Source organism: Schistocerca cancellata, unplaced genomic scaffold, assembly GCF_023864275.1.
Source record: "Schistocerca cancellata isolate TAMUIC-IGC-003103 unplaced genomic scaffold, iqSchCanc2.1 HiC_scaffold_799, whole genome shotgun sequence".
NCBI classification, from domain to species: Eukaryota; Metazoa; Arthropoda; class Insecta; order Orthoptera; family Acrididae; genus Schistocerca; species Schistocerca cancellata.
This window is the reverse complement of record NW_026046810.1, coordinates 1,453,396-1,525,484: the sequence shown is the minus strand read 5'-3', so window position 1 is coordinate 1,525,484 and position 72,089 is coordinate 1,453,396. Positions and strand designations below refer to the sequence as shown.

Sequence of the window (72,089 nt, the reverse complement as noted above, 5' to 3'; positions counted from 1 at the left end):
CTAGGGGCCCACTCGTCCCTCGATGTTTGCGTGCGCAAAGCCATTAGAACCTGGCTCCACCTACCGGCGGACACCCCTGTTGGATACTTTCATGCCCCTGTCTCTCACGGGGGCCTGGGGGTCCCGGCAGCCCGCTGGCTGGGTCCTCTTCTCCGGAGGAGGCGCCTTGCGAGGTTCGAGGGACTGGGCACGGCTGCTGACGATACTTCCCAGGATTCCCTTAGACGTGAAATCCAGCAGTTGGATAATGCCTTACGGTGGAATGGCGACGTTATTAAGTCCAGCTACCAACAGGGTCGGTGCTGGGCCGAACGCCTGCACTCGTCAGTCGACGGCGCTGCTTTACGGAAGTCTGCCCAAACACCAGGGCAGCACTGCTGGGTCTCTAACACTCGGCAGTTTGTCACAGGCCGCGACTACATCTCCTGCCTTCGAGCCAGGATTAATGCCCTGCCTACTCAGGCACGGCTGCTACGAGGGCGGGAGGGTGATACGAGGTGCCGGGGAGGCTGTAACGCCACAGAGACTGCCAACCATGTTGTACAGCAGTGCTGGAGGAGCGACGGGGCCCGCATTGCCCGACATGACGCCGTGGCGTCGTATCTGGTGCGAGGCCTTCGTCGGAGAGGTTATGAAGTTCTTTTGGAGCCTCACCTCCGCACATCAGAAGGCTTAAAGAAGCCTGATGTTCTTGCAGTCCGTGGCGAAACAGCTTATATTATTGACGCCCAGGTGATCGGCGACAGTCTCGACCTCGATCGTTGTCACAGGGAGAAGGTCGCCATCTACGACAAGCAGGCCGTCCATGCTGAGGTGCGAGAGCTTTATCCGGCAGTCCGAGAGATCACCACCACGTCAGCAACCATCAATTGGCGCGGCGTCTGGTCTCCTGCATCCGCAAGAGCGCTCCAGGACGTGGGCGTCACTCGCGGACATCTTTCGACAATCAGCACAAGAGTGCTTTTGGGCAGCATTATGGCGGCGCGGCGTTTTGACACAATGACTGCCACTCGCCGCCGCACGATGCACCGCACTGGCGTTGGCTAGGATCAGCTCAAATCCTTCGCTGCTGCCTGGCGCTTCAGGCACAATACCTGCTTTATACGTGTGTTTGTGTTTATATGTTAGTGTATTTTTATTTTATGTGAAACCTTGTAAACCTGCTGTGCAGGTAACACTAAGTTGTATTATTCGCAAAACGTGAATAAAGCCGGCTAATATAGCCCAATGCCTCGTCACCAACGGTATAAATCTGGAAACTCGAGGAGCACCTGGCAGAAATAACTGTGAAAGTCTTAAGTTCGACAAATAAGGGCGTATCACTTCTGGTGAACTGGCCAGATAAAGTTGAAGATGCGACTATGGTAAAACGGGGAGCAATTGGTAGGAGTAACTATGACTCTCTTAAGGTAGCCAAATGCTTCGTCACCAGGCGGAATAAATCGGCAAACTCGAGGAGCAAATAGCAGAAATTACTGTGATAGTCTTAAGGTCTACAAATATACTCGTATCGCTTGTGGTGAACTGGCCCGAGAAAGCTTCAAGAATTGACTGTGTTAAAATGGGGAGCAACTTGCAGGAGTAACTATGACTCTCTTAAGGTTGCCAATGCTCGTCGCCCGGCAAAAAACATCGGAAAAGTCGAGGAGCACCTGGCAGAAGAACTGTGAAAGTCTTAAGGTCGACAAATAATGGCGTATCGCTTCTGATGAACTGACCAGAGAAAGCTTGAATATGAGACTATGGCAAAAAGGGGAGCAACTGGTATGAGTAACTATGATTCTCTTAAGGTAGCCAAATGCCTCGTCACCAACAAAATAAATCGGCAAAGTCGAGGAGCACCTGGCAGGAGTAACTGTGAAAATCTTAAGGTCGACAAATAATGGTGTATCACTTCTGGTGAACCGGCCAGAGAAAGCTTCAAGACGTGACTGTGATAAAACACGCAGAAACTGGCAGGAGTAAGTATGACACCCTTAATGTAGCCAAATGCTCGTCACCAGATGAATTACATCGGCAAACTCGAGGAGCACCTGGCAGAAATAACTGTGAAAAGTCTTATGTTCCACAAATAATGGCGTATCACTTCTGGTGAACTGACCAGAGAAAGCTTGAATATGTGACTATGCTAAAGCGTAGAGCAACTGGTATGAGTAACTATGACTCTCTTAAGGTAGCCAAATGCCTCGTCACCAATGGAATAAATCGGCAAACTCGAGGAGCACCTGGCAGGAGTAACTGTGAAAGTCTTAAGGTCAACAAATAATGGTGTAACACTTCAGCTGAAATGGCCAGAGAAAGCTTGAAGACGAAACTGTGATAAAACAGGGAGCAACTTGCAGGAGTAACTATGACTCTCTTAAGGTAGCCAAATGCCTCGTCACCAGGCGAAGTACATCGGCAAACTCGTGGAGCACCTGGCAGAAATAACTGTGAAAATCTCAAGTTCGACAAATACTTGCGTATCACTTCTGGTGAACTGGTCAGATAAAGGTTGAAGATGCGACTATGGTAAAACGGGGAGCAATTGGTAGGAGTATCTACGACTCTCTTAAGGTAGCCAAATGCCTCGTCACCAAGTGGAATCAATCGGCAAACTCGAGGAGCACCTGGGAGAAATAACTGTGAAAGTCATAAGGTCGACAAATAAAAGCGTATCGCTTGTGGTGAACTTGCATGAGAAAGCTTGAAGATTTGACTGTGTTAAAACGGGGAGCAACTTGCAGGAGCAACTATGACTCTCTTAAGGTAGCCCAATGCCTCGTCACCAACGGTATAAATCTGGAAACTCGAGGAGCACCTGGCAGAAATAACTGTGAAAGTCTTAAGTTCGACATATAATGGCGTATCACTTCTGGTGAACTGGCCAGATAAAGTTTGAAGATGCGACTATGGTAAAACGGGGAGCAACTGGCAGGAGTAACTATTGTACAGGATGGCGGGTATGGGCAGGCAGTGGGCGTTATGGAATAATAGTGTAATTTTTACAGAAAGGCCATTTATTGGCTAAAGCATGATGAAAAGGGGCTACATAGGTCTAGGGAGGTGAGGGTGAGCCAGAGCTTATAATTTGGCGAACATTGTTCGCGAAGCTACCGAAAATGGTTGTCTGCCAAAAGTAAGTCCACAGTGCCGCAGCACCGGGAGAAGCGAGAGATGTACAATGCTACAGGGCGCGCATCCGACTCGCCGGTAAGCAAGAATACAAGAGAGGGGGCCCGGCGACTGGCGGCCGGGTATATTCGACGCACCACGCGGCTTCCTCCGCCCTGATTGGTCAGGACCGAGCAAACCGTGCGGGCGGCTTGGAACTTTCCAGAGCGTTGCCTGCTAAGCGACGCCTGGGGCGGCGTTACCTCGTCAGCACACGAGAGATGCGCGTGAACAAGGTGCCCTTCATCGGTGCTGACTTCCTGTTACTAGACCGTGGGATGAAAGAATTTATAGGCAGCTAACGCTGCCGGCCGTGGCTTGGCCGCAATGGAAAAATGAAGTTACCCTTTGGAGGCTCATATAATAAAGTAAATCCTCTTACTGTCTGGCTCATCCTTTACACTCCTCCCCCTTCCGTGGGAGCAAAAAACTTATGTGAATTCGCTCAATGCAATTAGCATTTGAATGTAAAAAAATTTATCTTGCAAAAGAAAGTGAACATCACTTGATTAAGTATGGCCCTCACAGAAGACGGCAGGGGTCTTAATCTATGGGAGGGTATAGAGACTCTAAAGACCTCCTAAGGGTCGCAAGGGGACTTACATCAACAATATTTGTGTATACAAGAATCATCATAAAACATCAGAACATCATAAAACATTAGAACATCATAACATCATAAAACATCATAAAATAATCACAAAATTAGAACAAAACATAACAGTGTGAATTAGGTAAACATGCCAAGTGTTCTTGTTGCTAAGTTGAAGTAAAAATGTCTTTTTTTTTGCTTTTGTTAAAATAGGTTGAAATTTTAAACACATCACCACTGATGAGTCACGGCGAGGGCGGCAGACGCGAGGCGGCGTGGTGTGTTGTACTCAGCGGGCAGCGCGCAGGCTGCCGGCGGGAAGGGGGCGTGGCAGTGGCCAGGTCCGTGCACTGGAACTCAGCGCAGGGGGGTATGAGGGGAGGTCCACATGTTCCAAAACACAGTTGAAAAGGGAGTTATCACTAAGGGAACACTTCACTACACCACACTAGTTTTTCCACATTAGTTGACATCTTAGTTTCACTCTTAAAACTAAGGGAGGGCACATGCCTGATAGGTTCTTGTTTTCTCTTTATTGTTGAGTTTAGTTTGTGGCTGTTTACCATTCATTTAAGTGTCAACAGGCGAACGTTAGAAATTTGTCCTTTTTCACGTTTTAGCAAGTCATCAATTGACGATAGGAGGTGAACATTTGATTTATTAGATAAAACTGCAACGTTAGTTGACAAGGGAATCATGAAGTGCTTCCAGGCATAAAAAACATAATTAAAGGGGCGCGAATACTACGTGAGTAAGCCGTAGTGGCATGAAATGTTATAAGTGGTGTTCCAACAGGAACCGTTTGCTAAAGTTCTGCGCGGAGGCTAGGTCAGAGTGTCAGCTGACTGCAAGGCCGACTCTCGCGCTACGTCAGAAAGGCACGGGGGATAACTTCATTGCGACATTACGTCAGAGCAGAATGTGGTAGCTGAGAAGCGGAGCCGACGCTACTACGACTGTCAAATGCCGACTGTCTAATGCAACAAAATAGAAGTGGGATTACGAGTGACATAAAGCTAGATGAGCTGTTACAGTGGGTTCTGTTTAAAATTACATTAACATACATAAATATAGAAATGAAGCACACAAGTATCATATCAAATTGTTGCAAATAACACATCAATAACTAAAAAAAAGTTAAATGCCTCCTTGGGCTAAGCATCCAAGTGTAATAACATTCACATTGTGAGAGGGAGTGTCTCGTAACTCAATATATTTGCTAAACACCATAAAGTGAGAATGACAAAGAAAAGTGACACCAGTTTGGTTCAGGAGGGGTGTAGATTGTGTCGTTGGATGTCAACGCTGTTGTTAACGAGAGGAGAGAAATAAAACTCGACGAGAAGCTAGAGATTTTCGTAGTGCAAACAGAAAGCGTAAGGAATTGGATTAGAAAAGACTAAGTTGGGCATAATTTCTGAAGGACTTTTCCTTTATGAAGATATAGTGCATGGCGCATCGTTGACACGACGTTATCGCCTACTTAACTGTGTAAATGACAATTCTGCGACTCCAAGATAGCTGCTTCATACTTCTTCCTCAAACTCGACATCTCTTACATAAAAAAACGTTACTGTGCGACAAAATTCGCCGTCTTTATCCTCTCAACATCTTGCGACTAAACTCATCGTCTCTATCCTCTCAACATCTTGCGATTAACTTTACTTTGCGACCAAATTCGCCGTCTTTATCCTCTGAACATCTTGCGACTTACTTTACTTTGCGACCAAATTCGCCGTCTTCATCCTCTCAACATTTTGCGACTAAACTCGCCGTCTCTATAACTCCATGGTGCTGGCCTCCTCGGGCCCAGCTGGTTGCTTAAAACTCCGTCTATCCTTTGTTATATCGCAGTGTCCTGGGACACGTCATACAGTTAAAAGCTACTACTTCAATAGTCGGTATTCCTTCGGAAAATACAATGGGAAAACAAAGAAGGCTGAAGGTTTTGAACAGAGATTTCCGCTTACTGGCGTTTAGCTGCGGGCTAGACGCGGTTCGCGTCTGACGTTGCCTGATCAGCTGTCGTCAGAGAGCACGGAACACTGTTCTCGTGAACTCTTCTTCGAGATGGAAGATCAAAGTGTGTGCTGAATAGTTTTGTGTTAGGATACGCCCGGGTAATAGACTGCAAAAGGCGTTGTTCGGTTGAGAGTTGTCAGATGAAAGTGGATAGGATGGACTATGTCGCGAAATGGAAAAGTGAAGAAACGACACAGACAGCTAAGGGTCCGCGCGGGTGCCAGCCGCGTCACGTAAGGTACGTGCCCTCGCGGGTGTGGTTCTCTTGTTCAACCAACAGACTAAGTATATAGACAAAGCTTACTCGTTCTGTGGGTGTGATTCACTCTGTTTAGGTTATCTATCACGGGGGTAGGCGTGTGGTATGTCCCTCCAGATGAACATTCAAATACAAATGAAAATAAAGCATTGTTACATCCTAAATTATCCTTCCAAAACCATTTCTTACCTAAGACATCATTATTAATAAACAAATAATTGGCAGTACTCGGGAACCTATCCTAGCATACTTGAAATCCTACAAAATGATTATCCTCATCAATCTAGTAACACAGTGACACATGGAAACTCTACTTTGATACAAATACTAAATTACTGGTGCTGGCAAACTCTAGCTAAAACTGTCTGAACATTTGATAATAGCATAAATAAGACATGGACAAAATGAACAATAGTAAAAATAATACATCAACATAAGTAATTAGACATAATCAATTGGACATAACAAATTAGACGTAAGTAATTAGCAACTCGACATAATGATACAAGACATGGCAAAACCGCAACAAAAGCAAAAGTTCAAAATAATATTTCTTTCAAACAAAGCTTCCTTATCCTCCAGTTACATTTCGTAGCAAAATGAATGTAAGTATCCCTTGGTATTCCTTTATGCTCTCGTTTGCATTTCCATATCAACTAATAGTCTTTGGTACTTCTACCTACAAGAAAACTGTCATTAAGTAATGGCAATGTTGTGTGTAATGCTGTGGAATAGTGTAATGTCACGTTAATACTTCCTTTAAGAAGATTTTGATGAAAAATGATTTTATGTCTCCTTCAATGGACAGACCAATAATTATTAAACGTGTGATAAACCGTTTCCTGTGTTGATTTGTTTTTGCAAATATTTGTGATTATCAGTCACCCAGTCAATTGTTCAAGGATATGATTGTTGTTCCTTTTGTTAATTCTCTCACCTACCTGCTTCCATGTAATCAATATTGGCGGCTCGACGAAGCTAGTTGCATCTCGGAAGACGTCGATATGACTTACCTGTCGGTGCTTTGGTTTTTAATAAAATTTAGAGTTCATTTGTCATATAGTATATAAAGTGTGTGGGGAGCAAAGTAAGTTCCTTACTACTGAAAATGTGCATAACGTTATTCAAAGGGTTCGTTATACAATGGTTAAGAATTTTCTGTGTTGAGATTCAGTGCAGTTTGAGGTGCTAAGGTGCGACACGCGTCGCGCTCGTGAGACTGTAAGTTGCTGACAGCACAGCTGACAGTACGGCTGCGTCCGGTTTCACTGGCTCGGCAGCATAACTGGCGTTCACGCTGGGTCCGTCCTCTTGCTACGCGTGGAGTTAATCTCTCGGTACAGTTACAAAATTTCCTTCCAGAGTTATGTTGTTCGCGACAGTTATGCATGGAGGATGTTCTTTTCTAAGGGACTCTAATAACATAAATCGCTGGAGATCACAAAACTATCGGGTTCAAAATATTTTACTTAAACACTCTGTTCTTCTAAAATTTAGGTAACTGGCAGGTGTCAGGCTTCTAGATAAACTGTATTTTGCGATGGCATTCCAAACCCAACTCCTTGGCTAACGCGTTTCCCACACAACGGTCGTTTACAGGACAAATATAGCGACAAGTGCCGGCTTCCTTGACGCCATATAGATCCGTTTATTAACCGTGGTGGTGATACAACAAAGCCGGAGATCGATCTGAAATTCCAACATTTGCTAATCCTGATGGTTTAGACAATGCGTACCAGGAAAAAGTTCTCTCACGATTTTTGTTCCATACTGAAAACTTGGATAGACAACACAAATAGATTCCCGTCCTTAGATAAGACGAATAAAATTTGTAGGGCAATATTAAGCTGGTGATTTTATTTCTGCAACGTACGAATGTGCGAATGTGTAGCGTGGCTGAGGCACGTGGCCTGCAGGGCGATGGTTGGATGCTGAGGAGGGGCGAGGGGAGAGGTGCAGATGCTGCACGCACCGAAGGCAGAGGCGGTGGGTGGGGAAGGGGGAACTGCAATGGCCGCTGTCTCTCTGCAGGCTGTAGGATGGAGAGGGAAGGAAAGGGAAGAGAAGGGGATCGCATCGCCAACTGACAGAGAGGGGCGGGGCTCGGCGCATGAGAACAGCTGTAAACAACAGTGGCGTTATTTACGCGACTCCTTCCGTGGCATTTGATAAACAGAAATACGTGGTACCAAAAAACTTACCTTGTTGTCTGTTCAACATGAAAACAATAAAACAGCACTTGAGGAAGACTCCTTTTACTTTAGAGTAACATATTGGTTGTTTAACTTGGACATATTTATTCTTGTTATTATCGTTGTGTGATCATTTAGCAAAACATACATGTAATAGGGCGTCTTTCAAAGTACAGGTAGACGGTTGCATGTAGTCACTGATCTACTGGCAGTTACGAAGGCGTATTAGTATCATGTTTTTATGGTAAAGCTTTAATAGCTGTGTTCGTGCACTATTCACTAAATTAACAGGTGAAATGTGATTCCCTTTGAAATATACAAGATTAACTGATTCTTTCTCTACGTGTTCTTTTGACAAGGACAACTTTTCCCTTAATTCCATGATTAAAGAATGTTTGTGTTTTTAATTCTCGATTGCTACGATAACATTACTGGAGACGTTAAATGACAAGACAAAATTATTAAATAACTTCAATCACTTCCATTAACATGTGACGTCATAAATTCTATTACCAGTCACCAGTGGTTGCCAATTCTTATGTCTACTTATAATTAACATGCACAACATAATTAAAGATATAGTAACGACGGTGTTTTCCGTCAATTGAGTCTCTTGCTGCATGCAGGGCTTTTCCAACTGTTTACATACCATTTCAGACCTACTTTCTGGAACGCAATTCATAGGGGTTTGACCTTAGAGCATATCTACGTTGCTGTCTAGGCGGTTGTATTACCTTCTTTCTTGCTTTTTAGGTGGAACTACTGGCGCAAAAGGCCCGGTTTCACTGTTAGGTGGGGGTGGCTCGGGTCCTTTATACAGTTTCAATCTGTCAAAATGAACGATCTCTGTGCGTTCCGCTAACTGAATTTCCGCATTTACTGGTGAAGTAAGCCGGATGATACGGTACGGTCCTTCATAAGTAGGTGTAAACTTTTTGGTTCTTCCCTTTTTAACTACTGAATTGCTCAACATAACTAGGTCTCCTACCTTGTACTCAGGCATTTTGGCGTTTTGATTACTTCTCTTTAACTGTTGGGCGGTGGCTCGGTCATTATTCCCTCTTACTTTTTTCCAAATGGCTTTTAGACGTCGAGCTAGACCTTTCACATCTTTGGATTTAATTCCAGGGGGCAGTTTGTCAATTTCAAAAGGTGAATTCATAGGGCGGCCATATACTGCTTCATAAGGTGAGTACCCTGTAGCTTCATGGACTCGGCTGTTATATGCTGACGTAACGTATTGAACATACTTGTCCCAGTCAGAATGATGTTAATTAACATAGTAAGACAGCATACGCATAACGGTGAGGTGGACTCGCTCCAGGCGACCGTTCGCTTTTGGGTGGAAGGGCGTCGTTCGCCACTTTTTAATTCGCAATAACCGACAAACTTCGGTAAACACTGCAGACATGAAATTCGCACCTTGGTCTGTGAGTACAGCTTCAGGACTTCCGTATGGTAACACCAAATGGGTGACAAAAGTACGCGCTACTGTTTCGGCGGACATATCTGGTATAGGAATGAGAATCAAGAACCTAGAGAAATGATCTATAAGGGACAGAATATACCGATTATTTTGGGGGCTCACAGGGAAGGGACCGACAATATCTGCTGCTACTACTGCCCAGGGATAAGTGGCTTCTGGTACCTGCTGTAAAGGCACTTTCGTTCGAGGTGGTAATGACCTCTTAACACAAGGTAGACAATTTTGTATATACTTTTGCACGTCTTTCCGTCTTCCTGCCCAGAAATAACGGGCGGCTATTCGGCAATTTGTGGCGCGTAGGCCGTTATGACATGCCTGCAGGCTATCGTGACACTGTGCGATAATCTTGGAACGTAATTCTTTCGGGATTACTGCCTGTTTACCCAAATGGGTCTTTCGATATAAAATTCCATCTTCAACGGAAAATTCAGGCAAAGTCACATATTTCTGACATTCGACGTCTCTTTGCTGTGCCTCCCTTAATTCTTCAATAGAAACGTCATTAGCTACGATCACTCTGACCTTTCGGCTTAATGCGTCAGCGTTTTGGTGTAACTTGCCCGGTTTGTGTTTCACCTCATACTCAAATTCGCTCAATTTCAAAGCCCAACGAGTTAGCCTACTACTAGGGTCTTTTAAGCTCAACATCCACTGTAACGCGGCGTGATCAGTGATGACAGTGAATTTTCTCCCATACGAATAACATCGGAAATAAGTTACACCAAACATGAGTGCTAGTAGTTCCTTCTCAGTTGTGCTATAATTTGACTCTGCTTTATTAAGCTGTCGAGACGCATAACCAATTGGTCGTTCTTCGCCATCTATCTCTTGTGACAGGATGGCTCCTACAGCATAATCTGAGGCGTCCACTGACAGTATGAATGGTTTTTCAAAATCCGGGTACGCTAGTGCAGGGGCTCTAGTTAAAACATGTTGAATTTGTTTCATAGCTTTATCACATTCTTTGGTCCAAATAAAACTAACTCCTTTTTTCAGTAAATTAGTCAGGGGCTTAGCAAGGGTAGCATAATTATTCACAAAACGTCTGTAGTAGTTTGCAAGGCCTAAAAATGACTGTAGTTCCTTGACATTTGTCGGCGTTGGAAATTCCTTTACTGCGGTGGTCAAACGGGGGTCCGGTTTGACACCTTCTCCACTTATTACATGACCTAAATATTGTACTTGTGACTGGGCGAAAGCACACTTTTCTAATTTTACACTCAAATAAGCTCCTTTTAACCTTTGCAAAACATCCCTCAGTCTTTCTGCATGTTCTTTTATCGTTTTAGAAAAAATAATAATGTCATCTAAATACACCAAGCATGTTGTAGGTTTCAACCCACGTAGCAGCAAGTCTGCAAATCTTTGAAAAGTGGCAGGGGCGTTTCTCAATCCAAATGGCATTCTTACAAATTCATACAATCCTGTAGGTACAACAAAAGCAGTTTTATGGCGGTCCTGGGGCGCAACAGGGATTTGATGGTACACAGAACGCAAATCAAGGGTGGTAAAATACTTACAGTTGTCCAATCGGTCCAATGTTTCATCAATGCGCGGCAACGGATATGTGTCTGGTGTCGTTACCCGATTTACTGCCCGCATATCGACACATAGGCGATAGGCTTTCTCCCCATTTACTGATTTCTTTGGCACAACGACCACGGGAGACGCCCACGCACTCGAGGAGGGTTGTATGATTCCTGCAGCTAATTGCTGCTGAATCGTATCTTCAACTACAGACTGCAAATGATATGGTATACGGTAAGGTTTTTGTGCAATTGGCCGAGCTTCTCCGGTCGGAATTTCGTGCTGAACCAAATCCGTAGCCGGTAGAAACTGCCTCTCTTCAAACAACCACGAAAATTCCTCTAATACTGGCTGCAACATCCTTTTCTCCTCACTATTTAAATGACCTAACTTCTCTTCTAACCGACTCCTTATCGTCGACGCGACATATAGCACTTCTCTAAGTGAACATTTCTTTCTTCTCCTTACTTTCTCATATTTATCTCGCTGCTTCTCAGCTCCTCTTATTTCCTCAAAAATTTCCTGACCACTGGCAACAATAGTACCCTTCGGTATCACAACATCTTCTACACCAAAATTATCTATACTTACTGGTATCGCAAAACCCTTCTGTCTCCTCTCCGGTCGGCATATACTTCTCTTTATATGTACTGACTGACGATCTAAAACATCATTCTGGGTGAGCGGGTCAACCAGAATGTCTGTCTTAGGCTGTTCTTGATTTTTGACATCTATCCAGAGAATCTTTCCACTTCCGCCTTTTATCCTCACAGGGTCAGTGGTTTTTATCGCCCACATCTGCGGTTTTATGGGAGACTGTGAACGGCGCCTTTCGCAGCTCCCTCGCGTCTGACGGGGGTGCGCACTGCCAAATCGGTGAATTGCTTCGCCGAACTGCACAGTTCGCGTTCGATAATCCACTATCCCCTGATAACGGTGCAGGAAGTCATTCCCTAGTATGATGTCAAATTCACCCTTCTTTAGCCTTACTACTTCCATCCTCTGACTGTATTTACCCTCGTCCATTTGCAGATTCACTACACACGAACCTGCAGGGACAATTACTTCCTCTCCAAGGCCACTGATATGGTACCGGGGTTGCTGTAACACCCTTCGATCATTTTTCTCCACAAACAGTACACTAACTTGAGCACCAGTACCAACTAAAATTCTAACTAATTTGTTCCCGAGTACGCCAACTAGGCTAACTTGTTCCACCTCTTTACATTTTTCGGTCCTAACCGGGTGTATTATTTTTGTCGGGGGCGCGGGTGGGTGGCGGAACCTGCCCCCTAAGCGTTTCCCTGATTCGACCCCGCGTTGCGGCGGTGGCCGCGCATCTGATTAGAAAATGGTGACTTTGTGGGGCAAACATTATCAGCATGGCCTACTGTCTGGCAAATAGTGCAATACGGAGCGCGACAACGCATTGCCGTATGGTTGGGCTTCCCACAACGCTGACAGAATACTGCTTTTGCTGGGACCGGTACTGGGTCCGATGGGCGCGGTGCGGCAGCGCAAAAACGCAATACCTCTTCGCGTAACATTGCCAAACGAACAGCTTCAAACAGAGAAGTGGGGGAGGCTGCTTTGACTTCTCCTCCGATGCGGGGGTCAATACCGCGAACAAATGCATGAATTGCACGCGCTTCCGCTTCTGAGCGCAAAATTCTGTTTTCACTGGCATTTTCGCCTAGCTTATATGTACGACAAGATACTGCTCGTATGCGATCTGCAAAGGCATCAAAATCCTCATTAGGCTTCTGCCTAAGGGTTGATAATTGATCTCTGTAATATGCGGTACCTCTGGTATCGGAATAACGCGTAGTCAATCCGCGAGCCAATACTTCAAATTCGTGCGTGTCACGCAATTCGTCCACCGTTTCTATTGAAAGGTCTCTGTTGGATTCCTTTCATGTTTAAATTCTTAAATCTGTTGCCATTTATGGAATAAATTCCTCTTCTAAATGTACTGTGGCGTTTCTGACTATCTGGGAGGAGACTGAGCAGTGGAACGTGTTACTTTTACACATAAACAAGAACGATCTGTCACACTACTACAGCACAGTTTATATGTAATTCTTATATGTAATTCATGTCACACAGTCTCATACGGAACCTACATCCGCTTTCTTTTATATACAGTATATGATAAGATACTGTCATCCCCCTTCCCTTTTGTGTGAGAGGATGAATGAGCATATGTATTTCTAGTTGCATGCTTGAGGGTAGCAGACAAGGCTGTCTGCTAGAGAACAGTAGGACCAACGTCGGAACAGGTAGCTACGCTTCCTAAAAGCAAAGAGGTTTCTATCCTTAGTATGGTCCTGTCCGTCCGTTGTCATGTTGGTATAGGAAGCTGCCCCTCTGGGCACTTCCGTTGGTCTTTGTGAGACCGAGGAAGCACGCTGGGCAGTAGGCAGTTGCTGTGTGGCCGTGGCGAGCGTCTGAAGTGGTAAGATCTCCGGCTAAGCGCGTGTCTGTTAAGTCCGTAGGACAATGGATTTCTTAAGTTCAGCCTAACTGAAAATTTAATCACCTTGATTTCAGGTTTAGCTCTAAAATATCTAATGCTATCTTAAAGTGCAGCGGAGTGTAACTCTCGTGTTAAATTCAGATTATTTTGCAGTCGTGATCACCGATCGTGGGACATACACCTAAAAGGATTTCAGAACATAATTAATGAGTTGCCTAATACGTCAACAAAGCTTCCGCCAATCACTGTGCTAAAAAACAAGGAGCCCCCAAGCAAATTCAAAGAGGTGGTGCCTTGGCCACTAGAGCCGAGACTACGCCGGAACGCAATTGTTGACTTAGCTTTACGCAACATCAAGCGTGCAGCAGAAGCCAGAGTCAAGGCGTATAAGAAACACGTGAGAAAAACAGTGTTTCATGTAGGACAAAAAGTTCTTATCAGATCACACAAGCTGTCTAACAAACGGTCAGGTGTCTGCAAGAAATTTTTTAATCTCTTTAACGGCCCGTATCGGATAAGGAAGATTCCCCATAAAAACGCCATAGAAGTGGAAACTCTTCGATCGAAGAAATCAAAAGGACTACACCATGTGTCAAATGTAAAACCATACATTGAGTAGAAAGAGCAGTGAGGAGTAGAGAGGACGGTGAAGAGAGACAATTGATTAGTTTAAATTTATAACATGCATTTTGAATAATATGTTGGTAAAAATAGTGATAAAGATGTTTCTATGTGATGGATTGAAGTGATGTTTTAAATTTTTTTTTTTGTGCAATTGGGATTTAGTTTGATTCAAACGTGAAGATAAAAGGTTTCTTTGTGAACGAGTAAAATGCTGTTTATGTTTTTTTTTTGTGTGTAAATTGAAAAGAGTCGCTCCTGAGGAAAGCAAGATCGTTGCTGAATTAGTGCATAAACTCAGGGGAATATCCGATCTGTGGGTATTATGGGTCTGGCAAACCCAGGTCCCCAGCTGTTAGTAGCCTTGTTTCCGATTTTCTGCTTTCAGTGCTACTATCTATCTATTACTATTCTATATCTGTCAGTATAAATGAGGATCTCTTACTATAGTATGCGTGCTGTATGAATATTTTAAGATAGGAGAACTCTGAGAAAGGAATGAGTAAGTTTGGAATCTTGAAAACAGGATGCGATAATACGATTGTTGAACCATTGGCTTCCAATACGCGATGATATGTTAATATTGATGATATATGTCTTTTTTGTTCTTTATAGCTGAGTACGTAAAGTGCTGTCTGTGGATTTCGTAAGTATATTGATTCCCTTCAAGGTGAAAGAAGAATTGTGGTTTGTGTAATTTACGTGGCTCTGAAAGATTATTGTGGTAGTCAAATACGAGCAGCTTTTCAGCAAATGGAGAATGGAACGGAAATATGGATCCTTTTTGTAGTCTTGATTGATGTTGAGCCAAAGCCTAAAAAAATTATTTTGCGTTAATACTTGCCCTAGTAAAGCGACGTTTATGTGTTTTGCTGATGCTGTGAGCATTACAGCTTACTGTTTTCGCTGTTGCGGGATGCACTGCAGCCTATATGATTTGTACTGAGGAAATTTCCCTCTTGAAGGTAGAGGATGATTAAATAATTTTGATTATGGGAACGAAGGAAAGCTTGGTTTAAGGTAATAAGGATAAAGCAAAACATTTGTCATTTAAACTACAGGAGGAATCGGATCTTTTGTGTCTGTTGTAAGTTCAATATGTTAAGATGATACTGTTTTACAGAATAGAGGTGACCACAATTTTGCCATTCATGAGAAATGAATCCAGAATAACCACCACAGGCGAAATAACTGATTTGGAAAGCGAAAGGTAACGTAAAGAAGGAACGAAATCGCAGCAAAATGGGTAAGAAAATGTAATATAACCTGTATAATGCAAATATTTTTAACCTTCTCAGTCATCTGCGTGATTAATTGTTGTGATAACGTAATTTTAGGCGAAATTTTCTTACTGTTTTATGTGTGAATATATGAGTATGATAAATGTATAATTGCGAGTCTCTTTTCAGGTGTGCGAACTGGTATAAATGTTTTGGCGTGTAAATAACTATTGTTCTTTTTAATGTGTATGTTTAAGGAAAGTTCTCCATATTTATCATGTGACAAGACGTACCCCGCGAGCGTCAAGAAGAGGACGAATTAGAACAATGTTGTAGTGGTATATACACGGTGTTGAAATAGCATTGAAGTAGCTTATTGGCTTAACTAGTAGTGGATAGAAGTAGAATATTGAGTAATGCATGTTTATGGGTAGTTAGTTTGTAGAATAGACAACAGGTGTGCATGTATGTGTGTGTAAATAACATGTGAACCCTATGCTGTCCTGACCTATACTTGCGCAAGGCATAATCCTATTCATTTTAGTGAATTAATAAATAGCATTTGATTTATTAAAACGTAAGTGAAGCACATTAGTGATGTGGATTTAAATATTATATTGTCAGTTCATTTAAATTTTCACCTTTATACTGTCAAGTCATTTCACTTTTATTTTTTTTACATTGTCAAGTCATTTAAATTTTATTTTATATTGTCGATTCATCTAATTTTTTTATTTAAAAAAAATATTAAGTCTCACTTTGTTCTTAAAAATTGTGAAAGACAATACTAAGTGGTATTATGTATGACATTGTGTAATCACATAAGGATGATGAAAAATTTCTGTGAATGCAGTTGAGAACCTGAAAGCGAACCGGCAAAACACTTAAGAGACAGCGGGAGCAGCCGGACTAGTTGTAAACTGGCGGGTTTCCCAGCGGGACACGCTGTCATCTGGGCCACTTTGGGAGCGCGGCCGACAACAAAGGGAGAGTAAGCGGCAAACACTTTCCCTTGTACCTGGAGCTAATGGGCGGCCACCCCGGGCGACCTTTCCTCGAGGCGATGACCTGAGATGGGCGAGCGGTCCACCGCGCGGAAATCCATCTGCTGGCAACGCACCACACGCACGCGACCGTGACGAGACAGCCGCGGTGAAACAACACAAGGGGCGTGGAGCCTTTTGACAGGTACTGCCCAGAGAAACTTGCAGACGTCAACGACGCCTATCGACATTTCCTGATGGATGCCTACTGTCAAGCGACAGTAAATCTTGGTTCGATGTTCTCTGGTCGCTAAGGGTGGCACAAAAGAAGAGCCATTAAGTGTCATCCTTGCCCGAGAATATCAACCTGGCGTATCAAACGAGGATACCGCACGAATTTGACAATACAAACATGGAACCAAATCGAGATGTACGTGACACGAGAGAAACTTCATGAGAGGACAGAGACGGCGGGATCGCACGCAACAGATGGACAAAAATCCCTACTGACAGCTGCGGCGACGAACCCCCCCCCCCCCTTTCCCTTATATTGTGCCTCGGAACAGTGGAACTACTGAGTGTGTCAGTGAACAGTGATTATACGGTTCTTAGTCCAGTGCATATACGTGTGTTTCTGTCAGAGAAACTCTGACTCGTGTGTTTTGCAGGAGTTCGATTTATTGGTGTTTATTAGACTGACTCTTGTATTTTGCAGGTGTTCTATTTATCTTTTTTTAGTCTTTGACTCTTGTTTTTTGCAGGTGTTTTATTTATAGGTGTTTTTTGTTTTAGACGTGACTATTGAACTTTGAGAGCTGTTTTATTGATCAATGTTTGTTTTTGTGTGATGTATTAGATTTGTGATATTTTGTTTCATAAATTCATTGCTGTGGCATTGCTTCGTTTATCAGTCAGATAGCTTTTTATTCTCATTGAACTGTGATCGATTAGCCTTTGCATGGGGCATATTTACTGTGAGGAACCCCTTAAGGGTAACAATCACATAATTATTGTAGTTTCAGTATAATGACACAGTGCTCATTGTTTGCTAGCTAATTGAAATATAGTAGAGTGATTAAATGAGTGCCACATAGTTATTTTAATTCTACAAATTATTAGTTTTATACGATATAGAATTTTTTTGCGATAACCACTTTGTAAAACATGTTTTTTTCTCTTATCATTTTGTTGCTTTTGCAGATTGTGCATTGTTATGTTCTGCTTTTTAATACCGATGTTATTTGATGTTCTTTTTTTTTAATTGCTGTGGCACCTTTGCTATTTTCATAAATTTTGCTTGTTAATAAACAGTCATAAATTCTCCTGTCATCAGTTGGCTCTTGCAATGAGCAAATACTGGTGAACTCCATAAGGGTAACAACCAGAAATTGTTTTCATATTAATGACACAGGAACCATTGTTTTTACTTGCTGACCGAATTAGGTCTACACTACCTTTTAAATAGGTGTCACAGATTGTGTTCTTTTTTTCTGTTTGAAATTGGTAGATTCTAAAGATGTGTTGAAATTATTGTGTTTTAGCAAGTAGCTGGTGTCCTTTTGCCTTTTCTTTTACACTTTTTGTTTAAGTAGGGTGTGAGAAGCCTGCTTGGGAATGTCCTAGCATGGCCAGAAAATTCCCTGCACAGTCTTTTCCCGGAGCGTTGGGGTTATGAAAGGTCTCTGTTGGATTCCTTTCATGTTTAAATTCTTAAATCTGTTGCCATTTATGGAATAAATTCCTCTTCTAAATGTACTGTGGCGTTTCTGACTATCTGGGAGGAGACTGAGCAGTGGAACGTGTTACTTTTACACATAAACAAGAACGATCTGTCACACTACTACAGCACAGTTTATATGTAATTCTTATATGTAATTCATGTCACACAGTCTCATACGGAACCTACATCCGCTTTCTTTTATATACAGTATATGATAAGATACTGTCATCCCCCTTCCCTTTTGTGTGAGAGGATGAATGAGCATATGTATTTCTAGTTGCATGCTTGAGGGTAGCAGACAAGGCTGTCTGCTAGAGAACAGTAGGACCAACGTCGGAACAGGTAGCTACGCTTCCTAAAAGCAAAGAGGTTTCTATCCTTAGTATGGTCCTGTCCGTCCGTTGTCATGTTGGTATAGGAAGCTGCCCCTCTGGCCACTTCCGTTGGTCTTTGTGAGACCGAGGAAGCACGCTGGGCAGTAGGCAGTTGCTGTGTGGCCGTGGCGAGCGTCTGAAGTGGTAAGATCTCCGGCTAAGCGCGTGTCTGTTAAGTCCGTAGGACAATGGATTTCTTAAGTTCAGCCTAACTGAAAATTTAATCACCTTGATTTCAGGTTTAGCTCTAAAATATCTAATGCTATCTTAAAGTGCAGCGGAGTGTAACTCTCGTGTTAAATTCAGATTATTTTGCGGTAGTTGCTTTGTTACTACTTTGTGAGTAAAGTGGAACCACGTGTTGATCAGTAACTCTAACTAAGTTCATCAATCTTAAATGCGAATGTTTGTGTGATTATAACGTCTCGTCTTGAGAATATTTTTTTAATATAGCAACTTTTCTTTATACTTTTCTTTATGTTCAACCCACGTGGGGTGTACTTTGCGAGACCAGTACCACGTGCTTATATAACTGTTTGACCCATCAGGTTAATAGTAAGACGTTAGTAACCAGTTCAAGGTTTTTCTTTTGTCAATTGCTTTTCGATCTAATGTATTTTAATTATCAAAATTATTGTGGAGTTGTACGCTTTGTGTAAACCAAGTTGACCACGTGGAGCATGTGGTGTAATCATCAAAGTAGCCCTCAGCTATTCTTTTTGCGAAGACTTCACAAAGAGTTAATATGAATTTAGTATACCAGTGTGTGGTAATTACATGACGGACAGGATTGTGATATGAACCTAATTTCTTTGGGTAAAAACTGAATCTGTTGGTTGTGGTTAATTTCTTCTTGCTTATGTTTCAATGTTCTTCGTGTGTTATTTTATGAATGGAGTGTTGTATGCAGTTTCCCAAATCTTGGCTCCATATTTTATGTGTTCCGTAAGATTACAATCTCACATTCTTTTCAATCGTAAATAAGGCACCAGCTCAGTTATAACTCACCTATAATATGCTGAAATTTCAATGAACAATCTTAAAATAAATTTCCAAATATAAACTGATTTCTTTCCTTTTATTTAAATTCTCCTTTTTATATATGTATATTACCGGTTTTGTCTGCTTGGTAAACCTAGACTAAATATCTGATGAAACAGTTGCCCAGTAATCCACGGTTAACGTCCCCAGACAAATCACAGTTTTAAACCGCTTTTATTGACCATCAGTACGCTATCAGCATACCAAATTAAAAGTAACAACATTACGAATTCAGAATACCAAATTAAAGTAACAATATTACACTATAAACATTCGAGCTTCCCCTGTCAACTTCAGTCTGGCTACATTGACCAGTAGATCATCCGGCCAGGCACACGTGCGACCCACATCACGATTATTTTGTAATAACATAGCCACATCTTCGTGGGACTTCCCAGAAAAGGTGGGAATGAAATCAGCCGCAGGAAAATTGCTTACAGTCGCCATGTTAGCTGAAATTGTTGCGTTTGTATTAGAGACAGAATTAGTGTTAGTTGCCTCTGTTTGAGCATTTGTTACAGGTGCGGAGCTAGCCACAGGTACGGAAGTTCGCGCACTAGCTTCCAGCGTCTGTTTCAAGACGTGGTTTTGCTCAAGTAGCTCCTGATTTTGTGCGAATAACTGGAGCATTTGCGCATTTGTGGCCTCGAGCGGGTCTTGCGAGGCAGGTGCCTCTGCGGTGGTATCCCGTTCCGTCGCTCGTGTTCCCATCGGCATGTTTACAAATTTATGGGACGCTAGTGACCAGAAAAAAGTAATGATTGTTACAAGAAAAGGACGGCCACAAAAATTCTCAATCCAGCGGTGGAAGATCGTCGAAGCTATTGCAGAAAGCATCGCGGCGACTTACATGGCGGTGGAGGCGGTGCGACGCAGTGGCTGCGGCGGCGGTGGTCGGCGGGCGGCGGCGGCGGCGTCCGGACCCTCGGGCGGCGGCAAATGTGTTGGCGGCGGACGGCGCTGGCTCGGGCGGTGGCGATGGCGGCAGGCCCCTGGCGCGTCGGTGACAGCTGCGGTGGGCGGCGCGGCGGCGGCGGCTGGCGCGGCGGCGGATGACGGCGGCCCGGCCGGTCGCGCAGCGCAGCGAAGGCCCCTCGAACTCAGGCAGCGGGCAGCGCGGCGGCGTCCGGCTCACGTGGCTGACTCGCGTGGGCTGCCTCGCTACAGCGCGCGCCCTGTGCGTGTTTAGTGGAGCAGCCACGGCCCACGTGGAGCAAACGTGGCGGCCGGTTGGCGCATTCCATGCGCGAAGTGTACGGCGTCTTGCCGGGAGAAATTTAGTGTAGCGACAAAGTCACTACGGGAACGGATCTACACTTCTGACACCAATTGTACAGGATGGCGGGTATGGGCAGGCGGTGGGCGTTATGGAATAATAGCGTAATTTTTAGAGAAAGGCCATTTATTGGCTAAAGCATGATGAAAAGGGGCTACATAGGCCTAGGGAGGTGAGGGTGAGCCAGAGCTTACAATTTTGCGAACGTTGTTCGCGAAGCTACCGAAAGTGGTTGTCTGTCAAAACTAAGTCCACAGTGCCGCAGCACCGGGAGAAGCGGGAGATGTTCGATGCTACAGGGCGCGCATCCGACTCGCGGGTGAGCAGGAATACGAGAGAGCGGGCCCGGCGACGGCGGCCGGGTATGTTCGACGCACCACGCGGCTTCCTCCGCCCTGATTGGTCAGGACCGAGCAAACCGTGCGGGCGGCATGGAACTTTCCAGAGCGTTGCCTGCTAAGCGACGCCTGGGGCGGCGTTACCTCGTCAGCACACGAGAGAGGCGCGTGAACAAGGTGCCCTTCATTGGTGCTGACTTCCTGTTACTAAACCGTGGGACGAAAGAATTTACAGGCAGCTAACACTGCCGGCCGTGGCTTGACCGCAATGGAAAAATGACGTTACCGGTTGGAGGTTCATATAATAAAGTAAAATCCCTTATTGTCTGGCTCATCCTTTACACCCTTACTTACACTGTAATTCAGCTCAGGTTCGCCTTATGGTCCCCAGCTTTCACAAAGCGACACACAGTACCACATTTGGGTATGATATCGTATGGAAAACTGACACAAAGTAATCTATATGTTTGTTGCAGAAAGATTATAGTGAGGAGAATAAAGTAATCCTGTTCTGCTTCCGTTTCTGCATTGTGAGTGAGATATGATCTCCTAGTTGGACATTATCCGAGTTGTTAATTAGACTGGCACTGAAGCTAATTCCTGCCCGGCAATTTGTGCGTCTTTACGGTGATACACGATGACGTATATGACTATGTTGTGGGGGAACGGTGACGTAAAATATTCTCTGCGTCGGGGGAACATCGAAATCAGCACCGTCAGCCGAACCCACTCTGCCTCCGCATCGACAACCCACCACGTTCCTTACCTACACTGCGGCTAAGCTCAGTAATTTCTCATCTTCCTCAGTTTGCTTGCCGTGACAAACCGTTCCTCATTTGGGTATAGTGCCGGAGGAGAAGGCTGCAGAAGACAGACACACAGTTTGTCCAGGACACGTCGAAGTGAGCGGCGCGCACCGTGGCCAGCCCTGTTCCGTTCCCACAGCGTTACTCAGACACCAGCTTCCAGCTGAGCACTGCGCCATTCCTTTCTTACACTGAAATTCATCTCAGCTCTGTAATGGTGGCACACATAAAGGCATTTGGGTACAACACTGTGAGAAACAAACAAACAGGAACACTATCCAAACAGGCCTCGAAGGCCCAACGGCTCCGACCCGCCGCCGTGTCATCCTCAAGATGTTATACGTCACCGGATGCGGACACGAATCGGCATGTGGTCAGCACACTGCTCTCCAAGCTGAACCGTGATTTATTATCAAAGAATATTGTTAAGAATTTATTTTATTTACTAGCGATTCATCAAGAACATTAACACATTTAATCACACTATGTAAGCATGGAAGTAGTTGCCAGGGAGTAACTGATGAAATCATAACCAAATTCCTTTTAACAAATGCGAATTTTATTCACGTTAATAATGCCTAAAAGCATTTCTTAAAAGAAACAGATTTATAATTATAATCAGAAACCACCCTCTAAATATCAAAGTTACAATTTATTCACAGGCAGACAGAAACGAGTTTTGACTGTACGAGCTTTCGGGCACAGAACCGTGCCGCTCCCTTTTGACACGGCCGTAGTTACGACCGCTCACAACAGCCTCTGAAAGACTACACTGGCGCAAATCTGCTACACACCAGATTACCTTAAACTAAGAGTTTTAGCAATTTACACAAGCACACAAACTATGCATCCCCCGTGGGAGAGAAGGAAATGATACAAAACATTAACAATTAAAATATTAACCTTGCCACTGAAGGAGCAACTTACGGTGAAAGGGTGGCAACTTTATATAATAAAATGATCATTTAAATAAAAGCCCATGAAATGCAATCTTATATGAAATTCAAAAAGGTTCGCCAAACAATAGTTAAGATGCTCTACAGTACACAGACACCACCTCTCAAGATCGTAGGCAATAATATCAAAGTTTCCAAAGATCAAAACATATTTCAGGTATTAGGCTGTTACACTCCAAGCAATAAATTCGTTAACACACAAAATCCGACAAACATAACAGAGGCAGTTACTAGCGTATGGAAGATTGATAGGGAGATTACCGAACAACCCGAACCGCAGGTTGCTCTAACCGTCCCTACTGCGCAAGGGAAAAACAGACCACCCAATTTACAAACAATCACCTTCCCGCCGGTGGACGAACAGAGAAGCAAAGTGGGATGACCCCAAAGGAAAACTGCTGGTGACCTCACCAAGAAAACAAGTAGAATTTAACGAGAGTAAATCAAACAACATATCACCAATCACTTCTATTAAACTCGAGAAGACCTCGCTCAACACCCCCCAAATCGCTCTCCCGAACCGTCCGCTGCCAGCCTCTTCAGCGGACGCAGGAAGGCGCGCCGATCTCCCGTCTCACGGCGTCGCAGCTCGTACCGGCCAGATCGATGTCGTGGGTTGACTCCTGTTGCTCTCGTGTCGGCCGCAAAGCCACTACCCCTCGCTATACGGCGCGGCCCACTGGACTCACGTGGCGAGCTCACACGCGCCGACGCTCAAGACAGACAAGTCATCTCCTGTCAGTGCGCGACTGACCAACCGATCGATCCGACCGCCAACGACCGTTGCCTGAGCAAACTCGAGCAGACTGGCGGCCTAACGCGCAGACTCAGATGCAGGAACTCAGCCCCGACCGGGAGACCACTCGCCGAGTTCTCTTACTGGCGGAGTCGAAAGACTCATTTTGCCGGCTTTAATGGTTGATCCGAACTACAGACATACTAGCACTCCGAACGACAGACAGACACTAACTGGCTAACAAATGCGGACGAGAGACAGACTAGCAAGCTGGGGACGAGAGACTGACTGACTGGCGAGCTCATAGCGCCCCTTAAATGCACGTGGACAGGCAACCTTTCCCTTTTCCCACCAGAGGGAGACACAAAAGCTGCGACTACCACAGCGGCGGCACCGCCAGAAACGGAGGGCGACTGCTTCACACTACGCGTTGCGGCACGGTCTTCAAAACAGCAATTTTTACCACGGCTCACAAGCTGCTGCCTATTTGGTGACCAATGTCGCTGCTTCTCAATCGAGCAGCTCCTCAATTGTAATGCCCTGAGCGCACCCCGCTTGCCAGCAGAACTCGGCAGCCGGGATGGAGACCACGCACTTGCTAGCCCAGCACGACTATGTTTAACTGTCACCATCTGACGGGAACCGGTGATGTCTCTGCAGCAATGCCATTGGCACATTGTGACAAAGGCTGGCGTAAAATCACCGCATCTGTTGTAGAGGAAACATTGGAGTCCTGAGATTGAGCAAGACCGTTCTGCTTCCACCTCTACAGCAACAGTTACGTGCGACCTTCCAGCTGTACGATTCCCCATTCCTTTGTTAGGCTGTTATTCTCCTCAGTTCTTTACGTATTCAGTATCCTCGGAGTGACATACAAAAATAGCTTTGAGTATCCTGTTGTGTGCAATAATAGGCACCAAAATAACGTCTGAGGTGACCTTCACTCGTTCTAGAGCTACCCTCACTTCCATCAAAGTGACAGTCACTCCTCCAAAAGAGATCCCAATCCTCCAAAAGTGACCCTCACTCCTCTGAGACTGACCCTCAGTCCCCTGAATGTTTCCCCCACTCCTCCCACCAACCTTCATTTCTCCGGACCAGACCCAAACTGAACCCATTCTGTTTCCATTTGTAAAACATTTCTGAGATGTTATCCTCCATCTGGAGAATGTCCCACTTCTTACTTTGCCTGTTATTCACCTCACTCTCTCCTTACGTGTCTCAGAGCCCTTGCAGTGGCAATCTCTGAGTATTGCAGTACATGGAATAATAGTGTAAAATAACGTCTGATGTGACCATCACACCTCCCAAAGTTTCCCTCACTCCTCTGAAAGTGGCTCCCACTCCTTCAAAGTAACCACCAGAACTGCAAAAGTGACTCCTGTCTCCTCCCAAAGTGACCCTCATACTTCCCATAGCGACACTCACTTCTGCATAAGTTACCTTTATTCCGCTCAAAACGATCCCACTCCTCTCAGTGTGATTCTTGATCCTCCCAAACCGACTCTCACTCATTTAAACGTAAATCCATACTTTGCAAACCACGGTGAACTGCACAGAAGAGGGTACATCCGTCTGACCAGTTATTAGGAATTCCTCCATTTTCATTCATGTGGGGAAACACGTGAAGAGTGCCTGCAGTAATTAGCCTGGAGTCTTCTTTGTGATCTCTGTGAGAGAAATACGTATGGGGTCGTGATATATTCCTAGATTCATGACTCGAGGTTGGTACTGTAGACTTTCTAAATGTGTTGCTACGAGATTTTTAGCGTCTCCTCCAAAGCTGACCTGCTCGGAGAGTAATCCTTAGGTGCCCCAAAAGCATGCAAAATGGAAAAATTCTGGACAGATTTAACAAGTGTGGCATTCCAATGACGCTAACTCGCCTATCAGCTTACCCGTTATTTCGAGGCTACTGACAGGTTTCCAGATTTTAGCCACTGTTGTACTGAAATGGTGTGGCGATGTCCGCTAGTCAGAGAACCCAGTGGAGCCCCTCCTGGAGGCAGCCGGCCCCCCAGACCGCGCCCCCCAGCTGGCCTGGCCGCCCGCCCCCTCACCACCGGCAGCCCAGCCACACCTCCTGGCACCGGCTGCAGTCCTGGCTGCCCCGAGGACGTCGCCCCACCCCCTACTGGAAAAAAATGTCAGGAGAGAGAGAGAACCAGTGCAAAGATTCGTACCAGAGACACAACAAATATCAGAGACTTGTCAGTCCACTGTCTCACATTAAGTGAAGCCGCTCAGATCCGAAGAGAGAGCGGAAAAAGATTCTTATCATTGACCTGGTGCAGGGACTAGTTCCATCCATTTGGTTCACTCGACTGAAAAAAAAAACTGACTGAATGCCACACCTTTCTGCTGCTTTTACCATGACGCGAATGGGACACAATGTTCCAGCAAGGCAACACTACGCTACAGGCTCAACTCTCACAAACTATCCTAATTTTCATTAGCAACGGCATACAGGCCCCGTACTAGTTAATATGTTACAAGGAATTTCAATCTAAAATAATTTCTAGGTTTTGCAGTGAAGCAAAGTACCCTATTGTTGTGTAGACAATGTGCCTGCATGGCTGTCAGTCACACACTTTCAGTGAGATGTTTGAGAGGGGTCCACTTGTGCATGGAGCCTGATTTTGTAACATAATTAATGAAAAATGACCTGAGATTGCATTTTTGACACTGCTGAACCAAAGATGTTGCCTGAGCGGCAGAATCGATCGTAAGTAGGGGCACGTGGAGCGCAGTGGCAGTTGCAGTCGCACTCCGTCCTAGGGAGGGTGAGAGGCTTAAAGCTAGCGGCTACCTGTGAGAATTTAGTTGTTGGTCTGTGGACAAAGCATAATACACCATTTTTTTTAAAAAAATGAAGTGATGAATAATACTGAAGCTAAGAGGTAAACCAACTCGAACAAACTGATAACGTAATGCAACTGGTATATTTAGTTTTAAGTATGCAGCAACACAATTTGTGGATTTGGCAAATGGTTCAAATGGCTCTGAGCACTATGCAACTTAACTTCTGAGGTCATCAGTCGCCTAGAACTTAGAACTAATTAAACCTAACTAACCTAAGAACATCACACACATCCATGCCCGAGGCAGGATTCGAACCTGCGACCGTAGCGGCCACTCGGTTCCAGACTGTAGCGCCTAGAACCAATTTGTGGATTTCCCTGAACTTTTAAGTACTGACCCTTGAATGTAGGAACCAAGTATTTTTCCATCAGATTTAACGTACAGGATGATTAGGTACACCCAGTTTGTAAGATTTTTTGTGTTTTGTAATCGTGATATAGAGAACTTAAATTTCGGAATCGATTTTGTCAAATGATGTCAGATTTTATGGCATGTAATGGTCGAACTGTTTTTAAATTATGTCAGTAAGTGAGAACTGAAGAGCAGTTGACAAAGTTCACTGATTTCGAAGTTAATGTAAAAAGTGTCATATCAGATTTTGTGAATGAGAAATTTTATTTTGAATTCAAACTGCTTAGGTCGTCGATCCCTAAACTTACACACTACTTAATCTAACGTAAACTATGGGCAACACACACACACACACCTTCAAGGAGGACTCGAACCTCCAATGGGAGCAGCAGCGCAGACCGTGACAAGACGCTTGAGACTGGGCGGCTACCCCGCGCGGCAGGCTGACGGAGACCACCGACAGTTGAAGAGGGTCGTAGTGTGTAATAGGCAGTCGTCTGTCCAGACCGTCACACAGGAGTTCCAAACTGCATCAGGAGCCACTGCAAGTATTATGACAGTTAGGTGGCAGGTGCGAAAACTTAGATTTCATGGTCGAGCGGCTGCTCATAAGCCACAAATCAAGCCGGTAATTGCCAAACGACACCTCGCTTGCTGTAAGTAGCGTAAAAGTTGGACGATTGAACAGTGGAAAAACGTTGTGTGGAGTGACGGATCACGGCACACAATGTGGTGATCCGATGGCAGGGTGTGGGTATGGCGAATGACCGGTGAACGTCATCGGCCAACGTGTGTAGTGCAGACAGCAAAATTCGGAGGCGGCGGTGTTATGGTGTAGTCGTGTTTTTCATGGAGGGGGCTTGCAGATGGTTCAGATGGCTCTGAGCACTATGGGACTTAACATCTGAGGTCATGAGTCGCCTAGAACTTAGAACTACTTAAACCTAATTAACCTAAGGACATAACACACATCCATGCCCGAGGCAGGATTCGAACCTGCGACCTTAAGGGAGCCTGCACCCCTTGCTGTTTCTCGTGGCACTATCTCAGCACAGGCCTACATCGATGTTTTAAGCACCTTCTTGCTTCCCACTGTTCAAGAGCAATACGGGGATGGCAAAACGGTATTTCAACGCGATGAACAATAACGTCCTTGTAATGGACTCAGCTGCACAGAGTCCTGACCTGAATCCTGTAGAACACCTGTCGGGATGTTTTGTAACGCCGACTTTCTGTCAGGCCTCAGTGCAGCATTCCGTGAAGGATGGGCTGCCATTCCCCAAGAAACCCTCCAGCATTGACTGAATGCATGCCTGCGAGAGTGGAAGCTGTCATCAAGGCTAAGGGTGGGCCAACACCATACTGAATTCCAGCATTACCGATGGAGGGCTCCATCAATTTGTAAGTCATTTTCAGCCCGGTGTCCCGATACTTTTGATCACATGGTATGTCATATTTCTGCTACACTCGTCAAGATTAAACAAGTAAACAAGATATAAAATCGATCAGCACGAAGATCCATATCGATTAACACTTTGACCTTGGACCTTGCCTGTTACCGTTTAGTAGTGGAGAGACGAGACGAGACTGAAACGCAGTCGGGCCTTCAGTTGCAGGGGTCGCGGCTCGCTGCGGTAGCGAGACTGCTGCCCACACGGCCGCCCTACACTAAATGTTCATTTCTCCTCGGTTCCTGCAAAAACTGGCTCGACAACAGAGCGACAGAGTGTCTTCGTCGCCACCATGTGCTGGATGAGAGTCTACTGGAGTACAATCTTTGTTGTCAAGACTATTGAGTTAAACTGCGAGAAACGCTTTTTGTTGGAGGCGAAGGCAAGCTCTACTAAACAGAGTAGAATGCCAGACTGACCACTTGATTGGAGAATACGAAGCAGCCGTAAAGGGCGGTCTTGTGCACAACAAATTTGGAACCTGAAAATGATTTTACAACACAAACAGAACCTGACCATTTCCTCTGTCGACTTCAAAAAGCCGTACGACTATATCGACCGGAAAACTCTCTTCAAAATTCTAGCTGAATACAAAGTAGACATCAGAACACGGACTATCGCAGAGCAAACCTTGACCAACACGACCTCCAAAGCAGAGTTTTGTCGCCAACTAACAGAGCACTTTGAATTTCGCACAGGTGTCCGACAAGGCGATGGCCTCTCACTGAAGCAAAAGAAGCTATTGAAAAACTACACGATATCGCTACCAAAACTGGACTATAGATCTCTTACGAAAAGAAACAGTCTATGAGCACAAAGAAACTCTCATCTCTAAACACAAAGTACGGCACGATTTACAAAACGGCAAACTTCTAATACCTCGGTGAAATACTACAAATGAGCGGACATAACAGAGACTCAAACGAAGAAAGAAAAACTAAACTGGACAAGGCACACAAAGTAGTGTGGAATCATTACAACAAGAAGTCTGTCTCACAAAAAGCCAAATTACGCCACTACGACACGGTGGTGCTCCCCGAGGCACTGTATGCAGCGGAGACCACACTAACCCTAGGGCATACACGTATCAGACAACTCGAAAAAGTAGAACGCAAGATGCTTAGGAAAATACTTGGCGCAACCAACAACAATGGAATATGGATCAAGAAACCTACAGCGGAACTATACAAACATACGGACACAATCGCAGGTCATGGTGTGAAACAGATCTGAGGATGGTCATTACGGACTGAAACCGGCCATCGTCTAAAGAATTCATATTGTGATCAAAGACTGGAGTGAAAAAAATTTGAATCACAGAAAAGATTCGTAAACGGAGACTACAGAAAGCCATTACACAGACTGACCAAACAGATCTTTGACTGGCTAACCACTAGAAACAACAAATGGGTGGCAGAGCTGAAAAACGAGCTGAACCAACTCAACATCACACCAGACGAAATAATCGACAGAATAAGATTCAAAAACATCATTAAGAAAAGTAAACTACATGAGATAAACTATGATAAACGAACAGGCGTAAAATGGACCGAACAACGCAAGCAAGATCACAGCCGGAAGATGAAAGAAATATGGGCAACCAAAAAGGCAACCAAGATGAAGATGAAGACAAGAAGCCGACAAGAAGCAGGGACAGAGGACCGGAAACAGAAACACAGCGAGCGAATGAGGGAAGTTTGGGGCAGCAAGGAAGGCAGCGAAAGGAACTGGCCATCTAGTTTAGTCTAACTGCGCTCTTTAAGGGCAAAGCACCAATAATAATAATAGTATACACGATGGTCCATTTGTAGTGACCGGGCCAAATGTCTCACGAAATAAGCATCAAACAAAAAAACTACAAAGAACGAAACTCGTCTAGCTTGAAGGGGGAAATCAGATGGCGCTATGGTTTCCCGCTAGATGACGCTGCCATAGGTCAAACGGATATCAACTGCGTTTTTTTTAAATAGGAACCCCCATGTTTATTACATATTCGTGTAGTACGTAAAAGAATATGAATGTTGTAGTTGGACCACTTTTTTCACTTTGCGCTGTAATAGTCACAAACGTATAAGTACGTGGTATCACGTTACATTTCGCCACGACCTGCAACAAATGATGGTGCCCAAGTTTAGCTGTTGTAGCAGACAAATTGTGCGAGAATCGGGTATCTCTAAAATATCGGTGTTGAGAATGTTACATCAACATCGATTGCACCCCTATTTCTATGCATCAGGAATTGCAAGGCGACGACTTTGAACGTAGTGTACAGTTCTGCAACGGGGCACAAGAGAAATTACGGGACAATGACAAATTTTTTTCACGCGTTCTATTTAGCGACGAAGCATCATACACCAACAGTGGTAACGTAAACCGCTATAATATGCGCTATTGGGCAACGGAAAATACACGATGGCTACGGCAAGTGGAACATCAGTGACCTTAGCGGGTTAATGTATGGTGCGGCATTATGGGAGGAAGGATAATTGGCCCCCAGTTTGTCGATGGCTATCTAAATGGTGCAATGTATGCTGATTTCCTGCGTAATGTTCTATCGATGTTACTAGAGGATGTTTCACTGCATGACAGAATGGCGATGTACTTCCAGCATGATGGATGTCCGGCACATAGCTCGCGTGCGGCTGAAGCGGTATTGAATACCATATTTCATGACAGGTCGTCGAAGCACCATACCTTGGCCCGCACGTTCCCCGGATCTGACGACCCCGGATTTCTTTCCGTGGTGAAAGTTGAAGGATATTTGCTATCGTGATCCACCGACAACGCCTGACAACATGCGTCAGCGCATTTGCAATGCATCTGCGAACATTACGGAAAGCGAACTACTCGCTGTTGAGAGGAATGTCGTTACACGTATTGCCAAATGCATTGGGGTTGACGGACATTATTTTGAGCAGTTATTGCATTAATGTGATATTTACAGGTAATCAAGCTGTAACAGCATGCGTTCTCTGAGGTGATAAGTTCACAAAGGTACATGTACCACATTGGAACAACCGAAATAAAATGTTCATCGTATTTTATTTTAAAAAACCTACCTGTTACCAACTGCTCGTCTAAAATTGTGAGCCATATGTTTGTGGCTATTACAGCGCCATCTACCACAAAGCGAAAAAAGTGGTCCAACTAAAACTTTCATATTTCTTTACGTACTACATGAATATGTAATAAAACATGGAGATTCCTATTTAAAAAAGCCAGTTTACATCCGTTTGACCTATGGCAGCGCCATCTAGCGGGCTAACCAAAGCGCCATCTGATTTCCTCCTTCAAGGTAGACAAGTTTCGTTCTTTGTAGTTTTTTCGTTTGTGGCTTATTTCGTGAGATATTTGGCCCGGTCACGATCAATGGACCACCCTGTACACACACACACACACACACACACACACACACAAAGAAACTGGTACACCTGCCTAATGCAGAATTGCAGCAACACGACATGTGGCGTGGGCTCGACTAATGTCTGTAGCAGTGCTGGAGGGAACTGACGCCATGAATCCTGCAGGGCTGTCCGTAAACCTGTAAGAATACGAGGGCGTGTAGATTCCTTCTGAACAGCACATAGCAAGACATCCCAGATATCGTGAATAGCGTTCACGTCTGGGGAGTTTGCTGGACAGCGGAAGAGCGTTCCTGGAGCCACTGCGTTGCAGAGTGTCGCACTGTTCTGCTGGAATTGCCCAGGTCCGTCGGAACGCACAGACGCAAGTGAGCAGACAGGATGCTTACACACGCATCGCCTGTCAGAGTCGTCACACCTTTACGGAGCCTCCACCAGCTTGAAGAGTTGCCTGCTGGCGTATAGCGCCCATGTATTCATAAGGTTAGGTTTGTTTACAAATTCTTGTGCAGGCTATTTTTAGTAGAAAAAGTTGTGTTCGACCCCTTTAGAAGACGGCCTATTTTATATGAAGCTTTACCAGTGAATGGAATAGGTACTATGGCAGATGGACTAACTTCCGGCATGGCACCTGACGTGGGACTTGTCGTAGTTCTATTGTTATTTACTTCCTTGCTATGGAGCTGTCTCACCATTCCAGGCTCGTAAGCGTTACTTTGGGCTGTTGTTTCAAGGGTCACCAGTTGGCCACTATCCGGAGATTACAAGATTACATGTGGCAATTGCCCGAAATTTTACATCGGCCAGACAGGAAGAGCCTTGCCAACAAGGCACGAGGAACACATCCCTACTGAGGTCGGAGGCGGCACGCGTGGTTCGACGTTCGCTGGACGCTTAGCGGAAACGGCTCTCACACCCAACCCTGCGGACTATACTCAGCTCTTGCACTGCCAAGTGAAGGGTGCGCGGTCGGATATTGTGGAAGAAATGCAAATTTTTAAACACCGACTATATGACAAACGTAACCTTTTTAACGACCAGCTGCAGCTGCGAAACAAAAACTTTTTTGAAGGTTTCCGCCATAATTTTAGGGAGTAATTATTATACCCTTGCCAACATGTTTCTAGCACTCCCGTTTTCTGAATAGCTGGGATTATCTGGCATTTCAAAGACTTATTTATCCTGCTGCGGTCAAGTTCGATGGTTAGCACGAATGTGCTAGGTTGGCTTAAAACAGTAAACGCATTGCTCCCTTCACTTTTGACGTCCAACAAATTGTCACAAATGTTAAGACAGCCGATGTACGTTTGTTCCTTGCTGGATAACGTATGCGTCAGTTTCGTTAGCCGCACCTGGTTGTTTACAACATTTTAAGTTTAGGAGTACATGTTGGTACCAGCGTTAACAAGCACGCGTCACACACCATCGCGCATGCGCTCTCGAGGCTGTAGCCAGTTCCGGTACAACATCCGTTGCTGCCGTAATGCGGCCGAGGCTGTTTCCCACATACGTTATTGCAATATGACGATGTGTTATTATATTATAGCTTTTAGTTTTTGACTTTGTCCATTATGGACAAATCGTAGTTTCTTTTATTGTGAATAAGGTTGGGTTATCCCAACTGACACCTGCGTAAATCTAGGTAAACATTGCAACTGAGGCTGTTCTTAATTTAAAATTAATATTTATACAGTTGCTGACAGAGCCGCGAAATGCCGAAAATATTAAAAGTATGTGAAAGCGCAGTAATTTGTTTTACAGTTAAGTCTTTTTATCTGTAATCGTTTAGGCTGGTCGCTCTACAAAGGCTCTCCAGACGGAGGGTGCTCTTATCGCTGGAGGCTCCAGATAGCGAGAGTACGTCGGCGCCAAACAGCTGTTGACACGACGCTGCGTTGTCGAGTCGCGGTGAAATTGCAGCCCAGCTACAGAACTGCCGGGCCGCTGTCTGATTTTCGGTCTGAAAAGGGACGCTCCCCCCCCCCCCCCCCCCCCTCGCGCCACCAGCCGTCACTGGAGCTGGAGCGGCGACCGAGTCCTGCACGCACAAGGCCGCACCGAAAGTCGCGACAGACAAGTCCTCCAGACTCCTGTCCCAACAGAGTAACAAGAGCGGCACGTCGCCTTGTTGTGATGTCATTAGCGTCTATAAGCACACGACATTTTCCTGCCTTGACGGTACACTATTGCTGCTTACTTTGACTACGATTTTCGGGTAAGTGACGTCATTGAGGCTGTCGTCGGCAGTGGTGCTAATGCTTCGGCTGGTCGGTGTGAACCACGCCCTGGGAGGTCACGGCGAGTCCAGAAATAAGGAGGCGAATATTTGCAGCAAGTAAGGGAGTGAGCGCCACTGCCCCTCGTTTCACTCGCGCCGCTTTAGTCTTCCGTTTTTTAATCAGGCTGATCACAAAATCTTTAAGAATTAATTCCTCAGAAAGAGCGGTCTTATATCTAAGTGAGATCGAATATTGCAAAACGTACTGCAATTACACTAATGGGAAAAAGTTCCACTGTGTGTTGCAAATGTGAACCTACTCCTTTAGACTCCACAAATCACATTCATAACCACTACACCACAGTGAACACATGCAATTTTCAGCAACAATGATGTGTGTGTGTGTATAAAGCTGACTAGCTTCTCACATGTACACACTAGACTCTCGCTAATCTGGCCATTCCTGGCACCAATGGGTGCCGGATTAGAAAGAGTGTCGGATTATTGAGTGTCTGAAATCTATTTTATTTACTTATTATGTTCTGTATTTATTTTGGGAATATAGGGGATATAGTGTACTGTACTTTATTATACCGAAGGATACAATTTGAAAACTTAGTCCTTGGCTATATACAGTACGTAATCATACAGCAGTATCACTCACTGTGAAACATGTCCCTAATTTTTAACTGTCGCAATGACGATACGCGACGGTGGCATGCTTCATCACGCAACCGCTTCTCAAGCTACATCGGTACTGCGTGTGTCTGGTTGTTGCGTAATGTACTCCAGGAAGACCTCGGAAGCAGTGTGACAAATCTTCATGCTCTCTCCCCCTGTGTCCTCTTCTTCATTATTTTCACCATTACTCTCTTTCACACCTTTGATTATTTCTTCATCTGTCAAAGTTCGGTCCGTGTCCCAGGTTTCCTCATTCGGCCACTTAGTAACATCTCCACCAATTTCTTCTCCTCCTCGAGGGTTGTGGAACATGCCAGCGCACAAGGTAATTGATAATTCCGAATTCACTGGCTCATCGCTGTCACTCGCTACTGGATCCAACTCGCCATCAGTGGATGGCCACAGTTTTCTCCAGCTGTTTATTGTGGTAGCGCTCTCCGCTTTATCCCACGCTTCTGCTGCTTGCAAAACATCATCTCGTATGTTAATCGCTTTCCACGCCTTCAGCATAGTCTCGATAAAGTCTTCTTCACTTTCGTTGAGCGAGGAGACGAGAAGTGAAAGTCGATAATGACGTTTAATTGATTCTAAAATTCCCTGGTCCGTGGGCTGGATTAGGGCTGTCACATTGGGTGGGACAAACAGTGCTTGTGTACCGTCGGACTTCAGAGAAACATCTGAAGGATGACTGGGAGCACTGTCAGATATATAAGGACAGCTTTCAGTGGAAGCTTTTTCTTCTTCGGCTCTTTTCTCACCGCTGGTACAAACGTTCCATGGAACCACCGAGAGAATGTTTGTCTGCCCATCCACGCTTCCTTCTGAGCGCAATATTGCACTGGTAGAGTGCAGGTATTTATGTCAGTGTGTTGTAAACAACGTGGATGTTGGGATTTTCCAGTCACCACAAGCGGTACTTTATGACTCCCACATGCATTACAACACGCCGTTAATGTTACACGCTGTCTCTGTTGCTTCTAGTTCTTGTCAGCTAATGTTTTTGAAGCGAGCATCTTGTAAGAGAGTCCTGTTTCATCAGCATTATACAAGGCATCAGCAGTTAAATCTTCTTCCTCTAATATCTTCCGTATCTTGCTTACAAACTCATCAGCTGAGTGACTTTCTCCGGGGACTGTCAGCTGCAGAATGCCATGTCGTTTCTTCCAGTTTGACAACCAACCTTCGCTCGTTGCAAACAAGTTACTACCGCCAAGTTGTGTGATAAATGCAGCTGCTTTTTCCTTTATAATCGGGCCACTGACTGGAATTCCTTTACTGCGTTGTTGTATGAACCATCCATAAACAGCTACGTCCAGTTCTTCATTCTCACTCTTTCGCATAACCTTCCGTTTTTCCAGCTCACCATCCATTTGTCTTGATTACTGTCGAGTAACATCTTCTTTCTTTTTGATAGTTGCTCGTCCAACATTGAACTCAGCAGCAATGACTTTCTGCGAAGAACTTCGATTTAGCTTATCTAAAATGTCGAGTTTCTACTTGAGGTCGTGCGTAACGTGTTTCCTTTCTAGAAGACATGATTCCGAACTGTAAAAAAAGCTACAATTTCAAATACGAGGTGCATTCAAGTTCTAAGGCCTCCTATTTTTTTTCTAATTAACTACTCACCCGAAATCGATGAAACTGGCGTTACTTCTCGACGTAATCGCCCTGCAGACGTACACATTTTTCACAACGCTGACGCCATGACTCCATGGCAGCGGCGAAGGCTTCTTTAGGAGTCTATTTTGACCACTGAAAATCGCTGAGGCAATAGCAGCACGGCTGGTGAATGTGCGGCCATGGAGAGTGTCTTTCATTGTTGGAAAAAGCCAAAAGTCACTAGGAGTCACGTCAGGTGAGTAGGGAGCACGAGGAATCACTTCAAAGTTGTTATCACGAAGAAATTGTTGCGTAACCTTAGCTCGATGTGCGGGTGCGTTGTCTTGGTGAAACATCACACGCGCAGCCCTTCCCGGACGTTTTTGTTGCAGTGCAGGAAAGAATTTGTTCTTTAAAACATTTTCGTAGGATGCACCTGTTACCGTAGTGCCCTTTGGAACGCAATGGGTAAGGATTACGCCTTCGCTGTCCCAGAACATGGACACCATCATTTTTTCAGCACTGGCGGTTACCCGAAATTTTTTTGGTGGCGGTGAATCTGTGTGCTTCCATTGGCTGACTGGCGCTTTGTTTCTGGATTGAAAAATGGCATCCACGTCTCATCCATTGTCACAACCGACGAAAAGAAAGTCCCATTCGTGCTGTCATTGCGCGTCAACATTGCTTGGCAACATGCCACACGGGCAGCCGTGTGGTCGTCCGTCAGCATTCGTGGCACCCACCTGGATGATACTTTTCGCATTTTTAGGTCGTCATGCAGGATTGTGTGCACAGAACCCACAGAAATGCCAACTCTGGAGGCGATCTGTGCAACAGTCATTCGGCGATCCCCCAAAACAATTCTTTCCACTTTCTCGATCATGTCATCAGACCGGCTTGTGCGAGCCTGAGGTTGTTTCAGTTTGTTGTCATACTATGTTCTGCCTTCATTAAACTGTTGCACCCACGAACGCACTTCTGAGACATCCATAACTCCATCACAACATGTCTCCTTCAACTGTCGATGAATTTCAGTTGGTTTCACACCACGCAAATTCAGAAAACGAATGGTTGAACGCTGTTCAAGTAAGGAAAACGTCGCCATTTTAAGTATTTAAAACAGTTCTCATTCTCGCCGCTGGCAGTAAAATTCCATCTGCCGTACAGTGCTGCCATCTCTGGGACGTATTGACAATGAACGCGGCCTCATTTTAAAACAATGCCCATGTTTATATCTCTTTCCAGTCTGGAGAAAAAAAAAATCGGAGGCCTTAGAACTTGAATGCACCTCGTACAGTATATAAAACATTATTCAATTAAGCATTGTTGCACACGATAATTCATTGCGCACGTGTTTCTGGATGCGTGCCGGATTACTGAGAGGCCGGACTACTGAGGGCCGAGGGCCGGATTAACAATAGTCTAGTATATATATATATATATATATATATATATATATATATATATATATATATATATATATATATATATATACACAGGGTGGTCCATTGATCGTGACTATGAATGGACCACCCTAAGCTACTCAATCAAAAATTTTTAAAAACAGGAGAAGTTTCAGCTAAGCTGTCAATAACTTGATCGTGAAAGCTTCTGGTCCCGCCATCCCTGATTAGATCCGATTTTCTGTTTGAGATAATCGCCCTAGTAAAGACCAAAACCTCGTCTTAACGCGTTTTGGCACACAGAAAATCGTCTCTCACAGGTCACTAAGGATTACACATTAAGCAACGCATAAGTTGGAGAACGTACTGAGTGCATGACACATTGTGACAGAAGTTTACTTGCGCACCGTATGCGACTTTGGCAGTCGTCTGAACCACTTCGGGAAATACAAATGGCGTCCTTTGCACATTGATCTGACATGTTCGTTATGTCCGATGCCTTCTTCCTCACTCTGAGAATATGAGCCATTCACGCCTTGTTGCCTGGTTGGAACGTCTTCATCCCAAATATTTTTGGACAGCTCATTAAAATATTTTGAGTACAATTCTCATCGTTTTGACAGAAACTATCGATCGATATTTGCATCTGGTCCGAGAGACTTTAATGCGTCCCTAGGAATCCCATTTCTGTTAATTTTTGGGTCCAAACAAGCGATATGCTTCATTAAATGCTCGTTGCGACTGAATTTTGCATCTATTTTAACTAAAGCTGCGTTAATAGTGGCTTTGTAGACGGAAATAGAATAGACTCTCTTTGGGTCCGCAGACAGAAGTGCCGCTTCGTCTTGCCACAAGTCACAGAGTTTCTTCGGTTTTTTGGATATTCTTCTTAATGTCAGCGCGGGCCGAATGTCCGTAACAGTTGTTCCGGCTTGCATTAATCCTTGAACTTGGGATATAAACAAAGTTGCCGCTCTGAAAACGTTGTCAAAATTATCTAACTGCTTTCGCGAAACGTATTTCCAAACTTTTGACAAGTCCCCAAGGCCTAAGGTACTCTGATGCAAGACATTGGGGATATTGACTTACCAGGGTTGACAGGTCACACATCTTTCTTGAATGCGAAGGTTGTTTGCATAGTTCCGAACTGCAAACAGGAATCCATCAATACCTTCGCTTGAAACGAAACCTTTGGCTCGAACTCCATGCTCGAAGATATGTCACTTGAATTTTTCTCAATTATAGTGCTCGAGGCTCTGTCTAGCCCATTACCACGTTTTTCCGATGTGATATAATCATCGCAAATTGTCTTGACCAGCTGTTATTACCGATATTTTGTCCACCCATAAGGATGTGTGCTTAAATGATCCGTGAATAAATACACTGGCAGACTCCAAGAGCCCAAACGAATTCCATGCTTTTACGACGCGCCTGCTAGCACTAAATTTAAAACATGAGCGTAACAACGCGTGAATATCAATTTTTTTTTACTTCTTCCTTCTGTGTCGCTTGAAGACCAGTATACTTGCTGCATACTTCCTGAACCATCAAAAGATAAGCCAATAAGACGTTTCAAATTTAAGCCTAACTGGGCAAATTCATGAGTTACAAGACCTCGATAACCTTCTCCTGTCGATTTCCGTAAAGGAAACGTACTGCTTGCCCGCTCTTGTGGGGTTTTATTCTTAAAACAGCGTACGCAGATTACAGTCTGATCAACCACGCAGCCTTGTCAAGGATCCGGATTGAAGCTTGTAAGACGTATGCTTTGCCGGCGATGGGCGAGGCATGAGAGAATCTCTGACCAGAGAGTAGTTTGTAGTTAGTTGCTGCTTGTGGCTAGTCTGCGCTTGTCTGCGCGAGTCGACAGTAGCCGTCAGTCCATGCTAGTAAGCAGTAGTCGACAGTAGCCGTCAGTCCGTGCTAGTAAGCAGTAGTCGACAGTAGCCGTCAGTCCGTGCTAGTAAGCAGTAGTCGACAGTAGCCGTCAGTCCGTGCTAGTAAGCAGTAGTCGACAGTAGCCGTCAGTCCGTGCTAGTAAGCAGTAAGCAGCAGTCGACAGTAGCCGTCAGTCCGTGCTAGTAAGCAGTAGTCGACAGTAGCCGTCAGTCCGTGCTAGTAAGCAGTAGTCGGCAGTAGCCGTCAGTCCGTGCTAGTAAGCAGTAGTCGACAGTAGCCGTCAGTCCGTGCTAGTAAGTAGTAGTCGACAGTAGCCGTCAGTCCGTGCTAGTAAGCAGTAGTCGACAGTAGCCGTCAGTCCGTGCTAGTAAGCAGTAGTCGGCAGTAGCCGTCAGTCCGTGCTAGTAAGCAGTAGTCGACAGTAGCCGTCAGTCCGTGCTAGTAAGCAGTAGTCGACAGTAGCCGTCAGTCCGTGCTACTAAGCAGTAGTCGACAGTAACCGTCAGTCCGTGCTAGTAAGCAGTAGTCGGCAGTAGCCGTCAGTCCGTGCTAGTAAGCAGTAGTCGACAGTAGCCGTCAGTCCGTGCTAGTAAGCAGTAGTCGACAGTAGCCGTCAGTCCGTGCTAGTAAGCAGTAGTCGACAGTAGCCGTCAGTCCGTGCTAGTAAGCAGTAGTCGACAGTAGCCGTCAGTCCGTGCTAGTAAGCAGTAGTCGGCAGTAGCCGTCAGTCCGTGCTAGTAAGCAGTAGTCGACAGTAGCCGTCAGTCCGTGCTAGTAAGCAGTAGTCGACAGTAGCCGTCAGTCCGTGCTAGTAAGCAGTAGTCGACAGTAGCCGTCAGTCCGTGCTAGTAAGCAGTAGTCGGCAGTAGCCGTCAGTCCGTGCTAGTAAGCAGTAGTCGACAATAGCCGTCAGTCCGTGCTAGTAAGCAGTAGTCGGCAGTAGCCGTCAGTCCGTGCTAGTAAGCAGTAGTCGGCAGTAGCCGTCAGTCCGTGCTAGTAAGCAGTAGTCGACAGTAGCCGTCAGTCCGTGCTAGTAAGCAGTAGTCGACAGTAGCCGTCAGTCCGTGCTAGTAAGCAGTAGTCGACAGTAGCCGTCAGTCCGTGCTAGTAAGCAGTAGTCGACAGTAGCCGTCAGTCCGTGCTAGTAAGCAGTAGTCGGCAGTCGCCGTCAGTCCGTGCTAGTAAGCAGTAGTCGGCAGTAGCCGTCAGTCCGTGCTAGTAAGCAGTAGTCGACAGTAGCCGTCAGTCCATGCTAGTAAGCAGTAGTCGGCAGTAGCCGTCAGTCCGTGCTAGTAAGCAGTAGTCGACAGTAGCCGTCAGTCCGTGCTAGTAAGCAGTAGTCGACAGTAGCCGTCAGTCCGTGCTAGTAAGCAGTAGTCGACAGTAGCCGTCAGTCCGTGCTAGTAAGCAGTAGTCGGCAGTAGCCGTCAGTCCGTGCTAGTAAGCAGTAGTCGGCAGTAGCCGTCAGTCCGTGCTAGTAAGCAGTAGTCGACAGTAGCCGTCAGTCCGTGCTAGTAAGCAGTAGTCGACAGTAGCCGTCAGTCCGTGCTAGTAAGCAGTAGTCGACAGTAGCCGTCAGTCCGTGCTAGTAAGCAGTAGTCGGCAGTAGTCGGCGCGTGCCTGCGCGTGTCGGCAGTCTGCTCTGGTCAGGACTCTGGAGGATGAGTGTTGTTGTAGAAGGGAAAGAAGCAGCCTTGCGCATATTTAATAATGTATGTTAATTGTAATTTAATTTGTTCCAAAAAATGCCCCAATAATAATTTTTATAATACAAAGTAACTCCTTTAAAGAAAAGCATTCATTTCAATTTAAAGAATATTTCCAATGCCTTATATTTCCTTCCAATAATCAAAAAAAAATATACGCCAGCATTGCACGAAGCTGTGTCGAAAAATTCCAACTTAAGAGCAGATACAATTGCAGTTTTTTTTTTTTTTTGAGGTAAGAATTTTTGCTTTTTTATTCAGAATACAGGGCCAAAGGGCAGCGCTGCTGTCCTTATAAAATTTATCAGCTTACTAAACTTTTTTATTATTTTGGTGTTTAGGAATTTTTCTGTTTCGAACTTGACATTAAATGAGAAAAGAATTTTGTGGGAACATTAAATGTGGATGCATTTCTGCGCACAGACTATAAATGGGAGTCAATTTTCTTCAGAGGTTACAATAATTAAAAATTCATTTAATTATTATTTTATGGAGAGGTTACATTTAATTCATTTAATATTTTCATTCATTGAATATTTTTTGTGGGGAGGTTACAAGCTGAAGGATTTCGCAGCCTGCATTTCTTTGACGATCTCTTGTTTAACTTGACGTGAACTTACATTTATTAACTTATTTATAATGGTTTTTAACAAAAAGGTAATCTACATGGACATCTACATCCATACTCCGCAAGCCACGTGACGGTGTGTGGTGGAGGGTACCTTGAGTATCTCTATCGGTTCTCCCTTCTATTCCAGTCTCGTATTGTTCGTGGAAAGAAAGATTCTCGGTATGACTCTGTGTGGGCTCTAATCGGTCTGATTTTATCCTCATGGTCTCTTTGCGAGTTTTACGTAGGAGGGAGCAATATACTGCTCGACTCTTCGGTGAAGGTATGTTCTCGAAACTTTGACAAAAGCCCGTACCGAGCTACTGAGCATCTCATCTGCAGAGTCTTCCACTGGAGTTTATCTATCATTTCCGTAACGCTTTCGCGATTAATAAATGATCCTGTAACGAAGCGCGCTGCTCTCCGTTGGATCTTCTCTATATCTTCTATCAACCCTATCTGGTACGGATCCCACACATCTGAGCAGTATTCGAGCAGTGGGCGAAGAAGTATACTGTAACCTACTTCCTTTGTTTTCGGACTGCATTTCCTTAGGATTCTTCCAATGAATCTCAGTCTGGCATCTGATTTACCGACGACTTATTTTATATGGTCATTCCATTTTAAATTACTCCTAATGCCTACTCCCAGATAATTTATGGAATTAACTGCTTCCAGTTGCTGACCCGCTATATTGTAGCTAAATGATAAGGGATCTTTCTTTCTATGTATTCGCAGCACATAACACCTGTCTACATTGAGAGTCAATTGCCATTCCCTGCACTATGCGCCAATTCGCTGCAGATCCTCCTGCATTTCAGTACAATTTTCCATTGTTACAACCTCTCGATACACCACAGCATCATCTGCAAAAAGCCGCAGTGAACTTCCGATGTCATCCACCAGGTCATTTATGTATATTGTGAACAGCAACGGTCCTACGACACTCCCCTGCGGCACACCTGAAATCTCTCTTACTTCGGAAGACTTCTCTCCATTGAGAATGACATGCTGCGTCCTGTTATCTAGGAACTCTTCAATCCAATCACACAATTGGTCTGATAGTCCATATGCTCTTTCTTTGTTCATTAAACGACTGTGAGGATCTGTATCAAACGCCTTGCGGAAGTCAAGAAACACGGCATCTACCTGGGAACCCGTGCCTATGGCTCTCTGAGTTTCGTGGACGAATAGCGCGAGCTGGGTTTCACACCATCGTCTTTTTCGAAACCCATGCTGATTCCTACAGAGTAGATTTCTGGTCTCCAGAAAAGTCATTATACTCGAACATAATACGTGTTCCAAAATTCTACAACTGATCGACGTTAGAGATATAAGTTCTGCAATATAAGTCTATAGTTCTGCACATCCCTTCTTGAAAACGGGGATGACCTCCACCCTTTTCCAATCCTTTGGAACGCTGTGCTCTTCTAGAGACCTACGGTACACCACTGCACGAAGGGGGGCAAGCTCCCTCGCGTACTCTGTGTAAAATCGAACTGGTATCCCATCAGGTCCAACGGCCTTTCCTCTTTTGATCGATTTTAATTGTTTTTCTATCCCTCTATCACCTATTTTGATATCTACGATTTTGTCATCTGTGTGACAATCTAGAGAAGGAACTACAGTGCAGTCTTCCTCTGTGAAACAGCTTTGGAAAAAGACATCTCGTATTTCGGCCTTTACCTTGTCATCCTCTGTTTCAGTACCATTTTGGTCACAGAGTGTTTGGACATTTTGTTTTGATCCACCTACCGCTTTGGCATAAGACCAGAATTTCTTAGGATTTTCTGACAAGTCAATACACAGAACTTTAGTTTTGAATTCTTTGAACGCGTCTCGCATAGCTCTACTCACACTGCATTTCGTTTCGTGTAATTTTTGTTTCTCTGCAAGGCTTTGGCTATGTTTATCTTTGCTGTGAAGTTCCCTTTGCCTCCGCAGCAGTTTTCTAACACGGTTGTTGTACCACGGTGGCTCTTTTCCATCTCTTACGATCTTTCTTGGCACATACTCACCTAATGCATATTGTACGATGGTTTTGAAATTTGACCACTGATCCTCAACACTATCAGTATTTGAGATAAAACTTTGGTGTTGAGCCGTCAAGTACTCTGAAATCTGCTTTTTGTCACTTTTGCTAAACAGAAAAATCTTCTTACCTTTTTTAATATTTCTATTTACAGCTGTAATCGCTTATGCTGTAACCGGTTTCCCTGTTCTGCATTAACTGTTTCAAATAATTTGGGTCTGTTTGTCACCAGAAGGTCTAGTATGTTATCGCCACGAGTGGGCTCTCTGTTTAACAGCTCAAGGTAGTTTTCAGTTAATGCACTTAAAAAAATTTCGCTGGATTCTTTGTCCCTGCCACCCGTTATAAACGTTTAAGTCTCCCAGTCTATATCTGGTAAATTAAAATCTACACCCAGAACTATAACATGGTCGAGAAATCTACTCGAAATATTTTCCAAATTTTCCTTCAGGTGCTCAGCCACAACAGCTGCTGAGCCAGGGGGCCTATAGAGACATCCAGTTGCCATGTCTGAGCCTCCTTTAACCGTGACCTTCACGCAAATTATTTCATATTCCGGTTCTCCGTCAATTTCCTTCGATGCTATTGCACTTCTTATCGCTATAAGCACGCCTCCCCCTTCAGTGTCCAGCCTGTCTCTGCGGTATACATTCCAATCTCAGTTTAGAATTTCGTTAGTGTTTACATCTGGTTTCAGCCAACTTTCCGTCCATAGTACTATGTGGACATTGTGGTCGTTTATTGATTTGAGCAATTCTGGGACCTTTCTATAGACACTCCTGCAGTTTACTATCACCACATTAATATTGTCATTCCCTGCAATAAGACTGTCTCTACCCTTACCTTTTATTGATTCTTTTCTTGTACTTTCAATAATATGTGAGTTTTAAGAACTGAATCATACTTCGATAACAGGGCGACTAAAATTAGAGAGTCACAAAGGAATTACCGACATTGGCTGCGAGTGGGCATTGATTTAAATCAATGGGGAAAGACGAAAATCTGTGCCGTAGCTGCTCACTGGGGCGTATCGTGCGAGAGAGCAGACGCCACACGTCCACATAATTAGGGCGGAGGCGGCCAGCGGCCTCTTCAGGGCGGATGCACAACAGGCTGCAAATCTTACGGGAATCGGCGACATGTGGAGACACTCTCGCATTTTCGTCAGCTGCCGGCGACGTATTTCAATCTGCCTTTACCATTTTTTTAGTAATAAAATGAAATATTTCAGTTCGGTACTATTTAAAGTGGTCTCTAAGAGTACCAAGGGAAGGAATAGAAGCATGTTAGGTCGTACACTGTTGTGGTCTATGTAAGCTACTGCGCGGCATTGTTAGCTCTCTTCTGTATGTCGCTTGCTGCACTTATTCGTCGCTCTTGTTGCTAATATACGGTTTTTGATACGATTTCTGACGTGTATATTGACACTGCAGTGAAAGTTTCTTTATTTGTGCTGTGCAGAGAAGGTATTTAAAATGCCACAAAGTTTATTTTAAACAGTGTACATCCTTTAACCAAAGATATCCTTAGGGGTGTAAGGTACAGTGAAGCGACTCTAACAGCCTCTCCTGTACAAATGTCAACCTCACCTACCCGAGTTGCAGCTAAGGATTGCTGCACGGTACACCCTGTTATTGCTAACGAGGCTCTGACGACCGAGTGTTTCCCGGGATAAGGAAACGCCCCCTATCAAGTGCCAACGGTCTCAAAGAGAGCGGATGAGCGGATAGAGGCAGGGCACTCTCTTGTCCTTGGAGTGAGAAATTGCTCCTAAAGGCGGAAGAACTTCACAGTCAACGGCATAGGATGGAGAAGGCAACGGGAAACCACTCCATTAAAGATCACTCAAGATATCCCAAGAATCAGTAGCGCACCATGCCAGAATCTTCTGTTAAACATAAATCCGGAGTAATAGTCCCCCAATCGGATCTCCGGGTGGGGACAATGGAAGGTCAGGCAAAGTTGAAGAATACACTAAAAATAGCAACATGGAATGTAAGAACACTCCTCCAATGCGGGAAATTAGAGAACCTCAAACTAGAGATGGACAGAATGGGAACAGACATAATAGGAATATCTGAGATGCGATGGCCTGAACCAGGAGACTTCAGATCAGGAAATTATCGTATCATTCATACAGGTACTAACCAAGGAACAACTGGAATCGGTGGAGTTGGAATAATTCTAAAAGGAAAACTCGGGAATCTAGTCACAGGATATGTGCAATTTAACTCTAGGATAATACTAGTCAAAATTGGAACCAAACCAAAGAACACGGTAATAGTACAAGTCTATATGCCGACATCGGCAGAAGAAGACGATGTAATAGAAACAGTGTATGAAGACATCAACAAAGTTATAAATTATGTTAAAGGTGAAGAGAACTTAATTATAATGGGAGATTGGAATGCTAGTGTTGGAGAAGAGGAAGTTGACGGAATTGTAGGGAAATATGGTCTAGGAGATAGAAACGAAAGAGGAAGCCGGCTAATTGAATTTTGTGCCAAAAACAAGTTGGTCATAGCGAACTCCCTTTTCAACCACCATAAAAGAAGAAGGTACACGTGGAAAGCCCCAGGAGATACTAGAAGACACCAAATCGACTATATATTAGTAAAATCGCGTTTTAAAAACCAAATCAAGGACTGCAGAAGCTACCCGTCTGCGGATATTAATAGTGATCACAACCTTGTAATGATGAAATGCTTACTCAAACTCAAGCGATTAGAGAGAAAAACGAACAAAGTATGGAACAGAGATAACCTAAAGTCTGAAGAACTAGTGATCCCTTATGCACGGAAAACTGATGAGATGGCATCAAACATTATTCCCGGGAGTACTAACGAGGAGTGGAAACAAATCAAAGAAGGCATACATAAAGCAGCAGAAGAATTTATTGGGAAAGCCAAACCTGTAAACAGGAAAGAGTGGATAACACCTGAAATAATTTGTCTAATGGAAGAAAGAAGACTATACAAAAATGCCTTTGACGAGCAAAGCGAAAACAAATATAGACAGCTTAGAAACCAAATAAACAGAGAATCTAGGAAAGCAAAAGAAAATTACCTCAACAGCATTTGTAAAGAGGTGGAGGAAAACATGGTTAAAGGAAAAACTGACTTGGCCTACAGAACAATAAAACAAAACTTTGCTAAACGGAAAGTAAAATCTTCAGGAACTATAAAGAACAAAGAGGGCAAGGTACTATTTGGATATGACACGCTGAAGAGATGGCAAGAATACATTGAAGAGCTATATCAAGGAGACCCTCTAACAGATAATATGATAGAATTAAGCGAAGAAGTAGAGAAAGAAGAACTAGGGGACACAATTCTGAAAGATGAATTTGAAAAAGCACTAAAAGAACTACCAGATAAGAAAGCGGCAGGTGTTGATGATATACCTTCTGAACTAATTAAGAAATCAGGAGACAAAATGAAAGCTACATTACTGCAACTCATACAGAAAATATACAAAACAGGTGAAGTTCCTGAAGACTATCAGAAATGCATCATATTCCCCATACCTAAGAAAGCATCTACTATGGACTGTGAAAACCATCGAACACTCAGTCTTCTTTCACACGCATCAAAAATTCTAATAAGAATAATTCTGAAAAGAGTTGAAAACCAATTGAATAGCACTCTAAGTGAAGACCAATTCGGTTTTAGAAGCGGTGTAGGGACGAGGGAAGCAATCTTATCTCTAAGACTAATAATTGAGAAACAAATTTCCAAAAACAAACAAGTATTTATAGCCTTCGTAGACCTCGAAAAGGCATTTGACAATGTTGTATGGCCAGAAATGTTTAGAATTCTGAAGAAGGCTGGTCTGAAATATAATGATAGAAGGATAATCTTTAAAATATACCAAAATGAAACAGCCTTAGTTAAGAAGGAAAACAAAGAAGAAACAGCAAGAATAAGGAAAGGAGTGAGACAGGGATGCCCACTATCTCCAGTAATTTTCAACGCATATATCCAAGAAGCAATAGACAAAATAAGAGAGAATATTGAAGTAGGAATAAAACTTAACGGAATGAAAATAGATATGTTGCGATATGCAGATGATATCGCCATAATTACAGAAAGGAAAGAAGATTTAGAAGCCGCACTCAATGAAATGGAAAACACCTTAAAAGAACAGTATGGAATGAAAATAAATAAGAAAAAGACTAAAGTGATGGTGAGTGGCGCCCTGAACTACAATGAACCCATACGAATAACAATAAAGGGAGAGAAACTAGGGCAGGTTACAGAATTTAACTACTTAGGTAGCAAAATAACAGCAGATGGAAGGAGCAAAAGTGACATTAAAAACAGAATACAACTTGCCAAAATAGCATTCAATGGAAAAAGAAACTTACTGACGAGTAGAAATGTTAGTTTAGACGTAAGAAAGAGAGTCATGAAAACCTATGTGTGGAGTACAGCCCTTTACGGATGTGAAACTTGGACTTGTGGAAAAGAAGAAAAGAGAAGATTAGAGGCATTCGAAATGTCGTGCTACCGGAGAATGGAAAAAATCAGCTGGCGAGACAAGGCTACAAACGAAGATGTCCTCAGAAGAGTGAAAGAAAACAGATCTCTTTGGCGAAATATACAGAAAAGAAGAATAACCTTCATAGGTCACATTTTACGGCATAACAATTTCATTAAGAGAATATTAGAAGGAATCATTGAAGGAAGAACTCGCCGAGGACGACCTAGATTAACCTACATTCAACAAGTAATAAATGACATCGGGTGCCAGACCTATGCAGATATGAAGAAGAAAGTTGACAAAAGAACGGAATGGCGTGCTGCTGCCAACCAACCTGTGGGTTGATAACCGAAGAAGAAGAAGATCCTTGCGCCAACTCGGCGCTAATTTCATCCTTCGAAAGAGTTACTTTTCAAATTTGAAACTACGGAGAGAAAGAGAGAAATATTAATTAACTGTTTATTAAATGAGAACTCATTAAGAAGTGACTTTTAACTAAATACGCGACGAGGGTTAAAAAAGTGATTTTAACCCGAATTTTTAGAGAAAAGGTTTACTACGAACCACAAAGATATTAACAGTGACAGTCGTATATTAGCTTTAAAGGTGCAGATAATAAAATCTCTGGTCAAATTTTACGTGAACTGGCCGGAACTACACTCCTGGAAATTGAAATAAGAACACCGTGAATTCATTGTCCCAGGAAGGGGAAACTTTATTGACACATTCCTGGGGTCAGATACATCACATGATCACACTGACAGAACCACAGGCACATAGACACAGGCAACAGAGCATGCGCAATGTCGGCACTAGTACAGTGTATATCCACCCTTCGCAGCAATGCAGGCTGCTATTCTCCCATGGAGACGATCGTAGAGATGCTGGATGTAGTCCTGTGGAACGGCTTGCCATGCCATTTCCACCTGGCGCCTCAGTTGGACCAGCGTTCGTGCTGGACGTGCAGACCGCGTGAGACGACGCTTCATCCAGTCCCAAACATGCTCAATGGTGGACAGATCCGGAGATCTTGCTGGCCAGGGTAGTTGACTTACACCTTCTAGAGCACGTTGGGTGGCACGGGATACATGCGGACGTGCATTGTCCTGTTGGAACAGCAAGTTCCCTTGCCGGTCTAGGAATGGTAGAACGGTTTGGATGTACCGTGCACTATTCAGTGTCCCCTCGACGATCACCAGTGGTGTACGGCCAGTGTAGGAGATCGCTCCCCACACCATGATGCCGGGTGTTGGCCCTGTGTGCCTCGGTCGTATGCAGTCCTGATTGTGGCGCTCACCTGCACGGCGCCAAACACACATACGACCATCATTGGCACCAAGGCAGAAGCGACTCTCATCGCTGAAGACGACACGTCTCCATTCGTCCCTCCATTCACGCCTGTCGCGACACCACTGGAGGCGGGCTGCACGATGTTGGGGCGTGAGCGGAAGACGGCCTAACGGTGTGCGGGACCGTAGCCCAGCTTCATGGAGACGGTTGCGAATGGTCCTCGCCGATACCCCAGGAGCAACAGTGTCCCTAATTTGCTGGGAAGTGGCGGTGCGGTCCCCTACGGCACTGCGTAGGATCCTACGGTCTTGGCGTGCATCCGTGCGTCGCTGCGGTCCGGTCGCAGGTCGACGGGCACGTGCACCTTCCGCCGACCACTGGCGACAACATCGATGTACTGTGGAGACCTCACGCCCCACGTGTTGAGCAATTCGGCGGTACGTCCACCCGGCCTCCCGCATGCCCACTATACGCCCTCGCTCAAAGTCCGTCAACTGCACATACGGTTCACGTCCACGCTGTCGCGGCATGCTACCAGTGTTAAAGACTGCGATGGAGCTCCGTATGCCACGGCAAACTGGCTGACACTGACGGCGGCGGTGCACAAATGCTGCGCAGCTAGCGCCATTCGACGGCCAACACCGCGGTTCCTGGTGTGTCCGCTGTGCCGTGCGTGTGATCATTGCTTGTACAGCCCTCTCGCAGTGTCCGGAGCAAGTATGGTGGGTCTGACACACCGGTGTCAATGTGTTCTTTTTTCGATTTCCAGGAGTGTATAATATGGAACTGTGTTGCTTGGAGCCAGGTTGTGTATCTTCTCAATGTCTAAATATGACCCGAGTAAGAATATTTATAAAATAGCATCGTCGTTACAATGTGAAACAATCTTCTCTGCCACGGCGACGCATGGAGATGACAGCACACTGCGAGACTGCGGCTACGGAGAGAGCCGCAAAGTTGCCGAGGAGTGAGTCACGAGACTTATACTGCCGAGTACGGAAGAGCAGACAAGCCGCGAGACGGGATCGACTCGGAGTGGCGCGAGTGGTGGTGATGGCGGCCGAGGTTCTCTCCGTCGGCAGTGTGTGGGCGGGCTGAGGGTCTGCCGGGGTGGTCCGGGCAGGGGCGGCGGCCGCTGTGTCCGCGTGGCGCACCTGCCTGCTCAGCGGGACACCTGGGTTCGATTCCCAGTCTGGCGCACGTTTTCAACTCTCTGCATCAGTGCCGACTCGCAGCCGATGCACGTAATACCCCTGTGATCTAATTCATAGTGGCTGCTGGAACAAAATGGTGGCTGGTCTTTCGGACATGTCGGACATGAAAGAGGAGATACAGCGTACATAGAGTGTTTTCGTGATTCTGGTTTTAGCCGTCGGCGATATATGTCAGTGAGTACATGGCATCACTTTTTCCACGATAAGTCATACATTGTTTGGATATAAATATTATCATATCGATGATTCATTTTCAGAACAACACGGCTATTGGAAATCTCTTGCATATTTTTCCGCCTTAGTTGAACATTTCCTCGTATTTTTGGTGTTTGCGAAGCGACGACGGCTAACAGATGACTGTGTCTTCCTTCGTGTTTGACGAGTTGTTCAAAAATATTTTTTTAATGGAGTGACACTGAAACGGAACTTGTACCGTTCCAATGTTTTATTAAATTGCTAGCACGCAGAAATTATTAGCCAAAGTTTCTTCTCTTGCAGGTAATACCTCAGCTGGTGTCAAAAAGGAGAGAATGGACTAAACAGTGTTAGTTATTGAATTTTTTTCTGTTGTGTACGACGTTTCCCATTTTCCTTCCCTTTGTGCGGCCTGGACGGGATAAATGAGTGAGTGTGTGAACTAGCAGAAAGCTTCAGGCACAGATTGTAACACTGCATGAATGGTCGTTCTGGGGTAGGGTAGTACCAACCCCCAAGCGTCAACGAGTTTAGCAGAGACCGAGTTTGCAGGTCAGGGCGAAGACGACACGGAGGCGCGCGCATCGGCTCTGTCAGGTTGGCGCGCAGCAACCCGCCACGTCTGTGAGCGGGACGGTCAGGCGAATTCTGCCAGAGGAGCTCTTGTTGCTGGGTCGTGGTGCTGGACAGACGTGGAGACGCAGCTCTCGCTTTGGTAATGTTGACATCGGTATTACATTGTCTGAAATCAGCTCTGTAATCAAGTCCAGATGTTGAAATCAGGCGCGATATGAAGGGAACTGATTTTCTTAATTTACTCGAATTTCAGTAGACCTTGCGTTAGTGCCTTGTTCGGGCAACGCACCATGTGCCTTAAGCTCACGGTCACGTTATTGCTCTGAGCTTAACGGAAATTCACTCATTCAATGTATTTTTATCTGCTCTTCCATTTACAGTAATATTTTGGGGATTTTAATTTATTTTCCGTACATTTTCTTTGTGAACTTGCTTTCGCACCACGTGGTCGGTTGGAGCAACCGCCGCATTGATAAATTGTAGTTTTGGTCTGAAAATATATTGTACACGATGAATAATCATACGATAGTGAGCGAGTGTAAAATGGGGAAGGAATAATCGTGTGTGTCCATATTTTTCTGGGTTTCTGTTGGCTACTGAAACTTCGCCATATGGGTTGAACAGCATTGATGTGATGTTTTTTGTGCATCCCCTATAACGATTGGATTTGCTGGCGATGTTGTGCGTTAAGTAAAATACTCGTGCCACTAGGAAAAGTATCGGATTTTAATGCCCACTGATTCGATAAAGGTTTGCGAAATACTCTTGCACCCTGACCTAATTCTGCTTGTATTGTCTTTGCGCAACTTGTTCTGTATAATGTATAGCAACTGAATGTAATAACCGAGGGTTTAGGTATAACTGTGCGGTTGTATAGAATTACACTGAAGCCAGGTCTGTGCTCCTCTGTCCCATTCCATAATTACGTGGCGAAATTGAACCATGTTAACTAGAGACCGGTTTTGATGATGTACATTGCTAGAGAAACACAACTAGTTGTTGGAATACCATCGGTACTGAATAAATGTCAATTAATATCTACCCCCGACTGATTATTTATTCCTTCCATCATAAAGAATAGGTGACAGTCAGTACCACAGTCGAATCCTGGGTCACGAAAGCAAAAGAAAAGCTATATAATGCCTATTAAGCCATGTATAGGTGCCTTCTGTAGTGGTTCAAAATAAATGCGTTATCCGTTGCGTTCAAATTTCTACCGGTTCGTTAAAACCTTCCGGTAGAAATTATCAATACCCAGCAATAACTCGCAGGGGCCAGTAATTTCGTGGACCACACGAATTAAAGAAGCCATTTACTACAGACGGTAGCTTTGCAGGAGCGGTAGGACATGTCAAAGCGACGGTAATCTGCCTACTTAGGTGGACTTTTACCACCACCAGTACTGGAAGGTTACGTTGCAACACCATCAATAAATGTACTTCTTCCCTCCTTCATTTTTCTTGTACCGTCACACGCAAAACACATGCAGGTGTCCAGAATAGCTCATTTAATTCGAGAGAATTAGAGACATATTCTCTGGTTAGTCACTTTCGGTAGCAAACTCGATTTGCATCAGAAGGCAAACTGTTTTTATCAGCCGAGCACTGGATACGGTGGACAGACAAAAAATGCAATTTCAGTGCATGGGTGGCATTTTTTTCGTGGTAGAGCAAAATCTGAAAGTTTCCGAATTCCACTGTAATCGTCGTCTGTCAGTGTAAGTCTGCGACAGCTCCGGTATCGCCAGAGACCGAGAGAACTGTTTCTGTAGGATCAGAAATGCAGGCATCTCCTTCCTGTGGTGTGTCATGACTGATTTGTAAAACATGACATAAATCTAGTCTAACACGTAATTTTAACAGATTTCAGTCGCTTACTTTTGAAGATAAAAAGGAATAAAAAACTGAAATCGAGGGTAAGCCGTTTAGTAGCAAACTATAAATTGGACTTATTAAATTAGACAAAGAAAATTGTATTAAAAACCTAATTTAGTAACCTGGTTGCCTTTCCTTCCGATTTTGAGAATCTTCAGGCTCTTGAGATGTAGAGTAAAAGAAATCTTGAATTCCCTTGAGTTCGAAATGGCTTTTTGTAATTCGAACTTCTTTTTATTTTTTCCTTTTTCGGAACTAGGCATGTTTTATATGCGGCTGAATGTGTGTAATACAACTTAATTTGAAACCTTTGTGTCTAATAATTACACTGTTGTTAACGTATCTGCAGAGGGAAGTGTCATTAGTAGTAACACAGCTAGTTAATATTTTCTAAATTTACATTAATACTCTTCTGGCCATTAAAATTGCTACACCAAGAAGAAATGCAGACGATAAACGGGTATTCATTGGACAATTATATGTGATTACATTTTCACGCAGTTTGAGTGCATAGATCCTGAGAAATAAATACCCAGAACAACCACCTCTGTCCGTAATAACAGCCTCGATATGCCTGGGCATTGAGTCAAACAGATCTTGGATGGCATGTACAGGTACTGCTGCCCATGCAGCTTCAACACGATACCACAGTTCATCAGGAGTAGTGACTGGTGTATTGTGCGAGCCAGTTGCTCGGCCACCATTGACCAGACGTATTCAATTGGTGAGAGATCTGGAGAATGTGCTGGACACGGCAGCAGTCGAACTTTTTCTGTATCCAGAAAGGCCCGTACAGGACCTGCAACATGCGGTCGTGCATTATCCTGCTGAAATGTAGGGTTTCGCTGGGATCGAATGAAGGGTAGAGCCATGGGTCGTAACACATCTGAAATGTAAAGTCCACTGTTCAAAGTGCCGTCAATGCGAACAAGTGGTGACAGAGGCGTGTAACCAATTGCACCCCATACCATCACGCCGGGTGATACGGCAGTATGGCGATGACGAATACACGCTTCCAATGTGCGTTCACCGAGATGTCGCCAAACACGGATGAGACCATCATTATGCTGTAAACGGAACCTGGATTCATTCGAAAAAATGACGTTTTGCCATTCGTGCACCCAGGTTCGTCGTCGAGTACACCATCGCAGGCGCTCCTGTCTGTGATGCAGCGTCAATGGTAACCGCAGCCACGGTCTCCGAGCTGATAGTCCGTGCTGCTGTAAACGTCGTCGAACTGTTCGTGCAGATGGTTGTTGTGTTGCAAACGCCCCCATCTGTTGACTCAGGGATCGAGACGTGACTGCGCGATCCGTTACAGCCATGCGGATAAGATGCCTGTCATCTCGACTGCTAGTGATACGAGGCCGTTGGGATCCAGCACGGCGTTCCGTATTACCCTCCTGAACCCACCGATTCCATATTCTGCTAACAGTCATTGGATATCGACCAACACGAGCAGTAATGTCGCGATACGATAAATCACAATCGTCATAGGCTACAATCCGACCTTTATCAAAGTCGGAAACGTGATGGTACGCATTTCTCCACGTTACACGAGGCATCACAACAACGTTTCACCAGGCAACGCCGGTCAACTGCTGTTTGTTGTATGAGAAATCTGTCAGCACGTAGTAGGTGTCGCCACCGGCGCCGACCTTGTGTGATTGCTCTGAATGATTTGCATATCACAGCATCTTCTTCCTGTCGGTTAAATTTCGCGTCTGTAGCACGTCATATTCGTGGTGTAGCAATTTTAATGGCCAGTAGTGTACTTGAATTAATAACTTTTTCTTCGGAAGTCAATTAAATAAAATGTAAGCTATCTTTTCATTGTAATGGACGATATAGGTATTCAAATGTTCAAATGTGTTTGAAATCTTATGGGAATAAACTGCTAAGGTCAGCAGTCCCTAAGCTCACATACTACTACACTTAAACAATTCTAAGGACAAACACTCACACCAATGCCCGAGGGAGGACTCGAACCTCCGCCGGGATCAGCAGCACAGTCCATGATGTAGGTATTCTCTGTACTTAACAAATGTAGCGAGAATTAAAACCAACTACACGACACCACAACTTTGAACAACACCAATATATCACATAAACCCGCAATATTATAAACTTGCACGAACTTGGGTGCGGGCGGGAATAAACAATGAAATACGATGCCGGGAGCGAGAGATAGCAGGCTACGCCTTCAAAATGAGGTAATTTCCCGACGTGCGTTGCTAAGGCTCTTTGAAGTTGCGTTCCGTTTCTCCAGTATTATCAAACTCAATAAATTAGTTACGATCTATATCTGTTAATTTATAAATGTCATTGACAAGTTCCTATTATCTTTTTTTAATAAAAAATGGCAACCCAGTAAGAGTTTAATTATAATTAATGTAGAATGGTACGAAAATTTTTAAATGTGAAGTAATTATTGAATTTAATCCGAGTTTAGAAAATCTAGTTTCCAGTAGAGCTCGACGTTGTATGGTTCTACATATTCCTATTCTCTCCGACTGTGAGTAGTACCTCCTCATTCGTAAACTGATCAGTCCACCTTATATTCAACATCCGTCTTCAGCAACACACCTCAAATGCTTCGATCCTCTTCTGTTCCGGTTTTCCCACAGTCCATGCTTCACTATCCCAGAATGCTGTTCTCCAGACGTACAGGCTCGGAAATTTATTCCTCAAATGAAGAAGGCCTATGTTCGGTACTGGTAGACTTCTCTTGGCCAGGAATGTCCTTTTAGCCACTGCTACTCTGCTTTTGATGTCCCCCTCACTCCGTCCGTCACGGGTTATTTGCCTTAACTTCATCTACTTCGTGGCCATCAGCCCTGATGTTAAGTTTCTCTCTGTACTCATCCCTGCTACTTTTCATTACTTTCTTCTTTCTTCGATTTACTCTCAATCCATACCCTGTACTCATTAGACCGTTCATTCCTTTCGCCACATCATGTTATTCTTCTTCACTTTCACTCAGGTTAAGAAATAGTATCACTGATATCTTGCCAGCTTGAATTTAATTCCACTTCTGAACCTTTCTTTTATTTCCATCCTTGCTTCTTCGATATGCAGATTGAACAGTAGGGGCGAAAGGCTACACCCCTGTCTTACACCCTTTTTAATCCGAGAACTTCCTTCTTTGTCTTCCACTCTTATTATTCCCTCTTGGCTCTTGTACATGTTGTGTATTATCCGTCCCTCCCTATAGCTTACCCCTACTTTTCTCAGAATTTCTAAAATATTTCACCATTTTACAGTGTCGAGCGCTTTTTCCAGGTCGACAAATCCTATGAATGTGTCTTGATTTTTCTTTAGTCCTGCTTCCATAATTAACAGCAACGTCAGAATTGCCTCTCCGGTGACTTTACCTGACCGTCAACTAACACATCCTCAGTTTCCTTTCCCATTCTTCTGTATATTATTCTTGTGATCAACTTGGATGCATGAGCTTTTAAGCTAATTGTCCTGTAATTCTCGCACCTGTCGGCTCTTGCAGCCTTCGGATTTGTGTGGATGGTGTTTTACCGAAGGCCAGGTGGTGCGTCGCCAGACTCTTACGTTCCACACACCGACATTTTGTTGCCACTTCCCTCATTGATTTTAGAAACGCTGGTGGAATATTACCTACCCCATCTGCCGTACTTGATCTCTAATTTTCCAAAGCTGTTTCAAATTCTGATTCTAGCACTAGATCACATATCCCCTGTTTCTTCCTTTATCCGCTTCCCACGCCCGGGTTTCCGGGTTCGATTCCCGGCTGGATCAGGGATTTTCTCTGCCTCGTGATGGCTGGGTGTTGTGTGTTGTCCTTAGGTTAGTTAGGTCTAAGTATTTCTAAGTTCTAGGGGACTGATGACCATAGATGTTAAGTCCCATAGTGCTCAGAGCCATTTGAACCAATCTTCTTTTATCACGCCATCGGACAAGTCTTCACCGTCAGAGTGGCCTTCCGTTTTCTCTTTCCACCTATCCACTATCTACTTTAACAGTGGAATTCCCATTGCACTCTTAATGTTACCGTCCTTGCTTTCAAATTCACCGAATGTTTTGTCTTGGCTATGTGCTGAGACAGTCCTTCCGACGATCTTTTCTTATTTTATTTCTTTACATTTTTGAGGCAGCAATTTCGTCTTAGCTTTCCTACACTTCTTACTTATTTCGTTCCTCAGCGGCTCGTATTTCTGTATTCCGGAAATTCCCTGAACATTTTTGTACTTTTTTCTTTCATCGATCAACTGAGGTATTTCTTCTGTTACCCATGGTTTCTTTGTTCTAACGTACTTTGTAGCTATGTTTTGCTTCCCAACTTTGCCCTTTTTAGAGATGTCCATTCCTCTTCAACTGTACTGCCTTCTGAGCTATACCTTACTGCAGCATCTATAGAACTTCAAGCGTATCTCGTCATTCCTTAGTACTTCCGTATTCCTGACCTTTGCATTTTTATTCTTGCTGACTAATCTCTTAAACTTCTGCGTACTCTTCACTACTACATTTAGATCTGAGTCTGTATCTGCTCCCGGGTATGCCTTATAATCTGATATCTAATTTCGGAATCTCTGTCTGACCATGATGTAATCTAATTGGAAATCTGCCTGTATCATCCGGTCTTTTCCAAGTGTACCTCCTCCTATTGCGATTCTTGAACAGAGTATTCGCTATTACTAGCTGAAATTTATCACAGAACATATTCTCCTGTAAGCTTTTCTTCTTCTCCACACTCGAATAGGGGACTATTCCGGAATCTATGCTAATGGTGGGATCATCATGACAGTTTTTCAATTACAGGCCACATGTCCTCTGAATACGCTTTACGTATCTTTAATGCAGTGGTTTCCATTGCCTTCTGCATCCTCATGCGGTTGATCAAGACGCTCCATTGGGGACAGTTCCCAACCCAAGTACAGGAAAGTGTCCTGAACCTCTGTCCGCTCCTCCGCCCTCCTTGACAAGGCCGTTGGCAGAGTGAGGGTGGCTTCTTACGCCAGAAGTCTTCGGCTGACAATGCTGATTATTAATCAAAGTCTAAGCGGTGGCGGGTTTCGAACCGAGGACGTTTTAGTTACTAATCAAAGACGCTGCCCCAAGACCACGGATAATCTAACCTTAGATATCTTGAAAATTTGAAATACTTTTTTTATACTTTCGTTTTTGTATTTTCTCAAAATTTATTTCTAATCTCTTTTAAACGGCTCGACTGACTGACTGCAGAATCTAATCAACACTTTGTCTCAACAAACAACGTCAAATAACGCGTATAAAAAAAAACGGTAGATTCGGCCAAAAGTTATCTCTTTCAAAAATTTCCACAAATATGTTTTTTTCAGAATAACTTTTCGATTTCCTAACCAACAGACATTTTTGTCAGGAGGGAATTTCAAGAACTTACAGCAGCACGTCGAATGCCGTCAAAATCGTTTAATTAATTTGGGAGATATTACAAAAAGTTTACGGAAAAGTACCTTTTTGAAATAACTTTCAGATATCTTGATGGAACAACAATTTTGAAGAGACATTATTTCTTGTACTGAAAAACAGCATGGAGTGCAACAATTTAGTTAATCTCTCGGTAAATATTGTCTTTCAAAATCATAAAAACGGCCATTTTTGTTAAATTTCGACCTCCTTGGGCTTGAAAAATAATAAAGTCCAGTTCTAGAGCTCGAAGAGCTCAATAACTATGACAAGAAGTATTTTTGATCGTTTTGAGCTCGAAAATAGCGGGAAAATTCATAGGTGGCCACGTGGTGAACTATTTTTCAAATTTTTCTCTCTCATTTCTGTCTATTTTACATGTGGGTCGCAACCCACGGGGTGTCCTCCAGTACAACAACAAAATATTAAAACGTTTGCTGCGATTAACTCCAATGGTGAATATGCACGGAGAAACACTAAAATTGTTCTCGTCTCTCTGAAATGAAACAAAAGACACTTTTTTTCCTGTCCTAGCTTCGTTGCACCCAGGATATGGAAGTACGTGAATTATCTTTCATTAGTTCTGCCGATAGTAGTCCATAGACATGGCTTTGGAGAAGACTGTTCCATACTACATTATTTAAATACGCAGCCATATAGGTACGGCGTTCGCTTTACGCTATTAAAACACAATGTAAGTGTTCCTTTAACGGGACTTGTGAAATCCATTTTTCGTTCCACATAATAGGCGACTGCTTTCCACCTTGCAAAGTCACTTAATTGTATGTCCCACGCACCGTCTGCCAAAAACATGGTGGACAACTTTCATGTTTTGGCCAGCATTCGCAGCTCATGTGTGTCAATTGTAGTAGTTTATACGGTTTTTTTCGCTGTCAGCTGCTGCTTGTAGACTTAAAACAGTTAACGGAAAATCTATGCCTAACGAGTGTTTTGTAAGCCACTTCTTTCGTGGCTGAATTAAGTTTCCTCGATATTTTATCCACTGAACCGCAGCCAGGCGTCTGCTTTCCCTACAGCGTGTTTTGTGTCATCACACCACCCCCTCCTCTCTGGGTGGTTATTCCTGGCTATTTTACGCTGTTTATTCTCCCCGTCGACGTATCGCCAGCAGTGTAATCGAACAGTAGCTGACTCAATCGCTTTACATTCCGCTGCAGGCCTTCCAGACAGACAAAACTTGGTGGCAGCGTGCTGGAGAGCGGTCAGTCGAGGAGCGCGAGGGACGCCGTCTCTGTCAGTGTCGTCACTGCCGGCAGCCAACGCGTCTGAGTCTGGCTGCACTCGCTAACTGTGCGGAAGAACACACAGTGTGCTGACAGTCCCAAATAAACCGTGTCTACCATTTTCCTATTTACTCCCCATTCGTAACTGACGACCTTTGTGCCAGTTGTTAATTTCGTCCGTTGGGAGGAAAACTGAGGAGAAGGAGGGAGAGAGCGACCTGTCTGGACTCCAGCGAGTGGTGTGGCGCTGAGCCACTGGAGCGCCGCACCTCGGTAACGATGCAGGAGCGCAGTCTGGAAGGGCGCCACTCGCACACCCACTTCGGAATGCCCGTAACTCGCCCAGGACTGAGGAAGAATGGCCAGCTGGCAGACCAGTTCCGGTCGACGTTCTGGCAACGCAAGCTGGACTGGCATTGTTCAGTTTCTCCTCGGCGCAACCAGAGCTCTTGTTTATTAGGCCACATTCCTCACAACGTAACATCAGAGGCTGGTCGCGGATCAGACTGCCAGGGATAGCTGAGAGAGATAAGAAATGACTGAGCCGAGTAACAGCAGAAGCAAGGAACGGCGATTCGTTCAGTTGGAAGAGAACGACAAGACGATTCTGTATCTGAACAGGCCTCATTCATCTAGCTCACGTTAACCCTTTCAGACCCTCTGGCTACAATTGTGCACACCAACTTTTACCGCGTCTCAGCTGCGACGGAAATAATTTTTCCCAGTCGGAACCTCAGCTACGCATTTGTGAACGTTCAACTATTTCCTCATTCACAAGTGCTGCCAACTGTTGGGAATCACTGTGAAAGTATCAGCAGATCGGTGCAGCAGTGGACAGCATCTCGTGACAGCCGGAATACACGGATGTGGTTGGTTGCCTGTATTCCGCTGCATAATTAAATACTGTTACTGTTATTTTGCGTGGTAATTATTGAATGATTGTTTTACTATTTGTTATCACGGAGAGTATTTCGTAACTAGTCATTTTAGTACATAAACTTAAGCCAAGTGAACCATGTACATTTTGAAAATGAGTGTTTATCTTTGTACAAATCTTGCATCTAAAGTCATTAGTAAATCACATATCAGCATTACCACACAAAGAAAAATATTCCTTCCTTGAGAAAAAATTGACGTCTGAAAGGGTTCACATTTGATCAACAAGGGTAAAAATTATTTTAGACATCCTCCCATCTTGATACGTAAAGGCAACTGGGAGATCAGTTCACACTGATGTTTTGGTAACGGAAGGTGACTGGGAATTACTGGTGGTACCCACTTCAGTATTGCCACAACACACCCAGAGGTCATTTTAGACCACGTTCCTCATAAGAAGATAGCAGCGAACCTGAGGAAGATGTGAAATGTTTGAGCTGGAAATTTGGACAAGTAAGAAATGCAATATTGTCGAGCTGCTGAATCACGGGACACGACAGCTACAGAAACAGGTGGTGACTGAGGCTTATTCATGCAGTTAACGTCAGTTTTTCCTTAAGAAATACCAGACACGGGTTGCAGAATGAATTTTCAATTTGCAGCACAGAGGTGCTCAGTTTGAAAACTGGCGGCAGATTAAAACTGTGTGCTGGAGCGGGTCTCGAACCCTAAACCTTTGTGACTCAGGGAGATCTGCCCAACTTACTAAACTACTCGACCTTGACTCGCTGTCCTCCCTCAAGGCCTACTACCTGGGGTGCTGTTCCCGCAAGAATTGGAGCAGAAACTCCCCAAAGTCTGGACAGCGGTAAAGAGTTGCTGGCTGAAGGAAGCCAGGTATACAGGTATACAGTGGACAGCTAAGCTGGTGGAACGATGGCGCATGAGAGGCAGAGTGTCTGGATACGAGACCTGATCTGATAATTTTTCAGGAAGGTTCAGAAACCGTAGATAGCTTCAAATAATGGTACCTCGTAAAATAATGTCCAAAGAAAGTCCTGTTTGTTGCTGCAAGTAAGCTGAGAAACATGACGAAAGGGTGAGCGTTAAAAGTCACAGAGAAGGGGGCGTTGTGCAGCTGTAAGACCACATCCTAGCCGTTCTGTAGCACATCTTTCCTTTTGCCTACTTCAGTGTGTCATCAGCAAAACCAGGAGATCGTGCTGTATGTAACTGCAAGGCAGGTAAGGGTCATATGGGATGGTTGAGCTGAATAACAGCGTAAGCAAGAAATGATGCGTTGTCGTCCTGGAATATCATGTCCAAATACTGTCGCAGAAACAAAAGGAGGGTTTGCTTTGTAACACAACACACTCCAATGATTCGTTAACAAACAGCAGAGGTTACTCTAGGTTACTGTCCCCTCCTGCCTGGCACCTGCAGTTTGTATTGTTTGTGACAGCAAGGGAGCTGAGGAACATACGTGATGGTTGGAGAACAGTAACTTTGTAAACGCTTCATTACATGCGGCTGAAGTAACTGAAGAGGACTTGGCTGTATTTATACGGTTTACTTCAGTATTCACTCCAAAAATTCGGAAAGTCATTTTAGATGAGTATTCACGGGTGACGTACATTGGAGTAACGGACCTGAGGAACACGTCGAAGAGTGAGAACAGCTACACAGGAAGCTACGAATGGGGCACTGTCCAGTCGGATCCCGGTGTGTCGCTGATGGCGGAGGAACGGAAGCAAAGTACACTCACCCTGCACACTTCGTCGTCCCCTGAGAGAACACAAGGGTCTATTCGAGGTCACCGTTCGCTGCAGCACGGTACCCGCAGTTGCTCCAGTACGTCGCAGCAGAGGAGTTGAGGAAGAGTCGCGAGGGCAGTGAGGGAAGCCCGGCGCAGCTGGAAGGCCGGCCGCCGCTGGCTGACAGCCGGCTCTCTCTGTGTGTCCCCCAGGCAGCTGGTCGGCGCCGTCAGGCGGTGGCGGCTGGCAAGCAGCGACTGCCCGCGCCCGCACAGCCGTCTCAGCCACACAAATTCTGTGCGAAATGCGGATGCAGGGACTTCGCATTTTCCCAACTCATTATTACCTGCATCCCGGTCCAAGGCTTATAGTCCTGCGTTAGGAGTCCAATGATACATTTAATCGTTGACAAAAGACGTTAATACCGTCCAAAAATGAGTCTAAAACCTTAGTAAGGTTTAAAGCTGAGATTATTTCTAAGTAATTAAACTATTTTTTTCAAAGAGGATTAAAAGCACAAATAATTGAAATTTAAGATTAATGTTTGCAAGAACTATTTAAAGGAATATAATCTAGTTAAATTCATTAACTTATTCTTTTATTTAGGAATATAAATGAATATTTTTGTGGTGTTTTGTGTAGTTCTCTTGGCTACTGGATTCTAGCATTGAAAAAGTGCTTTGTTGTTTATTTAAGCGCTTTATTATAACATTAAACGAATGTTATTAATGATATTGAGATAGTTGAGAAGAACTATCAATTGGAGTTTTTGGCAGTTAACGCAGGAGTGAGGTCACACCATTCATTATCATCATGTTGTGTACATCCATTATTCATTCGATTATCAGTCTATCAATCTCCGTATAAAATAAAACGAACTTAATGGTACAATATTTGCTCCTAATTAAATTTTACTCTTGCATAAAGACAAATATATTACAGCACAACTAGTGAATGAGGTCTTCAGAGCGAGTAGAACCCATTCTTATGTGTAAATTATTCTCATTATAATTAACTGATTCAGAAGCAAATTATGTGCCTTAGGAGTGCCGACTGTATTGTATTTTTACCTGATTTTCCATTTGTAATATAAATTACAATCAACCGTACTTTTAGCTTATGAATAGCAGTTAAACATTCTCCCAGGTAAGCAATCAAAAATGAACTTTATTGATTGCAGTTATTTTAATTAAGTATTGACTGAGACAGTACAGTAAATGGCCATGTTGGTGATTAGTTGTACACTTTGTCATATCGTTTTGTTCCCAATAATTTGGAACTGATACCTTACCGTATTATTATATACCCATAATCGTTGTCGAAATTAATGAAGCCCTAGTGGGAGGGCTAAAACATGGCTGCTCTCAGATTTGATCATATGCAAGTGTACCGTCTGAAGGGTTTGTCACCCCGCAGTTGTACTAAAGTAGACTTGGTGTTTTGCTTCCACATGCACTCGACTATTTACATCTGCCCAAACTTGGTCATTGTGGTAATTCATTCTCTATCTCTAAGTAAATCTCTCCTCACCTGGGAATAAAAGGCAAGTTGCGAACTTTGTATCTTCTGTGCCCCGTCTTAGTATCCACTGGCAGAACTGTAATCTCCCATGGGTTGACAGGTCGCACAGGCTTTACGTGGTGTGGACAAAGTCAGTGTCTGTACAGAATGACCACGCGAGGGCGTGCGTAATGCCTCAACCACTACAGTTATCCACACACTTTTTACAGGACCATCGTGGCAACACTTCCCCCCCTCTGTACCCCCCTCGCTCCCTCTCCCCCCTCTCCCCCCTCCTGCCCCCTCCACGGTATGTCATCTCTTGTCCTTGCTGCAGGTACCCCATGTCTGAAAGTCGCCAGAACGACCTGATTGATGCTGTGCAGTGGTAAAGATGTCGCTCAGCATACCCGATCTGTGCCTCTCGATTAACACCACAGCGAGCACCGTGTCTGTCATTTCCCGTGTGCAACAGTAGAGTACAATTTGACAGTTCAAACTGGTCGCACTCCACGGTGCGATTAGCCCTTTCCTGATGCCAGCACCACCTCAAAATGATACGTGGGTAATGGCTGATGTACAAGACACTTGCAGGTGCTGTGTCTGAGATGATGGCAGCACAGTAAGAGGGAGTGAGGCCAGAGACAAAGACGACCAACAGCAAATGAGCGACGGACGTATACAGGGAGTCTGCCAAAACCACTGAATACTGGGTCTAAACTGTGGGAAGAGGTGCGTGACGTACGGTATGTATAAGGACTAAGAGGGAGAGAATGGGACCAGGTATGAAGTGGTCAGATTAGAAAGGTTGCAAGACATGGATGTATTGCCTAGTCCTATTGTTCAAGGTATGCATGACTGAAGTAATGACAGAAATGAAAGAGAGATTCAGGAGTTGGATTAAAATTCAGGGTGAAAGGGTGCCGACGACAAGATTCGGAAATGACGGAAATGAAATAATGCTGTGCTGAATGGAATGAAGTGGGTGCTGAGCACACGTTGTGGGTTGAAAGAAAACTGAAGACGTACAAAAGAAATAACGTGCAGCGGTGATAAATTTAATATCAGAATTGTGGGGAGCGGCAACAGAGCAGGAAAAGTGAAGGAATTTTGCTACGTGGGAAGCCAAACATAGACCTTCATTTGTAGAAATAAATGTGTGGGGAAGTGATTCACGGACTGTGGAGACAACTGGAAAGGAAGAGAGTCTGAGCGTTTCTGATGGGGTGCCGTCAAAGGATTCCGAAAACTGGGGGGACTCACAAGAGACGGCGAGGTTCTCCGCAGGAACTGCGATGACTGCAACGAGTGGAAAACATTGACAGAAAGAAGGTAAAGGGTGATGGAACGCGTATTAAGACGTGGAGGAATAACGTCCGCGATTGCTGAGGGAGCTGTAGAGGGAAAAAACTTTTTGGGAAAGGCAGAGATTGGAATACATCCGCCAAATACCTGAGGATGTTGGTCGCAAGTGCTACTCCGAGATGAAGAACTTGACACAGGAGGGAATTTCGTGGGGACCCACATGGAACCAGCCAGACGACTCACCACCAAAAGAAAAAAAGGACAGAGAGATCCAAAGTAAGAAGTTTTATCAGGCGTTTACAAATTCCCAAGACGTCAGTATTTGATGTGCCAAAGGTTTATACCAGCTTCTTGCAGCTGACCGGCTATTCTACCGCTATTTTCGCGACTGTTGCGACTCGGCAGTGTTGCGAGGGTTTCGGCAGGGCGGCCTGCGTGCCGGCGACGCCTCGGCACAGTCTGCCTCGGTGCGCAGCGTGTTGGGCGCACCGCAGTGGGCGGCGAGGGGCGGAGCCGAGCCGCCCCCCTGGCGGCGAGACGAGCGTGCCGCGGCCTCGCCAGCCCCTAAACGCGGGGGCGTGGCGACCGATGCCGGTCGCTGATTTCCTTTCTGAACGGTATCTCAGTATTTGTCATCTGAATGGTTTCTTTTAACAAGTAAGGACTTTGCTTCACTGCATTTAGGTACAAGTCTGTTGACATTTCATTGCACTTACCTGTGTCTTACAGTGATACTTACAAACTCTGGGAAAAAGCCAAAGGAATTATTGTTTGCGTCGACTAGCAACGATAGTAGCAGTGCTTGTGCGTTGGAAAACCTTTGGGTAGCCAGCTGTTGCGCGGAGTGGGCGTAGAGGGGGAGAGAGGCTCCGGCGCTTGCAGGGTGCGGCAGTGCGGCGTCGACGCTCTCGCAGCAGAGGGCACCAGTTTCGGCGGCATCGTGTCCGCGCGCCGGCCGCACGTCCAGCAGCAGCAGGGAGGGCAGTGGACGGGCCGAACAGCCTGTGTTGACTACGACTGCCCGCCCCTGTGATTAGCCGTGCCTCCACGACATCCTGCCGCCTTCGTCGCCAGATTCGTCGCCGGCTCCGTGTTTCGTCGCACGCACTGCACTCAAGTACTAACGGCTAACCCAGCACCGCAACTGAATGTGATCTGATTGATAAAATTAATTTCAATAATAATCAGTTAAATTCAGGGCGTTTGTGTCCTCTTTGTCCCCAGACATCGTTACCAACCAGGATCCTTGTTACTTTTTTTTCCCCCTTATATGGTAACCGAGTGCCAAAAGGAAACAAATTGAATAGTTGCAGCCAGTTTATTAATGAATAATTTCACTTTTAAGAATTTTAGCCTCAGTCTGCTTTCAATTAAGTGTTGTACAACAGGGTCTTCAGTATTTAAAGTAAAGCAATTCCAGTTTTCAAGTTTGAGAATCTATCACTGGAAAAAAAATCAAATCTAAAGAAAATGCACAAATTAAGAGTGCAGAAGTTTTAGGAATTTTACATATAGCTTGAAACACATGGCTGTTTGGTTTGGTACGTATTGTAGTATTTAATTCTGTTCAAGTCAGTAAGAAAAAAAAGGCTCAGTTGCTCAGACAATTATCAAATCCAGTTTGCAAAATAACTAACTTCAAATTATAAAGTGCTTGCCTTTTTTCTAAATTTCTTTGATGACGTTATGTTGGCGTCACTGAAGGTCATTGTTCACGTAACAAAGTTCGGTACTAACATATAGTTTAATTGTATATTTTCAAATCATTACTCAACTGCCTTTTTGAAAATTTAATGCCAAACATAACGTAAGAACGACTTCTCAGTTTTGTTTATCATTACATACTCACTTACAATTAGTGTCAAAAAGCGTCCCAACCTTCAGTTGCCACGCCAGTGCTTAATAATACGTGTTTTCCTCTCCCATCACCTTGTAGAGGATTTTGGATGTAAATTGCCCTAGTGGGCTGGCGGCCGTTAATTATTTCCTTTTTGTTCATTATTGTAATTTTTGGATTCATAATCAGTGGTAGCCCGTTTGTTTCCGACCAGTGTCGTTCGTCGGTGAATGTACAAAATAATGTTCATTTTTCCAAATTATACCCCTGTGCGGTTTAACTATTTTTTCTTTGTAGTAGACTTTTCCATCAGAAGCGTCGGTTGTACACTTTCCTCCTACTTGTCAGTATTACTTCTTCGGGAAAGACAGCCTTATCCAGTTAGTAAAAATCCAGCAGGCACACACGCGATCCACGGTCACATTTCATATCGCGGGCAGGATAGGCAGGTTAGTAAGAGGGAGGTTACACGTGGCAGGGGACAGGACAATATCAGTTTGCACATTGCAAATTCGTGCCCAGAAAAATACCAATTTTGTAGCGAATGATAACGTCTTGGCCGGCCGAAGTGGCCGTGCGGTTCTGGCGCTGCAGTCTGTAACCGCGAGACCGCTACGGTCGCAGGTTCGAATCCTGCCTCGGGCATGGATGTGTGTGATGTCCTTAGGTTAGTTAGGTTTAACTAATTCTCAGTTCTAGGGGACTAATGACCTCAGAAGTTGAGTCCCATAGTGCTCAGAGCCATTTGAACCATTTGATAATGTCTTGCTACAAACAAAGTCGGTAACGTACAACAACAGTAAGTGGCAGAAACAAGCAGCACATTTAAATTCCACAGTAATCAGCAAACTGGGCAACATGAATAAATTAGGTGAAACAAGTAATTTGATTGTACCAAATGCGGAACAATCGGTCGAACAATGCACGATGAGGAACCGGGAGACATTGTTCAGAGTTCGGCGGCTAGCATCACAGACGCTGCTGCAGAAAACCGAACAATGGCGGAAACGGAATTCCACGAACTCGCAAATGCTACGGAATACAGAATAAAAAGTAAAACGGAACCTACTGGTGACGCATACGAGGTATTTATTAAGATGTAACCGACGGTGCAACCATTGATTTCCGGAAATATAAAAGATTTGTTCAGTTTGTTAATCAGTAAAATGGATGCCCAATCACCAACAATATATGACCAGAATAAAGCAGTTGAAAATGTTAACGGTAATGTTGGGATTATTAACCCAAAGGTAGATAAAATTGGAGCAGAGGTAGTGGTATTGAGTACAGAAATCGGTAATCTGGAGAGTGATGTGGAGGAAGCCCAAATGAAGATGGGAGACATAAATAGTCGTTTCGAAACTGAAGTAGGGAGGATCAAACAGAAGCTGTTGGTCCCACAATAGAGGGCTGAAAAATTGAAAGTAGCTCGAGAAGAAGATGTAGGAAAAATAATGAGTTTACAGACTTTAGTACCCGACGTAGGTGCTAAAGTAAATAGACAATTGGTGGTGTGTGATGAAAAGAAGGAGGAGGTGGAAGCGTTATCAGTTACCACTTGCCAAGGAGTTGCAAGGATAAATGAGTTAGAGAGACGATTAGGAGAAAATCAGCAGTGTGTGTCATACCACGCACATAGCGCTGAAATATTAGCGAAGGAGGAGCGTTTAGATCCCCTCAAAATGCAGGGTGGACTGCACGCTACCGACTTCATTAAAATTGTGAAAGGGATTGCCGGAATCATGGCCAGACAAGGGAAAAATATATACAGTAATCGACGTGTTAGCTGGTGAGGCTAAGCGATGGGGTTTAAACCTCGATATAACAAACATGACGTTTCAAGTGTTCAAAAGTGCATTTTTGAAAGAGTAGTGGTCAGAGCTGATACAAGAGGGTGTATGGCACTATTTCGTAATGTCGAGGCCCTACGATGTAAACACGCGAGGCTCCATGTAAGAATTTTGTGGAAACTGGATCGGCAAATTGGAATATTTGCGCGATCGGAAAAGTGAATCGGAGATTGTGTGGGAGCTGTGGCAGAAGCTTCCAGATGACTCCAACAGATACTTCGGCAGTAGTTCGAGAACGATTGCTGCGTTTGTAGAGAAAGTAGAAGACGAATACAAATAGCGGAATAACCGCGAAAATGTTAAAAGTCGTGGCAATGGTAACAATTACCACCATAGTCACCGTGGCAATAATGGTATCAACCACCATGGTAATAACAATCCACAGCAGTATAACAATAATGGTTATAGTAACAATAACAACAAGTGTAGAAATGATAGAGGCAAGTAAGTACGGTACGTGGTCCTTGGAGGAATGATAGTAGAGAGGAGCGGAATGATACACCACGGCGGTCTGGTAGCCACAGGTCTGTGGGAATCGGTGAGGGAAGCAACCAGCCGCGCCCGTTAGGGGGGAGACCTCGGCGGCCCAAACGGAGAACCTAGACAATGCCGCCGTGACAAATCCGGAAGGATAACTCAGCGATGGAGGAATGTGCGAGAGAGTAGAGAGGGCGGCGCACCTAGAGTAGTGATAACTGAGCTGTAAACGGCAGGCGGCGCAGCTGCCACTGCTCGTAAAAGTAATGATGATATTAGTGTACCGGTAGGGGAGCAGGAGGCGGCCGCAACAACGGTTACGCAGGTTTGAGCAGAGTACGAGTCGCCGGCGGAAGAAATAGAGCCGACCTCGAATAAAGTTTCCGGAATCGAGCAGGGAAATGCGAGGAGGCGTGGTCGGTCAGTTCGGTCGGATGTACTACGAACTGAAAAGTTAGAGAGGATTGTATGGGAGGTGTGCTAATGGGGATGGCGGACGGAAATTGACGCTTCTCAGCCCTCAAGAAATTAACGTTTCTGAAACGGAAGGCACTGTAGCTGAACGGCAGGCTTGTCCAAATGAAGTTTTTGAAGTAGCCAACCCCAGCGACGCTAGTCCTATTGGAAACAGAGGCGGATGTTACGAGGAGGGGCAAGATCAATTTGGCGACAATGACCAGGTACAACCAATTGAAAGCCACGTAGACTGCGGTACCTAGGAAGCCAAACCTGGCGTTACACAAGCAGTCGAGACGGACGACGGTTGCGTGAGCTCGGCAGGTGACACAGAACACAAAACAGAGCACTTTTCTCCAAAAATCTCGGAAGACGACAGCCATCATTGCGAAGAATACCTACCTGACGTGACAATTAGGGAACTATTGGTTAAACAAATTTCATTAATCGATGAAATTGATAGTGATGTTACGGTGTTGATGTCAAAACAAGTTCAACTACCACAGGACAGAGAAATAGAGATCAAAAACGTTGAAACACAAAGAATTAGAAAACCGTCGGATAAACCGCTGTCGGCATCGGAAACGGACAGAGTTTTCTGGGACGACCTGCAGATAGACGAGGATTTCTTGTGCGAAGAACAAACCATTGACAATGAAAGGTGTAGACAGATTGTAGTGGCCGTTAATATGTATGGCCTACAAACGCAAATTTTAATTGATACAGGTGCAGACCTAAGTGCTATGTCGGGAAAAAGTTTTCAGTTACTGAAAGATAAACCAGAACTAGTAGTAACGCCAGTAATGGGAGTCAAAATAATCGGTGCTACTGGAAGCAATAGGAAAGCGATAACAAACCAAATATTTGGATGTTTTGAGATTCAAGGAGGATCATTCGAACAGGAATTCGTCGTTCTGCCACCAGTGTTATTGTGGGTTTAGATTGGTTGTTAAAAGATTGCACAATTATTAACTGCAATAATAAGACCGTGAATTGCATTTCCAAAGACAAGACCGAAGTAAAGGTGAGTTCTGATGAAACGAGTGACGATGTGAGTAGTGAATACAAACCTATTCATCTTGTTACTTGTCCTAATGAGATTGGTTTAGGCAGGAGAATGGAATACTAGGGTATCCGCAATATGAACCTCGACAATTGTTTGGAAGGCGAAATAGAGAACATTGTAGGCACATTGCCAAACGCCCTGCCTGAACAAAAACGAGACCTACATGACGTAATAATGAGAAACAAGAACGTGTTTTCAAATAAACTGGGGCTTGTTACTGGCTATCATAGCAAGGTAAATGTAATACCCCATAAAGCATTCTTTGTAAGACCAAGTGCAGTACCGCTATCGAGGAAGGAGGCTGTCAAACAGAAGATAGATCGGATGTTAGAATGGAATGTTATAAAGAGGAGTACCAGCACCTATAACAATTCCTTAATAATAGTAGGAAAGAGAGATGGTAGTGTCAGGATTGCGACAGACACACGCAGGTTGAGCAAGGTCGTTCAACGTGAGACGGATAGACCAGAGAGTATGGGAGAGATAGTGGAAAGATTTCACTGTGTACAGTCTATGACTAGCCTTGACCTCACAGCTGGGCACTGGCCAATAGCCTTAGAAGAAGAGTGTGGAAATATACGACGTTTTTATGTGCAGGCCGATGTTACCAGTACAGGGTAGTGCCGTTCTGCCTGAATACATATTCTGTTTCTGTCTTTGTCAGGGCCCTGGATAAGGTGAATTCGTCGTGGCGACAACATTGCGAATTGTTGGATGAAGTTT

General features: G+C 44.4%; 1 protein-coding gene across 1 annotated transcript; it reads left to right on the top strand.

Moving 5' to 3' along the window:
* Positions 1-25,731: 25,731 nt before the first annotated feature.
* On the top strand, positions 25,732-66,282 carry LOC126143449 (proline-rich proteoglycan 2-like). The gene is made up of 3 exons (XM_049915377.1): positions 25,732-25,924; positions 62,951-63,172; positions 66,086-66,282. The coding sequence occupies exons 1-3, from the start codon at positions 25,732-25,734 to the stop codon at positions 66,280-66,282; spliced, it is 612 nt and encodes a 203-aa protein (XP_049771334.1).
* Positions 66,283-72,089: the final 5,807 nt, after the last annotated feature.

Coding starts and splice junctions, on each gene's coding strand:
- LOC126143449 (XM_049915377.1), top strand. CDS start 25,732: ATGGTGTGGCGATGTCCGCTAGTCAGAGAACCCAGTGGAGCCCCTCCT. Junction 25,925..62,950: donor ACCCCCTACTGGAAAAAAAT/GTCAGGAGAGAG, acceptor CGTTCGCTGCAG/CACGGTACCCGCAGTTGCTC. Junction 63,173..66,085: donor GTCTCAGCCACACAAATTCT/GTGCGAAATGCG, acceptor GCGACTCGGCAG/TGTTGCGAGGGTTTCGGCAG.